Raw genomic sequence first — 72089 nt, forward strand, 5'->3', positions numbered from 1 at the left:
AACATATTTGGAAGGGTCTTCAGTTAAACACCGAGCCAAAGTGAGTGTGGTCAAGTAGAAGAGCATTTTCTGCTGTCATCTCTTGAAGTTTAACCTAGTGAACTTCTCTAGTATTTCCTTATGGTTGATTGGAACATTTTCAATCAGAATGAAAGGAGTCTTCACACATTGATTCTGTTGCATCTCAACCATTTCTATGGCTATCTCAACAGAACAATTCTATTTTAAGATTGTTTGACAATCTTGTAGCCAGAGATAGAGGGAAAATATCTGAATTTCTAAAAACTAAATTTAGACTTATTTGTTGAGTTGATCTGAATTGATAATCTTAGGCTGCAAAGCAAGGAAGGAAGAGCTACTTAGGATTGATGAGTTGGCTTGAAAACTAACATGCTTTGTATTTTCGAGTGTAGACTCCTAACTACCGAGTGCAAGTGTAGACTCTCAACTCCCAAGTGTAAACTCCGGACTGTTGAGTCTAAGTGCATATTCCCGACTCCTGAGTGCAGACTCTCGACTGTCGAGTATCAACTCCTGACTTTGAGTGCCGACTCTCAACTCTGAATGCTGATTCCGGACTCTAAGTGCTGACTCCCGACTCCGAGTGTAGACTCCCGACTCCGAGTGTAGGAAAGAAGATGTCGAGGCCTATTTTCATGAAGTTTTCTTAAAACAGATTCGTCCTTCTCCGACTATGCTTTGAAGTTATGATGAATGTCCATTTCTTATGATACAACGACAGAACTATATACACAACCAAGCACTAGATGTTCATGATGAACTAAGAAAGCATCTGATTGCTATCACGAGCAAACCACTAAGTGGAAATACACGGCGGAGAGAAGATTTACGAAACAAAGTTGGATGGAGATTCTCTTCTTTCTTATAACTTTTGGTTCAATGTTTCTCTCCTGCTCAAGCCCATGCTCTCGTTATATAGGAGACTCATTCCTTAATTGTAATTTTATTAACCTTAGGCACAGTTAATGCTTCCGCTACCCTTTTGAGTAGCAAGCAAAAAGAATCCATGTGGGCAAATTTTGCCCTGACTGGTCTAGCATTGATTCAACTTGATTCAGTGTAATTCAGACCCTGAATTTATGCCCCATACATACCCACACGTAAAAGAAAATCTCTCTCCATACATTTAAATTGTTCACATTATGCATGCATGTACAATAATATAAATCAACACTAATGCTATAAAACTTCCAATGTGAGAGTAAAAACTTATTCACAATAAAATCTCCTTCCGCCTCTCATTTTTCATTCACATTGCTAACACTTAATATCAAACATAAATTTATCATAATTTTATCCGTCGAGCCTTTATGGAGCAACTTTTATGGGTGGTGAAAGGGGAGAGTGATCGAGTATGTAACTTCAAGAAAGTTGACGTATGGGCTAAGGCATTAAGGTGTCATCCATTCCCGGCGAATCCATATTTGATCTTCATCTAATGTAATCTGCATTGGTAGAACAATTTTAATGTGGAAGATGTTAGATACCAAACAATCTGATTGTCGGAGATATACAGGGTACTTAGCTGAATTTAAAATTACACAGAATTTAAATTCAACTTATAATTGAGAAGACCTGAGCGGATAATCTCAGGCTGCCAGCAGGGGCTGGTTTTGCCGAGCGGGCAGGTCAACCGAGTTGGCGGGTCGGCCAAGAGGGCAGGTTGGCTGAATTGATGGTGGATCGGCCGAGCGGATAGGTCGGCCGAACAGATGGCGAATCAGCCAAGCAATCAGGTCGACAGAGAGAAGGTCAGGTCGACCGGTCGGGTCAGCCGAGCAGCAGATCGGGTCGGCCGAGCAGCAAGTCGGGTCGGCCGAGCAACAGATTGGGTCTGTCGAACAGCAAGTCGGGTCGGTCGAGCAACAAGTCGGGTCGGCCAAGCAGCAAGTCGGGGCGATCGAGCAGCAAGTCGGGTCGGGTCGGCAGAACAGCAAGTCAGGTCGGCCGAGCAGCAAGTCGGGTCGGCCGAGCAGATCAGACAGTAAGGTCGGGCGAAAATTCAGACCGGGCAAGCTGACCGATGCCTGCGAGTAGTAGTTTTCTTAAAACATATTCGCCCACCTCCGGCTGTGCTTCGAGGCTTATAAGAGAGATATCTGTTTCCCAGGATACAATGGCCGACCGTGAATCCGACCAAGCACTGGTGGTCACGGCGAGATGAGTGGTACCCGAATGCTATCGCGGGCACTCTACCGAGCAAGAGTTGCAGGACAGAGGAGGGGAATGAGGAGGAGAGCTTCTGCTTTATTCGCTGTGTTATCTACGTAATCTTTTGCCTGAGATCGCAGCCTCCTTATATAGGAGTTTAAGACCAAAGGACAACATTAATGATCAATTAATGATCATTACTCAACACCAGTGTTTCACTTGGCCGTTTTGATTCTGCATTAATCTTTCTTTAATGCATCCGTTACATAAGCAGCAAAAAGATTTATGTGGTAAAATGTTGTTGGTTGTTCCGCTTGGGCAAATTTTGCCCCGACCGGTCCGGCATTCGTGTGCGCAGGTCGCGCTCGCGCACGAGTCAACTTGGTTCAGTGCAATCGTTGCCCTGGATTTGCCCCCCCCCCTGCGCACCCACGCGTGAGAGAGAGTCTCTCCCCATACATTTGTTCACATCCTCAATGTATATGAATCAATATAAACCAACAAATTTGCCTTGAAACTTCCAATGTGGGACTAAAGTCCCATTCACAATAGAGCTTCTTCTCTTCCACCTCTTCTCCATTCACACTTATTCAACAATGCCCCACATGAATGGAGATAGGGTATGTGATAGCATTCCGCAATTGAGTCAAGTATAGGATAAGTAGGTTTTACCCTTTGAACCTTCCCTTGTGAAGATTTGGTTTCTTACTAGCTGATAGTAGACACGATGTCCTTGAACTATACTGTCGTCTGTGTAAGCAGTGACAAATCTCACCCAAGACTCTCCCTGATACAACTCAGTTCTCATGAGTGTGTTAGTTCTTGGCCATGAACACGCCCGGTTCTGTGAGAAGCTCTAAGAATTGTGCCTCCAATTCTCTTCGAAGTGGCCCCACTTCTTTCTCACATAGGTGATCCCTCAAGATTTACCATCTACTCTTTTTTATCATTAAAATCTCATCGGTTTATCCTGCTTTAGTCACTGTTTTATTGGGCTACCCCCCACAGTGTGTCTAGTCAGTGTAGATTAGTTGTCCCTTTGAACCTAGTTCTTGGGATCTCCAGTCAGCATAGGTTGGGTGTCCTCTGCACTGATCGCTGACAACGGCATCAAGCTCATTCCCTGTGATGAGCTTGCAACTAACTCTCGATTTAACCCCTGGGTTAGCGGATCCGCTAGGTTATCATTTGACTTCACATAATCAACAGTGATAACTCCAGTTGAGAGTAGTTGTCTAATGGTATTATGTCTACGACGTATATGTCTAGACTTACCATTATACAGATGGTTCTGTGCCCGGCCGATTGTTGATTGACTATCGCAATGTATGCAAATCGCCAGCACAGGTTTCGGCCATTGAGAAATATCTTCTAAGAATTGTCGTAGTCATTCAGCCTCTTCACCGCACTTGTCAAGAGCTACAAATTCAGATTCCATCGTGGATCTGGTTATTACGGTTTGCTTAGAAGATTTTTAGGAAATGACTGCACCTGCTAGAGTGAAGACATATCCACTCGTAGACTTAGAGTCATTTATGTCAAATATCCAACTTGCATCGCTGTATCCTTCGATCACAGCAGGATATCTCGTGTAGTGCAGTTCATATTCACGAGTATACCTTAAGTACCTCAGTACTCTTGTTATCCCTTTCCATTGCTCAACACTGGGATTACTCGTGTATCTACTCAGTTTACTTACTGCATAGGACAAGTCTGGTCGAGTACAACTCATCAGGTACATCAGACTTCCAATCACTCGAGAGTACTCTAGCTGAGAGATACTTTCACCTCGATTTTTCGATAGATGTTGACTCGTATCTATCGGCGTTCGTGCTAATGCAGTATCATCCTTGGTGAATTTCTCAAGAATTTTGTTCACGTAATGTGATTGACTAAGAACAAGTCCTTCTGTCATTCTAAGAATTTTGATTCCTAGAATCACATCAGTTAGGCTCATGTCTTTCATGTCAAATCTTGAGTTTAACATATCTTTAGTGGATTTGATTATCTTATCATTACTCCCAATGATAAATATGTCATCTACATATAGGCACAAGATGAGGTATTCTGTCACGCCCCGGAGGAGTCCCTGTCCGAAGAAATTTCGGCAGCATCTCCCCTGTACGGCGGACAATCTGAAACTTTACTACATCACCATATACCTCAGCCACATGCGGCTGGAATAATAACAATAATAATAAGTAAACAAGCACACCATCCACGCAGTTAAGTAGTAAACAAACAGAACAGTAATACGATGCCTCGAAAACAACTCTACTCCACTACACCCATGAAGCACAAATCCGACGATAAGATCCACTTACCTCTTCTGCCGTCTAGGCAGGTATGTAGTAAAAATAAACCCAAATAAAAGTCATCCACCAATAAAACAATCCATACAAGATCCAAGTATCAAAACAAAACAAGTCTAAACATAGTCTAATAAAAAAGAAAACCAAAAGATCAATAAGCCCTCGTGGTCTGCAAGGGACTAGCAACTGGAACTCTCTCCTGACAGCATCAACCTAAAAATAATAACGGAGGCGGGGGTGAGTCCAACGCTCAGCGGGTAACAACTGATATACATAGTAAGGAAGTAACATCTAGCACTAATCATGCTTACAGTCTCCTGACGTAATAAAGGTAAATGCAAACTAAAATAAATAGGAGAATACTGTACTAACCAGGATCTGGGACAAGGATAAACAGTCCGAGAGGTATATAAATCCTGTATACATGTCAAGCATGGGCATCCAACCAATATGCAGCAAATAAATGAAGCAAACACAATCACAAGAAATAAATGCATCAATGCGTAAGATGTCAATGCAGTCATGGTCACCCCTGACGCCAGTCAGCCATCTCACACATAATGGTGGGACCGAGTGGGTAGGGCTGTGATAACCGTGCACTCTGACGTCACTACTCCTGATGAGTGACCGAGTGGACGGGATGCTGTCGGAGTACACACATACTCCTACCCCAAATCATAAATGGAGGAGCGCAATGCTCTCATCTCCCGGTACACGATGACGGGAAGGGATCTCGACGTGCTACCACGCTGCAATCACACTACCCATGAGCGGACCAACTGAGCATCGAACGAGCAAACTGACGTGCTACCATGCTGCGTCACGCTACCCATGAGCGTCACAACGGAGCACCGAACAGTGATGAAACTGGCGATGTGCTCGATAATAATGGAGCAATCTATCACACAGCATGCAATCATGCGAATGGTGCATGACACTAAGCATGGTAATATACTGAGCCAATCTATATACATATATGATGTGCACCATAGTCAATAAATCATATCAAGGGTACACAGATCAGATAAGGTATCACACCTAGGTTCTGAACATGGTGAAGCATGGTTATATCACTACCCCTAAGCATGTATAATCAGGTAAGTAATAACATGAGATGCAAAATAAGCAATCAACCAAACATGTAACAGGTATCGGATAGTGACTAACCGAAACAATTAAGAAACATAATTGTTGCTATTTGTTAAATTCACTACTATGCATATCAAAGACATAAAGTCAAAAGTACCCGCCTCCAATAGGAATGTCCAAATCCGACATCGAGATACTCATCTCGCGTCAAAGTCCTGTGTCAACCGATATACATACATTTATTTAGCTAGAACTCAACGAATAGCTAAATAAAATCTCAACGACCAATAGGATAAGATCCTAATCAACCTATACATGATCAACAGCATAAATTAAATCCCTATGATTACCTCAATTCACAGTCGAACGAGATGCTGGAACGAAGTGGATGTTGTTGTTGGAAATGAGACTGCTGCCGACACTAGAAAATCCACAGAACAGCCGTTTTCTGTCGAATTTTCTTCACTGAACGGAACAAGATGAGATCCGGCAAGACGACCACAAATCAAAAATACCAAATTAACAACCTACCTCCAACAATCACTGCTAGGTCACGGGTTGGAGGCTTCGGCAATAGGGAACCAGGGCAAACGACGGCAGCACTGTGCATAGGTGCAGCGGCGGTTGTACACCCAAACTAGGGCACGGGCACAGTAAGGGAAAAATAGAAGAAATGGCTGGCTGTCATCGCTAGGGCAGAGGAAAGGGAGCTCTACCCGGCGATCGACGCTAGGATTCGGGCACAGTCGGCGGCCGGTGCTCGGACTCTTCTCGTCACCGCAACACAACTCTAGTAGGGTGAAGTCGGTAGTGTTCAACAGGTGTGAGGCTCGGTGATGTGGTAGAGCAAGGTGGCACTCGATCGGCGTCGGCTGTGGGATCTATGCGGCGAAGGGCGACGGGCAGTTGCGAGGGGAAGAGGTGAAGCCCTTAGCCGAGGGGCTATTGTACGCAGAAGGAAAGAGGAAACCGCTCGACGCGAGGAGGTTAGGGCACGACGTCGCGAGGCACGGCACAGGCACGGGTTCGGCGGGGGATCGGGGAGGAAATGGTGAAAATAACAGAAATAGAAAAGAAAAGGAATTAAAATAAATAAACATTTCCTCGCCTAAAAAGGATAGCCTAAACAGGCTTTCCCGGAACCCCGTTTTATCCCCGTAAACTCGTCCATACAAGCTCCGAAATTTTTCCTTATTATTATTCATCATTTTTCGGTATTTTACATATTCATTCTCTGTGACTTTCATGTAGACACATTTATCACATTCATTGATCTTGAATCCACATTCCTTCATGGCATTATCAAATTTCTCATGCCATTGCTTTGGTGCTTGTTTCAAGCCATATAATGACTTCACCAGTCTACAAACCTTGTTTTCCTGTCTTGGCATAGAAAACCCCTTAGATTGATTCATGTAGATTTCCTCTTCTAAATCACCGTTTAGAAATGCTGTCTTTACATCCATTTGATGTATTTCGAGATTCCATAGAGTGGCAATAACCAAGAATACTATAATAGAAGTTATTCTCGATACCGGAGAATATGTATCGAAGTAATCAAGGCCTTCTCGTTGTCGGTATCATTTGATTACCAATCTGGCCTTGTATTTATCGATTGTGCCATCTGATTTCATTTTCTTCTTGAAGATCCACTTGCAACCTAGTGGGTTACTTCCCAGAGGAAGATCCACAAGTTCTCAAGTGTGATTTTGCAAGATAGATTCTATCTCAGATGCAATTGCCTCTTTCCAGTGAGATCCATCAGAAGAGCCTACAGCTTCTGAGTAACTTCGAGGCTCACTCTCCAACATGAAAGTGATAAAATTCGATCCATAGGATTTTTCTACCCGAGCTCTTTTGCTCCGTCTAGGCTCAACCTCCACGGGTTCCTCGTCGTCATCATCTTCTTCTTCGCCTTGTGTTTCATTTGCCCGTTTTGAGGAGCTAGCATCCTCTCGGGTCTTATACGGAAACACATGCTCGAAGAACGAGGCATTTCTCGATTCGATTATCGAGTTCTTATGTATTTTCGGTATGTGTGACTCATACACACAAAATCTATACGCAGTGCTGTTTTGTACATATCCGATAAATATGCAATCAACAGTCTTTGGTCCTATCTTAATCCTTTTCGGATCAGGCACCAACACTTTGGCAAGACACCCCCACATTCGTAAATATTTGTAGGGCGGTTGTCTTTCATTCCACAACTCATAAGGGCTCTTATCTATTTTCTTCCGGGACACCTTATTTAAAAGGTAATTAACTGTCCTAACTTCCTCCTTCCGGACTCAGGCACCAGCACTATAGAAGAGCATTCCCATCTTCGTAAATTCTTTAGGACGATTTTCTTCCTTGAGGAGTATAAGGAGCTGTTCTTTCGTGTCTGATCCCATGTTCAACACACAACTCAGCGAATGGTGACATATATTCACCGCCTCGGTCACTTCGAACCACCTTAATCTTTCTATTAAGCTGGTTTTCAACCTCATTCTTATAGAGAGTGAATTTCTCTATAGCTTCATCCTTACTTTTGAGAAGATACACATAACAGTATCTTGTGTTATCATCTACAAAAGTGATGAAGTATTTATTCCCACCACGTGTTGGTGTACCTTTAAGGTCGCACACGTCGGTGTGGATTAGGTCAAGTGGTCCATTACTTCTTTCAATATGTTGAAAGGATGACCTTGTCATTTTCGCTTCAACACAAATCTCACACTTTTATTTTTGGTCAAGGTGGAATGTAGGTATGCTTTGCATGTTTATTAATCTACGCAACAAATCGTAGTTAACATGTCCTAGTCTACCATGCCACAAACACGAAGAGTCAAGCATATAAGTGGAAGAGCTTTCATTTTTATTTATCTTGGGCCTAATGGCCATTACATTGAGCTTAAACAGCTCATTAGATACATAGCCTCTTCCTACAAACATTCCATTTTTGGACAATACAACTCTGTCCAACTCAAAAACAATGCGAAAGTCATGCTTGCTCAAAAGTGATCAGGACACTAGATTCTTTCGAATCTCCGAAACATACAGCACATTGTTCAGAGTGAGATCCTTACCCGAGGTCATCTTCAGCATCACCTTTCCTTAGCCCATGATGTCCGAGGTTGCTGAGTTTCCCATGAACAGCTTGTCTCCAGTGACTTCTTCAAAGTTGTGGAGCAGTTCCTTATTGCAGCAGACATGTCTGGTGGCTCCAGTATCGATCCACCATTGCCACGGGTTTGAACCGACCAGATTCAGTTCTGAGACCACAGCGCAGAGGTCGTCCATTTCTGGTCCCTCGTTCAGGTTGGCCTCTTGCTTCTTCTTCGGCTTTCTTCACTCCGAAGATTTGTGACCCACTTTGTCATAGTTGAAGCACTTCCCAGAGAACTTCTTCTTGCTGATGCCTCCCCTAGGTCCGATCTTAGAAGATTTGGGGTTCTTCCGTTTCGAGCTTTGACCGTGCTCGACCACATTGGTTTTCACAGTAGCCGGAGAGAACAATTTTCTCTCTGAACTCTTGTTGTCTTCTTCGATGCGAAGTCGAACAATGAGTTCTTCCACATTCATCTCCTTCCGCTTGTGCTTCAGGTAGTTCTTGAAGTCCTTCCAGCTGGGAGGAAGCTTCTCAATGATAGCAGCCACCTGGAAGGTTTCACTCAGAACCATCCCTTCTGAGTGGATCTCGTGCAAGATCACCTGAAGCTCCTGGACTTGGCTGATCACCGTCTGAGTCAACCATCTTGTAGTCCAGGAATCGGCCCACAATGAACTTCTTTGCCCCTGCATCCTCCGTCTTGTATTTCTTGTCCAGGGACTCCCACAGCTTCTTAGTCGTTCTCTTCATGCTATACACAGCGTACAGCGAGTCGGTAAGGCAGTTGAGGATATAGTTTCTGCAAAGGAACTCAGAATGAGCCCATGCCTCCACTGTACTGATGGTTTGCGCATCAACATCCTCAGCTCGCTTGGGAGGATCCTCGGTCAAGAACCGAGCCAGATTGAGCGTGTTCAGGTAGAAGAGCATCTTCTGCTGCCACCTCTTGAAGTTCAGTCCACTGAACTTCTCTGGCTTTTCCCCATGACTGATTGGCACAGTTCCAATCGGGGCGGAGTGGCATGCACTTGTTGAGTCTGTTGCACCTCAACATTCTGTTCCGTGGTCATCTCAATAGAATCGAATCTGTTTCAAGATTGTTAGATACCAAACAATCTGATTGCCAGAGATATACAAGGTACTTAGCTGAATTTAAAATTACACAGAATTTAAATTCAACTTACAATTGAGAAGACCTGAGCGGATAATCTCAGGCTGCCAGCAGGGGCCGGTTACTGCTGAGCCGAAGAACTGCCGAGCAAGAAGATCGGCTGAGCTGGTAGTCTCTGTTGCCGAGCGGGAAGGTCGGCTGAACAGATGGCGGATCGGCCAAGCAGTCAGGTCGGCAGAGAGAAGGTCGGGTCGGTCGAGCAGCAAGTCGGGTTGGCCGAGCAGATGAGACAGTAAGGTCGGGCGAAAATTCCGACCGGGCAAGCTGACCGAGGCCTGGGAGTAGCAGTTTCCTTGAAACAGATTCGCCCACCTCCGGCTGTGCTTCGAGACTTATAAGAGAGACGTCTGTTTCCCATGATACAATGGCCGACCGTGAATCCGACGAAGCACTGGTGGTCACGGCCGTTTTGATTCTGTATTAATCTTTTTTTAATGCATCCGTTAATGTTCTGCTTGGGCAAATTTTACCCCAACCGGTCCGGCATTCGTGTGCGCAGGTCACGCTCACGCACGAGTCAACTTGGTTCAGTGCAATCCGGGCCCTGAATTTGCATCCCCCTGCGTACCCACGCGTGAGAGAGAGTCTCTCCCCATGCATTTGTTCACATCCTCAATGTATGTGAATCAATATAAACCAACAAACTTACCTTAAAACTTCCAATGTGAGACTAAAGTCTCATTCACAATAGAACTTCTTCTCTTCTATCTCTTCTCCATTCACACTTATTCAACAGAAGAGATGTCATAGCTCCTATGTGATGATATCTAAGCGGTGTGGTACCTCACATCAATAGCCATGCTAAAGTTATACATAAGTGTGGCTTAAAGAACTTAGACAAATTTTTGGGCTACAAATTGGAACGTTTTGCTTCTTCCTTCCTTTACCTTACATGCATTATAGATATCAGGTGAGTGTCAACTCTAGTCGATCATTGACTTGCAATCAAATGGGATGCAGTGAACATTCGACCAAAAGTCCCAATTTAAGTCTGTAGAAGCAGGCAAATTAATTCTCTATTGTGTCTCAAAGAGCAGTAGAAATGCCTTACAAGTTCAATAGTCTAGAATGCATGGCCTTAAGCTAAATGTAAATATTTACAAGACTAACACACGATATGCCATATTTTATATCTCAGAATGTCACTAGGGAGTAACACATATAGAATGCTAATGTTGTAGAAATGAATGCTGCCATGGATCTGGAGTCTAATATTCAATATTGTTATTCCAAGGCATCAATTACATGCCAAATAGAGAATTAAAGGGATCTACAAATTCCTCCTAAACATTGGCAGTTCTGGAGGCTTCCGAACAAGAGTTGCTTGCTCAAATGCATAAGCAATCTCAATCAACTTTGGATCCGAACCTCTCAGTCCACCAAAACAGATCCCGAAGGGAATCCCATATCTCGCATACCCTGCAGGCACAGTAATTCCAGGGTAGCCCCTAAATGCGAGAACACCGGATACTAACCTATCTAATGCAGCTGCAGTCACAATTGCATCCAGTCTCTGCTCCGCCATCAGCCTCTCAAGCCCCTTGACTGATAGCTCATTGAGCAGTGCAATGGCATCTCTTTCCCGGGGACCGATTCCTGTTGTGTTTTCAGCTTCCAGTAAGATGTCTTGGCCATATTCGTTCACCTTTTCCTAATTTTACAAATAAATTTGATCAAGAACCGGCATGGGGGAGATGATCATGGATGTGAGGATGAGATCTGAGCATTACCTTGATCTTGTGCTTCTTGTTGAAATCTATGACATCTGCAAGAGTTCTTACAGGGGAATATGGCAACGCAGACAGGTATGAGTTGAGGGCTAGTTTGAACTCGGCAGACAGTGCAATTTGCTCAGTGGTGTATCCAATGGTTTCGATGGCTGTCATGTTTGGTATTTGAAGGTTTTCGATCAAGATTGCGCCCTTGTTCCTGTATCAGACATGGTGCATGCTTGAAACTTTGAACAGATATAAACACAAGCAGAACAAATGTCATATTAGGATCCTTATGCCTAATTTTTTCAATAAGAAAATTAACCGTCATATTTGATTTGTCAAGGCATTGAAGATCTAAATTACATCTTCTAGTTCTTTAAGAAAAACAAAAACATCAATGCCAGGAGATATATCTCAATTAATTCTAACATTTGGTATCAGAGTCATTCTTAGTCTATGCCTAGATGTATTTTAGTTAGATTTTATTTATGAATTTTTGCAAGAAAATATATAATATTTAAATTAAAGTTTTCTTTAAAAACTTATTTTGAATTTGAAGATATTTAAGAAATTCATCTGATTTGAAAAATATACGTACATACATGTATATAATTTGAAATATCAAACCTCGAGGGATGATCAATCATCTATAGCAAATATCTAATAACTACAAATTTTGATTTGCAAATTTTTTATTTTAAAATAATGCCATTTTTTATTGCTTATAAAATCAGAAATTGATTATTTAGTCCATTGAAAATATTTATGCAAGTAATGAAATATATTGCTATATTGATTTATAATTTTCATGAACTAATTTAATGTCTGTGAACTATAATTTACATGGTTGGAGAGTAGCTACAACATCCTTAATTATGTAAAATTATATGTAAAGTATTCTGATCACATAAAATAAAGACATTAATTTGTAAATGATCATATGTGATATACTGAATTTTATCTGCAAAATTTATTATCACATATATATGTGATCAATTAGGATAAAATGTCATTATTTTTCTTAATTTACATATAGGAATTAAGAAATAAAATATAATTTGACAGTTTTACCATTAAGTTATATAAATCTCTTTGAATTAAAAATTTAACCTACAAGTATTTTTTATGTCATTTGAATCATATTGCATGTTTTACACTGGTAATCATGATATTTTGTTAATAGCCTTAAATTTGGATAATAAGTATATATATTTTCTTTCTGTAGCCATACAACCTGTTGAATGGTAATAACTATCAAGTTTGCAAGGAGAGGATTCTCTTACATTAGGGTCGCTAGATATTGATTATGCAACAAGGAAAGATGGACCCCTTGTTACTACAAATATCAGCATTTCATCACCTCAGTATGATGTTCATAAAAATTAAGATCTCTATTGGTATTCGCAGTTCACTTGATCGCCATAATAATTTTAGGATTTTATTGAAGGCTATTGATGAATAATTTGAGTCTTCAGACAAAGCATTGGTCATTATCATGATCATGAAATTCTCATCTATGAACCCAATATCTGAGGTGTGCGTGAGCACATTATGCAAATAAGGGATATTGCAGCTCAGTTAAAGAAACTTGAGGTTGAGATATCTGATTCTTTTCTTGTGCATTACATTTTAAATATCCTCCCATATCAATATGGACCTTTTAAGATTTCCTATAACACAAAGATAAATGGTCAATCAATGAACTTATGACCATGTGTATTTAGGAGGAGGACAGACTGACTATGGATGTGAGAGAGAATATCTATCTGACAACTCAAGTAAAGAATAAAACTCAAGCTAAATATAAAGGAAAAGGCATCATGCCTATTCAGTAGTCGAATATCAAGAAAGAATCAGTGTTCTTTCTATAAAAATAAAGGACATGAAAAACTATTGCTAGAAATTTCAAAATTGATTTGAGCAAAAGGTAATCTCATCTCGTTTGTTTACTATGAATCTAATATGATTGATGTTAGTCAGAATACATGATGGATTGATTCTAATTCTACAATCCATATTAAAAATTCCTTGCAGGAGTTGCTAACCTAAGAAAAGTAATGGGAAGTGAATTCAGGAAACAAGATGTGTTCACATGCCGAAGCTACAGGAACAAGCATATTAACTTAGCTTTGTATTGCATTTGGAAAAGACCTTTTATGTTCTAAATTTCTCAAGAAATTTGATTTCTGTATTTAAACTATTAGCAGTTGAATACTTTTTTAAATTTTCAGATAATACCTTTACTTTATAAATCAGAACTTGTTGGTAATGGTATATTGTTTGATGGTCTTTTTCGAATGCATTTACAAAATGATGATGACATATAATATAATGCATATCCATAGCAATGTGGGTATTAAGCAATGTATTATGAATGAAGCCTCTTCTATATTGCGGCATCGGAGATTGGGACATGTCTCCATTTAAAGAATTAAAAGATTTGTACTTGGTACTTTAATTATTTTACTAATTCTGATATTTATGTGGACTGCATGAAAGGAAAGCAGACTAACATATCAAAGAAAGATGCCACGAGGAGTTCAAATATATTAGAAATCATATATACAAATATTTGTAGTTCAGACATAGATTCATATGCTCAAAAATATTTTCTTACTTTTATAGATGACTATTCACCATAATGTATTTCTACTTCCTTCATAATAAGAGCAAAGCATTGGATGCCTTTAAAATATTTAAGGTTGAAGTAAAGAAATAATGCCATGAGCAAATTAAGATCATGAGGTCTGAGGTCAGATAAAAGTGGTGAATATTATGATAGCTATACTAAAGATCAATAGACACCAAGTCCATTTGCTAGATTTCTTGTAGAGTATGGGATTGTTGTCCAATATACTATGTTTGGTTCACCACACCAGCATGGTGTACTAAAAAGAAGAAATCGAACATTACTAGACATGGTGCGGAGCATGCTTAGTAGCTCCAAACTTCTTAAATTCTTGCGGACGAAAGCTCTTAAAAGGATAGTGTTGTAATAAAAGAGTTTAAAGATTCATCTATTTCCAGTCGAATTACATACGTCTATATAGTCATACAACCCTAAGAATCAATTTATTAACAAAAGATAAAAAGACCTATCTACCCTTGCTTCTCACAACACTCCCCCTCAAGTTGAACATATATATCAAACATGTTCAACTTGCTAAGAGAGGAGTTGAACACAGCTTGGGGTATAGCTTTTGTAAACATATCAGCAAGTTGGTCCTCAGACTTAACATAAGGCAGACATAACTCTCCAGAATCAAGTCTCTCCCGAATAAAGTGACGATCAATCTCAATGTGTTTAGTCCGGTCATGTTGTACCGGATTGTTTGCAATATTGATTGCTGCCTTGTTGTCACAATACAGCCTGAGAGGTAATTCAGCCTTTAATCCCATGTCTATCAACAGAAAACTCAACCACAACATCTCTGCAAGACCATGTGCCATGGCTCGATATTCTGCTTCAGCACTGGACCGTGCACAAACATTTTGTTTCTTACTCCTCCACGTTACCAAGTTTCCTCCCAAAAAAGTGCAATAGCCAGAAGTGGATCTTCTATCATCTCGAGAACCAGCCCAGTCTGCATCAGAATAGCATTCCACCTTCAGATCACCACCTCCTTTAAACAGCAAGCCTTTTCCAGGACATGATTTCAAGTACCTTAAAATCCTGTCAACGGCCTTCATGTGGATAGTTTTAGGAGCATGCATGTACTGGCTTACTACACTAACAGCATAGGGGATGTCAGGCCTAGTCATAGATAAATAGAGTAATTTTCCAACCAACCTTTGATATGTTCCCTTTTCCAGATTTGTAAGATCCTCCCCACTAGAACTAGTAAGATCATGATTTACTTCTATAGGAGTAGACGCTGGCCGAGAACCCAACTTCCCTGTCTCCTTGAGTAAATCCAACACATACTTTCTCTGACATACATAGATTCCTTTTTTTGATCGAGCGACTTCAATGCCCAAGAAGTACCTCAATGATCCAAGATCTTTAATTTCAAATTCTGATGTTAACTTGGACTTAAGAGCCTGGATTTCTACCTTATCATCACCTGTAACTATCATATCATCAACATAAACCAAAAGAATGGTAGTTCTGTCCTCTTTCTTTTTTATAAAGAGTGTATGATCAGCATTCCCTTGTTTAAAGCCAAACAATATCATGACTTTGCAAAACCTATCAAACCATACTCTGGGAGATTGTTTAAGCCCATACAAAGCTTTTCTTAGCTTGCAAACCTTTCCTTTTGTTTCAATTCCAGGAGGTGGTAACATGTATACTTCTTCATAAAGGTCACCATTTAAGAAGGCATTTTTAACATCTAACTGAAACAGAGGCCAATCATATTGAGCAGCAAGAGAAAGAATTACCCTGACCGAGTTCAGCTTTGCAACTGGTGCGAAAGTTTCCAAGTAATCCACCCCATATGTTTGGGTGAATCCCTTGGCAACAAGTCTGGCTTTATATCTGATCACTTCACCCTCTGAATTATACTTGATAGCATAGACCCATTTAGAACCAACCAAGTTCTTCCCCTTTGGGGGATCAACTAATTCCCAAGTACCATTTCTGTTGAGAGCCTCCATTTCTTCATTCATTGCTTCCTGCCACCTTGAATCCCTTACAGCTTCATAATAGGAAGAAGGTATAGCGTGATTTGATAACTGTGAAACAAATACATAATATGAAGGAGACAAACGAGAATATGAAACGTGGTTGGAGATAGGATGTTGAGTACATGACCTGACACCCTTCCTAACAGTAATAGGAAGGTTCAGCTCATTCATATTTTGAGGTGCGATTAGTTCAACTGATGAGGATAACTGCTTCACAGGATCAGGAGCCGAAGCATCCGATTCAACTAGCCGATCAACAGTAGGTCCTTGCTTGTGTCGTCGTCGTTTGTAAGTAATAATATCTGGTGAAGACTGTGAGCCCAATGATGGAGCATCTTTTCCATTTTCCATGACATCCAGTGAAATAGGAGAAGGAATCACATGAGGAACCACTTGAGGTACAAAGGAAGAGGTAGTATTCTCCCCCTGAGGACGAGACTGAGGAGAATAATAGGACTCGGACTCAAAAAAGGTAACATCCTTCAAGATATATCTTGTCCTAGTAATAGGATCAAAGCACTTGTAGCATTTCTAACAAGTGGAATACCCTATAAAAACACCTCGTATAGAACGAGGATCAAGTTTAGAGGACTTGGGACCAAGAACATGAATAAAACAAAGAGAACCAAAAACCCGAGGAGTAAGGGAGAACAACTCTACGCCAGGATGAAGAATAGTGAGAGGACATCGGTTCCCGAAACCTCTAGATGGCAATCGATTGATGAGATAAGCAGCTGCAAGGACAGCATCAGCCCAGAAATATTTGGGTAAGTGACGTTGAAATAATAGGGCACGGGCTGTTTCAAGGATATGGCGATTCTTTCTTTCGGCCACTCCATTTTGTTGTGGTGTGTAGGGACAGGATGACTCATGAAGAATTCCGGAATCCTCAAGAAAAGTATTTAGAGACTGTGCAAAGTACTCACGGGCATTGTCAGAACGAAGAATCTTCACCCTTGAGCCAAATTGGGTTTCAACCATTCTACAAAAATTTTGAATGAGACGAGGAACTTCTTCCCTAGTTTTCATCAAATAAAGCCATGTACAGTGGGTGTAGTCATCAATAAAAGAAAGAAAATATCGATAGCCATCCAACGAAGTCACAGGAGAGGGCCCCACACATCCGAATGAACAAGATCAAATGGAGACAAACTCTTCTTTATAGACTCAGAAAAATGGGTTCTACAATGTTTGGATAACTGACAGATTTCACATTGAAATGACTGAAGAGGAACAGAAAAGAAGAGACTAGGAAATAAAATTTTCAAAGACTGAAAAGACAAATGACCCAACCGAGAATGCCATAAAAGAATTTCTTGATGCTTATTTTCCAAACACTTGGCTGCAGATTTCAGAGCAGATGTTGTTTCAAGCTGATAATAATAAAGACCCCCTACTTCACGACCAGTCCCAATCGTCTGCTTGGTCTCGAGATCCTGGAAGACACAATGATCAGGGAAAAAGGTTACGGAGCAGTGTAGTTGTTTAGTAATGCTACTAACAGAAAGTAAATTAATAGAAACGGAAGGAACGTGAAGTGCAGAGGATAGGAAAAAATGATCTGTAAGTTTTATGGAACCTTTGCCAGCAACAGTGGCTTTGGTTCCATCTGCAATGATCACTTTCTCCTGCCCAGAGGATAAAGAGTAAGAAATAAAGGAGTTAGCAGCATTTGTCATGTGATCTGTAGCTCCTGAATCAATGACCCAGGGACTGTAAAAGCTGGGACCAGTAACACTTAATCCCAAGCTACGAATACCTGTGTGCGCTTGAGCTGGAGTAGAGACAGAAGATGAAGCCTGAAGCCGAGAGAGAAGATGCTGGAGGTTAACAATATCAGTAGAAGACAATCCAGTGGTAGAAGGCACAGAGGAACCAATAATCTCTTCATTTTCTAACTTTTGGATAGCAATATTACCACTATTAGGAGCCTTCTTAGCATTATGTTTAAATTTTTCAGGTTTCTTTTCTGGATATTTTTCCCAACAGAAATCTGAATCATGATTAGTCCTCTTGCAGTGCCGACAAAATCTGTCTCCTCGTCCTTTAGTTCCCCCAGGTCGGAACTTGTTTGCAGAACCAATAAAGACAGAGGTCTCCCCAATCGGAGGGCTTATCGTGGAAATCCCCTTGTTGTTCATCGTCCTTCTTCTACCTTCTTCACTGAGAATTTTGTAGTAAACTTGTTCTAGAGAGGGAGTAGGATCAAGACCAAGGATTTGCCCTTTTAAGTTTTCAAACTCTGCATTAAGTCCATCCAAAAATTTAATAATTCTGTCTTTTTCCAGAAGCTTTAAATATCTCTGATGATCATCAGTGGAACTCCAGTTTTCCATCCGGTAGTAGTCAAACTCATCCCACAGCCCCTTCAGAGTAGCAAAATAATTGGTGACTGACATAGAACCTTGTTCAAGTTTGAAAATTTGACTGCTGAGCTGATAAGTACGCAGCATATCATGTCGACGTCCATACATCTGCTCCAGTGTCTTCCACATGTCATACGCTGTTTTGTTATGAAGAATGACTTGTTTGATGCCAGAACTAACAGAGTTAAGTATCCAAGTCATTAATTGAATATTGTCACGCCGCCAAGTGCGAAAGCTAGGATCCTTTTCATCTGGTTTCACTTTAGTGCCGTGAAGAATATTAAGTTTATCATGGCCTTCGACATAAAGTTCAATAGCAACTGCCCAGGATGCATAATTTGTCTCGGACAATTTTTCTGATACTATCTGAAGACCGGGCCCTCCGGTGTCTGCCATTGTGAAAAATGGTTGTACCTGTCCTGAAGACGCCATAGGATTCGCAGAAATCCCCGAGGTTTCACTAGCGTTATCCACCATTACACTTACAAAAAAAAAAAAAAAAATGCTAGAGAAATCACAGCTTCGAGAAATAGCCGCCTGCGCCACACAAGGAGATCAGAAGAGGAACCGCCGCCGGCACTGCACAAGAGATAAGGTGGCGGTGTCGGGGAAGGAAGCAGAGATCGGCACTGCACCAGCGGTGAAGGAATCACTGCACGAGATAAAGAGATTGGGCAGCGTCGCGAGATGAAGAAGGAAGAAAAAAAAAAACGCCGCCGCTGTGCCCTAGACGCCGCTGGAAGAAGTCGCGAGCAGCAGAAGAGACGCCGCTGGAGGAAGTCGCGAGGGCGTCGCCGCTGGAGGAAGGAGCTGCTGTTCGGTGGTGATCGAGACCGAAGAAAGAAGCCGGAAGAGGGGAAAAGAAGCCGGAGACGCGACGGGTTTCCCTCCTCCACGCTCCAAGATCGATCCGTCCCGGCGACTCCGAGTATCCCCCGTCGGCGTTGAGTCGCTCGCAAGAGAGAATCGAGAAGGAAGAGGGGAAAAGAAGAGAGGTCGGCTTCGATCAGAGGAGAGATCGAGAAGAAGAGAAAGAGGGGTGCGGCGCCACTAGGGTTAGGGTTGCTCTGATACCATGTTGTAATAAAAGAGTTTAAAGATTCATCTATTTCCAGTCGAATTACATATGTTTATATAGTCATACAACCCTAAGAATCAACTTATTAACAAAAGATAAAAAGACCTATCTACCCTTGCTTCTCACAACAGATAGTATATATATTGAATTAAGTTCCAACCAAGGTTGTCTCAAAAACACCATTTGAGTTATGGAAATGTTGGAAATCATGTTTGCGACATATATGCATTTGGGGATGCCTATCTGAAGTAAGAATTTATAATCCACAAGAAAAGAAATTAGACCCAAGGAAAAGTTTCTTGAGAATGACTTGATTAGTGAGAGTGATAGATCTCGAATTTTGTTCCTGAAAGCATAAAATGAAATGTCGTTCTGTGTTCCCGGCACGGATAGTTTTTACCGTTCCGGCGGACGAACGAAACCAGCACAGGATGCGTCCCCGTCTCGGCGGCGCCGGAGGAGTCGCGGATGCCTCCGACAGTACCGGAGGAGTCACAGGACGTCTCCGGCAGTGTTGGAAGCGTCAAGATGCTTCCGGAGGCTTACCGCAATGCCTTCGGCACCAAAGGCGTTGCGGGATGCCTCCGTGGGGCCGAAAGCATCTGACGACTGGCGGACGAGTCCGAAGAACGTTCCAATGCCGCCTGACGCGTCCGACAACCCTTCCAGTGTCGCTGGACACGTCTGCCCCCCCCCCCCCCCAGATCGTGGACCGTAGCTTTTGTAAGAGATCGGTAGCCGGCTAGAAGGGGGGTTGGATAGCTAGGTCACCCCCAATTGATCGCTTCTTCCTACACTTGTTAGCTTGCGCAGCGGAATACAAAAACTAAAGCAATGAAAATAAACAAGTAAGAGCAAACGCTAACACGAATCCTTTACGTGGTTCGGAGATTGCTTGCTCCTACTCCACGGCGTATCCTTGAGGTGGACGAACCCTTGATCCTTCGGTGGATCAATCCTCGGCAATCTCCGGCTAGTTCTTACTCCTTCTCGGTGGAGCAAACCTCTCACAAGGCTCTCTTCCTCTTACAAGATGAACTTAGGTTTAGGAGGAAGAGAATATGGCTTGGAAGCTTTGGACAAGAACTAGGAGTTATTCAATAAGCATGAATAACCTCCTTCAAGCCCCAAAGCTTCCTATAAATAAGAGGAGAGAGTTGATTATATCAACTCGTCTAAACACCGATCATTGGCAAAACCATCGATCGTTGGTGTTATCGAGGTAGCCAACGACTACTTGCGACACACGGTATGTCGGCGGTCGTTATTTACGATCGCTAAAACATGCGATCGTGGTGCAATCGACTACTAAAACACGCAGATCGATCCACAGCTGGCCGCAACGAGAACCATTACATTGGCACCTAGTCGACTCTGCGGTCGATCTAACTTCTGATAAAATCCTAAAACTAGGATTTTACTCCGAGTACAATTTCTCATGCACTCTCACCCTTACGACTCATTTGGCGCTTCTTTTGCAGCTTTAACCTCTTGCCTTCAAGCCTACTTCCTTTGGCTCTCGTCCCTCGGATGCATTCAAGCCCGCGGCTCGTCCCCAATGTTATCCTTCGCGTATGCCTCGAAGTCGTTTCCCTCGGCCCTTGTCCTCGCTGCCTTGTCCACGGTCCCTTGGATGCTTCATCCTTCACCGAACCCGAAGCCATCAACCTGAGTCGCATGTGTATCCTGCAAACCTGCACAACTCAAATACACATATCAAATATAAGAGTGAACCTAACTTAAACTCTTTGACACAGACATCAAAACTATGATCGTACCGATCAAAACCTAGATCGATTTCACCAACAGTTTTTTCCCAATAAAAATTAATTATTTTATTTAATTAATTTAAACATTTCCTAAAGATATGTGATATTTCGAACATGCTTTTATAAGGCCTAATTAAATTATCCTAAGAAATATATAAAAATTATATTTAAAATTAAAATAAATTTACTAAATTTTATTAATAAATATTCTAAAAATTTATTTTTTAATATTTTAAATTTCAATTCTAATAAATTAGATTTATATTCGGATAATTTTTTATTATTTTGTAATTTTTTACTATTTAAAATATATATTATTTAATTAATAATTAATTAAATGAATAAATAGTTAATTTATATAATTATTATATATAAAGTAATATCTTGTATTAATTTATATACTTATTATTATAAATAGATCTATTTTAATTCGAGTTATTGATATATCAATTTTATTTAAATAAAACTATTTTTAATTTTTTTTTTTTAACAATATTAAGTTGTTCAATAATTGAGAACTTGTACAAAATCAATATACAACTTGGTTTTATATACACCATAAATATATTTATCTTATAAATACTATATATAAATAAAAAAATACTAAAATCGTATCGACACGGCATGATACAATACCAAAACTGTATCGTTCTGTTCTGAGACTAAAATCTTGGCACGGGTCAAAATTTTAAACTTTGCCTGAAAAATATCATTTGAATATTCCATCACTTATCAAGTGATAGATTAATTATGGTACATAACATGCCTACAGTTCAAATGCATGCTGAACCATTAATTGAAATTTCACAAGTTGATCATGATCCAATAGATCTAGATGTTTAATAGATACTAGATGTTGTTAAAAGTTCAATTAAACAATAGAATTCTATTTTACAAGAAAATGTTGATTCAAAGTTAAGATCTACTAGAATAAAGTGATCGATGATACCTAATGATTATATTGTGTATTTACAAGAATCTAATTAAAATATAGAGCTGAGACTAATCCTGAAATATTTTCACAAGCCATGAGTTCTAAAGAGTCTAACTTATGGTATGATGTCATGACAAAGAAAATGAATTCTATAAAATATAATGGAGTATAGGATCTTGTTGAATTGCCTAATGGTGTAAAGGTCATTAGATGTAAATGGGTCTATAAGACAAAGAAAGACATGTTTGGCATCATTGAAATACAAAGCTAGACTTGTCACTAAAGAATTCACTCAAAAGGAGAGAATTGGTTATACAGATGTATCAAAGAAAGATTCTCTTCGTGTGATTTTGGCATTAGTCGCTCATTTTGATTTGGAATTATATCAAATGAATGTGAAAACAACTTTTTTTGAATGATGATTTAGACGAGATAATTTATATGAAACCAGAATGATTTTTCTCTAAAAATTATGATCATTTGGGTTGCAAGCTAAATAAATCCATATATGAACTAAAACAAGCTTCTAACGCAATGGTCTCTATAATTCCACGATATTATATCTTTATTTGGATTTATAAAGAATATCATGAATCAATGATATATACCAGAAGGTCAGTGGGAGCAAAATATGTTTCCTTATGTTATATGTGGATGATATTCTCTCTAAACATTTTGATACAAAGGATATGAGTGAGGCATCTTATGTCATAGGCATAAAGATCCATAGGGCTAAATCTAAATACATTTTGAGTTTGTTACAAGAGACTTATATCAATAAGGTTTTAGAGAGATTTCAAATGAATAATTGTTCACCAAGTATAGCAACTATTACAAAAGGTGACAAGTCCCCAGAGCTATGGTATCGCGGTAGGACATCCAGGATATCACCCAGGCACTCGTGGTTCGATCCCCAACTATGACGTATTTGTAGGAATTTTTCCTTCAAATGGGGAGCGCAATCAAAGGATGTTGAATTTCTGGGTTGGCCGCCACGTGCGCTTTCCGATTTACCCTGGTGGCCAATGAGAAACTTCCGTGGGGCCGGGCCGATCACCTCAGGGATAGTCAATGAGACTAACTATGATTATTATTATTTTTTTTTTAATAAAGGGTGATAAATGCAATTTGGATCAATGCCTAAAGAATGAATTCGAAAGGGAATAAATGAAAATCCATATGCTTCAGCTATTGGCTATGTTGTATGGATACGGGTGCAGGTATCGTATCAAATACAATAAGGATATGGCGAGACAACAAATTTTGAAAATATAAGAGGCGATATGGCTAAGATACGACAATCATATATATATATAGTATTGAAAGAACATGAAAAAGGATCAAAACCAAGACTTTTATGTACTATTCATCAAAAAAATTGAAAGCCAGACAGAAGAAAAAGGAGACTGAAAGATTGACTTATATACAAATTTCTAAATTATTTTTTTTTAACAAAATGATTAGGGTTTAAGCACTTTAGAGTGGAGCAGAATCAGAAACAATAATTTAGGGCTTACATAGCGAGCGGCGATAGGAGGCGGCAGTGGCAGAAAGGGAGATGGGCGACATCAAAGAGGCGATGAGAGGCGAGCAGAAAAAATTAGGGCCCACAACCCAATTCATTTTTATTAATTATTTTTCAATTAATCCTAGAAAATTCAAGTTTTTTCAATTAACCTCTAAAAATTTTAAATATTTATAATTTTGCCCAAACGTATCCTAGCCGTATCCTTCCCATGTCCTTGTTGTTTCTTTGTAGTGTCCAAAACGTATTCGCCTAGTCAAACCTCAAAAAAGTTCACGACACATTTTTGGTCATATCCGATATGTGTATTTGCATATTGCATCTGTATCTGTGCCGTATTCTTATCCGATACTTTAAAAAAAAACGAAGTATTAGTGCTACATAGGCTATTGAAAGTTTTACGTATACTCAAGTTTGTACAAGTTCTGACATTACATTTAATGTAGGAGTGTTGAGAAGATACCAGAGTAATCTACGTATTAACTACCGGAGGGCGACAAAGAAAATGATGAGATACCTTTAAGGGACTAAAGGTTACATGTTTATGTTTGTACAGTTAGTATCAATGGTTAAACTCAGGTTTTGATGAATAACAAACTGTTTAAAGTTAGATGTTATATTTATTTGATACTTTTATCGAGTGTGCAGAAATTGACGAGTCTAGAGAACCTGACACTAAGCTGAAGACCAGTTAGGTCTGAGAACTTGATAGCTCGCATGAGGTAGATAGGTCAAGATGTGACCTGATATCTGGCAGAAAGTCCAGCTGGATCTGCGGGACCTGACAGCTGACTGAAGTCCAATTGGGTTTACGAACCTGACAACTGGTAGGAAGACCTGGTGAGTCAAGAGGCAAGTCAAATGACTTCAAAGGTAAGTGATGATAGGTCACTAGAGGAGAGTGATCTAGTGAGAACGAGTCCTTGTGGGACTATAGGCGCTGGTCTAGCTTAATGCCATTTTGGAAGTCTAAGGTGAGACCATAACTGTTAGATTGCAAGGTTGCAAGGTTACAAATAAAGTCTCACATTGAAAATTATGGAAACCTAAGGTGTTTTGATGTGATCAAACAAGTTAAGTTAGGTCCTGTGTTGTTTAACCCTTGTGTCTAAGTATGCAGGAGCTTAGGAACACAAGAAGTCGAGTGGAAGACGCGACTAACGAGAAGGACGGCACGGGGAGAGAGCCGGCGGGCTCGGTGCGTCCGAAGGATGAGGTGACCGCAGAAGAGTACACCAATGGACGAGAAGAACGTACATGACGTTTGAGGAACGAGAAACCAGGGAGGAAGGCTGCTCGAGGAGAAGGCCGGAAGTTGAGTTCGGGTGAACCCTATTCCGGATGGTCGAGATCACCCAAGCTAGCGGAGCCGAAGCGGAAGGCCCCGACCGAGACGAGCAGCACCGGAGCAGAAGGCCCGGACCAGAAAGTCAACTGGGTTGACTTAGTGGTCCAGGCGCCCGGAGTCGGGTTTTTTACCAGACCGCGTCAAATGCGATCCGTTGCGTTGGGGATAAAATTTTATCCCCCAGGGCGCCCCGACCAAGGCTATAAATACAGCCTTGGTTCAGAAATTTTTCAACAATCGAAGCAACTCACTTGTAATCCAGTTCTTTCATTTCTACATTTTTGTTTGTGTTGTCAACGCTGTAAAGAGGCTACTCCACCCGAAGGAGATCGTCAGATAGTGCACTACACTTTCCTTGGATTAACAATCTTCTGATTGCAACCAAGTAATTCTCTTGTGTTTATTTCTTTTAGTCTCTTTTCTTTTTTAATTACAAGTGCTATTAATTTAGTTGAAAATCCGAGAAAGGGTTATTTTATTTTTCAGGACAATTCACCCCTCCCTCTTGCCGGCCTCCAGAGGGACCAACAAGTGGTATAAGAGCAAGGACGCTTCAGAAGGACTAACCGCCGACCGAAGCAAGTAACCAATGGCCGGACCAAGCATCGTTCCACTAAAATTTGAGGGAGACTTCGCACACTGGAAGCGTCGTATGGAGGTATTTCTAAAAACCGATTTCGAAATTCGTTTAATAATAAAGTACGGTTTTGTAGCAACGACAAATCAAAATGAAGAAGAAAAAGAAGAAAGTCTTTGGACGAAGAAGGAGCAGAATGACTCCGTAGCAAATAACCGAGCGGAGTATCACTTGCTGAGCGTACTGCCGTCTCAAGAAGTCAATCGCATCGGAAGCTACTCGTCGGCCAAAGAACTCTGGGAAAAATTCCTGGAGCTTCACGAAGGCACATCCGAAGCCAAGCTCACTAGTAGAGATATACTTCGGAACAAGCTGACAAATATTCGTCTGGAAAGAGGTGAGAAAGTAGCCGATCTACATGCAAAGGTAAAAGAATTAATTACCGGACTCGAGAACCTCGGTGAAACGATAACCAACCGGGACACCATACGCTACGCGCTCAACGCCTTTCCCAAAACTCCAGAATGGACATCAATCATCGATGCCTACTACATTTCAAAGGACCTGGAGGTAAGTACCCTAAAGGAGTTATTTTCTACTCTTGAGTTATATGAAACAAGATGTGCAGGGACAACAAAGGATTCAAGTCAGATAATGGCGCTAAACGCAACCAAGAAGGAGATCAAGAAGCGTATATGGTAAGAAACTTTAAAAAAAAAAACGATCTAATAAATTTAAAGAAATGCAGAATAAGAAGAATCCAAGAAATAGAAAAAGGGTTCGTTGCTACCAGTGTCAAAAAGAAAGACACTTAAAAGAGGACTGCCCAGAACTCAAGAAGGACAAAGTGAAGATACCCAAGAAGCACAAGAACCTAAAAGCTACTTGGGACGACACTTCATCATCTGAATCCGAAGTATAAGAATATGTCGGACTAGCACTGATGGCGAGTTATGAAGGACAAAGTACATCGGAACCCAGCATCGATGAAGGGGGAGCGACTTCAGATGAATGCAGCGAAGCAGGGGGAGAGTCAGGCTTCAAATCTGATATGGTAAGTGAGGTATGTCTCTTACCTCCTGATCAACTTTATTTCGGTATTAAGGCTATGGCAAAGTCTATGTATAAATTAAAAAGTGAAAATACTAAATTAAAAAAAATGAAAACTTGGAAATAAAAAGAACTTTAGCAAAATCATGTCTGATAGAGGATTTTGATAAAATTAAACTTGAAAATGAAAAATTAAAAGAAGAAATTGAAAAATTGAAAAATTCTACCTGTTTAAATTTTTCTGCTTTTAGAAATTATAAGGGATTAAACTGGTACTATAGGTTTCATAAAAGTCAGATTAAAAAAATACCAAAAGTTTATGTACCTAGAAAATACCTGATTAACCCTGTAGGATGGAATCTATATTAGGTTCCAAAGTCATGTTTAACTTGAACTGTTAATTAGATTTAGCGCTTATCAGCGAGAAAATTAAACAGTTAATTTCTTTATAAGGCTTTGTCTAAGGAAGTAGTTGTTGCTCCAATAACCAAGAAGGCCTAATGCCTCGCCACGACCTGGAAGCCAAAATATTGAAATAAAATGTTTAATTTACTTTCTGACAATGCATTAAGGTTGAAATATAATAATGCTTTAAAAAGTCTTTTAAACATTTTTTTTTTAGAAAATATTTTCAAAAATATTCAAGTTTACGAAAACTTAAGAAATTTTTTTTTGGAAATCTTTTCGTTGCAAATTTAAAACTATATTTTTTTTGGAATAGAAATTTTTTCTTTACTTTTTTCAACACTTATGAATTTTTTTTTTTGTTGAAAATTTTGAAATATGTTTCCAGCTTTTTTAACTTAGAAGTTAATGTTTCAAATGTTTAACTTATTCCGTTGCACAAAATTTTCAACTTAGAAATTTTCTTTTTTACTTAGAAATTACCTTAGACTTGTTAAAAGCACCCCATTTTTTATGTGATCAAAGGGGCAGAAATATGTTAAGTCTAGGGGGAGGTATATTTAAATTTTCTTTCATTGAAAATTCTAACTTACACTTATTTTTCAATATTATTTGTTTTTACATTATGTTTGTTTTACCCTACCTTAACTTGAGTTGTTCACATCAAAAAGGGAGAGATTGTTGGAACCCCAAGATGTTTTGATGTGATCAAACAAGTTAAGTTAGGTCCTGTGTTATTTAACCCTTGTGTCTAAGTGTGCAGGAGCTTAGGAATACAAGAAGTCGAGCGAAAGACGCGGATAGCGAGAAGGACGGCACGGGGAGAGAGCCGACGGGCTCGGTGCGTCCGAGGGACGAGGTGACCGCAGAAGAGTACACCGGTGGACGAGAAGAACATACGCGACGTTCGAGGGACGAGAAACAGAGGAGGAAGGCTGCTCGAGGAGAAGGCCGGAAGTTGGGTTCGGGTGATTCCTATTCCGGATGGCCGAGATCACCCAAGCTAGCGGAGCCAAAGCGGAAGACCCCGACCGAGGCGAGCAGCACCGGAGCAGAAGGCCCGAATCAGAAAGTCAAATGGGTTGACTTAGTGGTCCGGGCGCCCGAATCCATTCCGGGCGCCCGGAGTCGGGTTTTTGACCAAACCGCGTCAAACGCGATCCGTTGCGTTGGGGATAAAATTTTATCCCCCCAGGGCGCCCGGAACCCCTTCAGGGCGCCCCGACCAAGGCTATAAATACAGCTTTGGTCCAGAAGCTTTTCAACAATCGAAGCAACTCACTTGTAATCCAGTTTTTTCATTTCTACATTTTTGTTTGTGCTGTCAACGCTGTAAAGAGGCTACTCCGCCCGAAGGAGATCGTCAGATAGTGCGCTACACTTTTCTTGGATTAGCAATCCTCTGATTACAACCAAGTAATTCTCTTGTGTCTGTTTCTTTTAGTCTCTTTTCTTTTTTAATTACAAGTGTTATTAATTTAGTTGAAAATCCGAGAAAGGGTTATTTTATTTTTCAGGGCAATTCACCCCTCCCTTCTTGCCGGCCTCCAGAGGGACCAACAGAAAACACATGAGAAAGATCATGGATTTATAAGGGAAAGACATTTCCACTGTAAGAGTCCTTTTGGGTAGAGCCCAAAAATAAAACCATGAGGGTTTACGCCCAAAGTGGACAATATCATGTTATTGTGGAGATCTCTAAATCCCTTTTGGTCCTAACAATTGGTATCAGAGCTCAGACTGTCAGAAGGTCTAAACGTTGACTGCACAAGGGCTATGTTAACTCTGTTTTGTAGGACCATGCTAACCTTGTGATGCAGAAAATCAAATGACTAGTAAAAGGGCTTCAGGCGCCAGATATAATCCAGACGCTCGGAGATCTGAGCGCCCCGAGGTTTAGGCACTTGAAATTGGTCCAAGCGCCTGGTAAGGGGTTGAACCAAGCAGGCATTTAGCTGAGGTGGCACAATCTGATTGGCTGGTATACGTTAGAGTCTAGGAGTCCGGACTGGTCTAAGCACCCGAGGATGGATAAATTTTCAGAGATAGAGCTTCGACGAGGGATGGACACGTCTGAGCATCCGAATCAGGTCTAGGCATCGGACATGGATAAGTCAGCGACGAAGCAGGATCGGATAGGCCTCAATCCAGGAGCTCGAAAATGCTATAAAAGAGCCTTCAACCAGGAGTCTCAACACAACTTCGCATAGTGTATCGTTGAAGAATTTCATGTATGCAATTAAAATTATGGATTCTATTTGAAAGTTGTTGAAAATGTTTTGTGGCAATTCAGCTTCTGTGTTTATAGCTAAAAATAATAAGAGTGGTAGTCGAAGTATTTAGCCATAAGAGAAAAGTGGTCATTGAACACATTAGTACAGAATTGATGATAGCAAATCCTTTAATTAAAGGAATGTATCCAAAAGGCTTCAAGGATCATGTGGTTCAAATGGAACTTGGGTCTATAATGTAATTTGAGTGTATGTAGAATTGTCGAATTATTGAAACTCTTATTCAATTTTGATATTTTTTCACATTCAAAGTATACATTTAGTCATTTGAGATAAATCTCTTAAGTTGGACATGGAATAAGCCCAAAGTTTATTCATTAAGTTGGTTACTATATTTAATGCGGTGTTAAGGAATAAGAAATATTGTAATACATGTTTAAGAGGATTTATGGCAATGATTCATGTAATTGTTTCTTAAAAAAAGGTTTTGATTGGATGTATTAACCAGGTGGGAGAATGAAAGATTTTGCGAATTAAAATTCAAAAACCCTTTTTCATTATATGGTCAATAATTGGACGATTTTTTAATTTCAGAATTAACCGTTTGAAAATGTGGGCAATTCTTTGATAAGCCACATGTAACCTCTCATTTATATGTTACACATTTGAAGGAAATGTGTATATATAAAGGAGTATGATATTTAGGTCCTTGTGCCTAACATTTTTCATTAAAACATACACCATCATATTTGATTTGTCAAGTTATAGAAGATCAAAAACAATCACATCAATGGCAGGAGGTATATCTTGATTAACGTTGTGCATAATTTATAATTTATTCTAACAGATTTCACCCAATAGACAGAGTTGCTAAGACATTTCTGACATGCCAATTATAGGTTTGAATTTTTATTTATTCTATCCATTTCTTCTTTTACTACTTTTTGGTTTATAGTTTTGTTCTATTTTCTATAAATAAATAATAGATAAATATAGTTTGTTAAATAATCTTAGTTATCTTACTTAGAATTGTTTGTATGACTCTTAATTTTTTTTATTATTACATTATCACCAACTGAATAACCAAAGTGAAAACTACCCCAAAGTGAAAACTACAGCCTTGAGTAAAGGATTACCTCATGGTCTGGAAGTGTTTTTCAAAGGCTTTGGCTTCCACTGAGCCAAGTGGGTAATTAAAGTAGTCCTTGAGTATGCCAAGCCTCTTGCCTTTCAAACCATCAATCTTGAGGAACTGCTTGTATCCCCCTTTGGGTATGTATTTCACTGCCTCTACTGTTGCACTGTCCCTGGCATCGTACCCAGCTATCACCTCCAGGACCTGAACCGCATCGGACACTGTTCGACATATGGGTCTGCAATATTCATTTCAAAACATATAATTAAGAATCAATTTAGTTTTCTCTAATTCAATCGCAGCAAGCATTAAGGTGTTATTAGTAACTTTGGAAAATGTTTATAACTCACAACTAACTAAGATCATGCATATAACAAAAAATCATAATAAGATGGCAGAAATGTTATGCCAAAATGAAAAGAACAAAAAACTTAAATTTGGTATAGATTCATTTTGTTCCTAATTTTCATCATAATCAGTTTTTAGTCTCCAAATATTTTGCTCCAAACATTGCTCTCGCTTAGAGATGTGACTTACCCAACCGAGTCTTGTCTGGGTGAGATGGGGATGACGCCGGCTCGGCTAGTGAGTCCGACTGTGGGCTTTATCCCTACCACCGAGTTCAACGTCGACGGGCACAGGATCGACCCGTCCGTCTCCGTCCCCAGCGTCACCGCCGCCATGTTCGCCGCCGCCGCTATCCCTGATCCGCTGCTCGACCCGCACGGATCGGCTGACAAATTGTACGGATTCTTCCCCCACAATTACACCCACATCCACATAAATTTCCCCAAATTAACCTAGTTGAATCCACCGATCGAGTAAGTGTTACTCACCCGGCCCTGGCCGCCGCGGGCGCTCCACCCGTTGGGGATGTAGTCCCCCCGGAAATGGGCCCATTCGCTGAGGCTGGCCGTGCCCAGGATCACGGCCCCGGCGCGCCGTAGCCGACCCACCACACCGGCGTCCTGGGGCACGAAGGATCCCAGCAGGGCGAAGGAGCCGGCCGTGGTGTTGAGAGGACCGCGAGTCCCGATGTTTTCCTTAAGGAGGACCGGGATGCCGTGGAGACCGCCGCTGCGGAGCCGCCCGCTGCTCCGCTCAGCGTCGGCGCGATCGGCCTCGCGGAGCGCGTCGGGGCTGACCTCGATCACGGCGCGGAGGAGCGGGTTGAGTCGGCGGATCTGGTCGAGATAGAACTCAACGAGCTGCCGCGAGGTAAGGTGTCCGGCGGCGAAGGCTTGGTTGATGCTATCCACAGTGGCCTCGTGGAACTCGAAAGCTTGGAGTTGGCTAGCGGTGAGCAGCAGCAGGAAGAGAGAGAAGGAAGGAAGGGCCGCCATGCCTTAAAAGATGGCGAGAGAACATCAGAGCATACATATTATAGTGCTGCTATCTTCACGTGAGATTTATCATGATGTCGACAGAGCGCGTTGGTAGCATATTACACGAGATGATGAGACTTAGCGTAATTATATTTTATTACAACTAAATACTAATATAAACACTTACAAAATTCCATTACAAGTATACAGAGGAAACATTCTGTACAAACCAAGGAAAACAACTATATAATCATCTAAAGAAAGCAACTGTTATAGTAAAATAGAACAATTAAAAATTATAGGGATGATAGTTTTTTTTTTTACTTTAATGAGTTTGACTCTTTACCATTATAAAGATATTTATCCTGCAGTAGCAACTTAATCATGGTCGGAGATAAAAAAAAATAACTATACAATTATCCAAGGAAAATTAAATGGCCCTAAGGCAAACACCAACATCCAAAACCGATCAATAGACCTTTCATGGGGCAGAGGCCCTAAAATTAGGACCGCTCTGATTGGGTTTTTCTTAGGTGGTTGTATAGTTGCTTTCTTGAATAGCTGTACAGATATTTTTCTTTGGGTTGTATAGTTTTTCCCTCCCTATTCTTGTGATGGAATTTACCTTATTAAAGATGTATTGATCGGGTTTTGACATTAGTTAACCGAGCTTTCCTTGGGTGATTGTATAAGGAGACTCGATCTTCTTATCCATATTTTTATGGACTAGAGGATAGATCATATGAAATTACGATCGGATTATGGTGATGATCCGATCGTAATTAATTGTGATCTCTTTTTAGGTTCACCGTCCCTCAGATTATAGTTTAGGTTAGGGTGGGTGGCCAAAGACCGCCTGAAGACCACTCCCGCTCAGCCATCAACAATCTGATCACTTGTCCACTAGCAACCTGGTCCCGACTCAAATTATAATCTAGAGAAGACGGTAAATTTAAAAAAAAAATTACAATCAATTATGATCGGGTTATCATCACGATCCGACCATAATTCTATATGATCTATCTTCTAATCTATAAAAATATGGATAAAGAGATCTCCCTTGTATAAGTGCTTTCCCTCCTTGTACTTTTAAAGCAACGGACAAAACCATGTGTAAGAAAAACGGCTCGCACCTTTTATTTTTACTATCATTAGAATGTTAGAATATTATGTAATTTAGAAAAACAAACAAAATAATCCATCTTTTTATTTTAACAAAAAAATAAAATGCACAATTTTGACTGTTTGTTCAAAATTATCATAATATTCAAAAACATTTATTTCAAATTAAAATATTAAACATTATAAGTTAATATCTTATATTAAATTATTAAGAAAATTTAAGTAGAAATGTCTCATTTTTATTATTGAAGTAAAAGATTATACAAGTAGATAAATTAAAGAGATATTTAATCTTAACATAGCTCTCTTTTATACCAGGAAGAAGGTCAAACATATTTTATATCTACTGAAAATTAATATTAAAATTTACTTGCACAAGGGTCAACAGGACTCATTTTCTTTATTACTCACTCGTTGATGACATGTGAATGTGTCTACTGTGAATGAATATAACATATATTGGACGGAGTACCTCAACCAATTTATTTGCTTTTATTTTTAGCCAATTATAAAACTAAAATAATTTAATCTCTACTCATTAAAGCTGTTGCCATGTGGGATGTTTTAAAAATCTAATAAATTAATAAGCCTTATTTAATTACTTTTAATGGTCAATCAAATAGATAGCAATTAAGTACAATTAAATTAATGCATGTTTGCTCACTTTATTTTATAATTTTGAACAATCTCGCCACAGATATTATTTTTTAATTATATATAAGTAAACAACTAAATATTACTATCTTCGCAAACTATCTCTATACATTTTGGTCTATCAATTTTATATAGGATCAATTTTTGCTATAATTACTATAACAAGACCTATCAATAGCCACATATATCGATATATTCAAGTGGCAAAAGGTAATTTACTTGCTCTCAATGCCCTACTAGTTCATCTGTAGGCCAACACGAAAGATCAAGATATATATTCAATAACATATATCAAGTATGAATGTAACATAAATCAACTATGAATGTATAACAGTATAGACTGTGTCTGGTTAAACATAATGTAATCTAGCTTGTAATGTAATATAATATAATCTTGATTATATTACTACTTTTGGTAATGTAATGTAATGTATGTAATATTTGATTATATTTTATTTGATGTTTAATATTTTTTTATAAGAAATGTAATTCATAGTATTATAAAACAACAAAAATATCCTGTGGCCTTTATAGGAGGCGATGGCCAATGGTGGCGGTGGTCGACGGTGCCCGAAGGTGGCGACAGTCGGCGACAGTGGCGGTACCAATATCGGTGACTAGCGGCGATGGTCGGTGGCAGCGACGACGGCTGATAGCGGTTGGCAGTAGTGGCCGACGGTGCCTAGAAGTGGCTACCAGCGGCGGTGGCTAACGGCGGTGCCCGACAGCGATGGCCGATGGTGCCCGGAGGTGTTGGTCAGCTGGCAGTGACACTCGGCGACTCCCGGAGGTGGCGCTCAGAGGCTGCGACCGACGGCGCTCGAAAGCTGCGCCCGGAGTCAGCGCCTGGCAGCGCCCGGAGTCGGCACCCGGCGGTGCCCTGAGGTGGTGGTTGGACGCGGCGCCCGGAGGAGGCGACCTACTGCAACACCCAGAGTCGGCACCCGACGGTGCCCTGAGGTGGCGGCTGGCTGCGGCGCCTGGATTCGGCGGCCTGCCATGGCGCCCGGACGTGGCGGCCTATCGCGGCGCCCGGAGGTGGCGGTCTGCTGCAGCGGCCGACGATCGGCAGCGGAAGCGACGTCAGTGACCGATGGATGCTGGAAATAGACTAGGGGTTTATTTAGCATTTAAATTTTTATTAAACGGTGTTCTCATAATATAATCAGATTATATGGTGTTGACCTTTTAATCCAGATTACAAAATTTTGTTACCTTTTGTAATCTAGATTGAATTACATTACATCTTTAAAACTATATCAAACAAAGTAATAAACATTGTAATATAATCTTGATTGCATTACAAGGTATATTACATCCTACCAAAAGCAATTTGCTCGTCTCCAGCGCTCCGCCAACCCTCCCTAGGCCAACACGAAAGATCGAGACATATTCAATAACATAGATCAAGTATGAATGTAACATAAATCAACTATGAATGTGTAACAGTCTAGTGTCTTCTTAATGTTTTAAGAATGTAATAAAGTCTTAGCTAAAATAAATTAATGGATGAATTTTTCTTAATAAATAGTTACCTAAGAATGCTAAGCTGATGGGCCACCCACTACAAGAACTTCCTAATTTACTATGGTGCTCGGCAGAAAACTTCCGTAGAGCTAGACTAGTCATTCCATTTTTCAAAATATGAATGTGTATCTTCATCTTGCTTTGGGACCAAAAAAGGGGGGGGGGGGGGGGGCACTTGGGGTGAGCAAGTCACCTTTTACCAAAAGTATAAATAAGTATTGACAAGACGCCCATGTGGTATCTCAAGTATCCATGGTTCGATTTTCAAGTACGGTTTACTATAAGATATTTTCCTTCAGTATGATGACAAATTTAGGATTTATCCTAATGACAGATAGAAAAATTTTATAGGATCAAATTGATTATTATCGGGATTAATTGGTCCAAATGACTGAATACTTAATGTTAGCTAAAAAAAATATCAATGGTGTATTTTTGAAATTTCATAGAATATGTAATCCCCTAGTAAATGTATTTCGATTAAAATAAAATAATGAACTTTACTTTAGAATTTTCAATAAACAAAGAAAGAACGGTAATTTACCAAAGGGCGTTCAGGGTTTAATGTATTTACCAAAAAGCGCATCACCGTTTTGTATTTACCAAAAGGCGCAGTTTACCAAAATCAATTCCCATATTACCCCTCTGGCTAACCTGGCAACCGCCTTTTTCAAACACAATTTTCCAAGCATCCAAGCCGAAATTAGAATTGAAAAATATTTTGTGGTTCGAATGCACATCTTCTCACCGTCTCTCTCCCTCCATCCCTCTGCGTGGTATTATAAACTTGAAAGAAATATGAACCTTGCGCTTGCCATTACTGCTCGTGCTGGTTGGCGGGATTGCAATAGACCAGTTAGGTTTATGGCATAATGGCATAAGAGTTACTAGAGGAGACCAAAGGACAAATGCAGTTAAGAACATCAACCGAGAAGGACAAGCTTCTTGCAAGAGGAAAATTAGTAGAAGAATACATTTAAAGATTTAGACATGTATGTATTGATTTTTTTTACTGTAAATTAGGGTAGTAATGGTAAATAAAAATTACAGTATTGGTGGGAAGGGTGGCGGCAAAAAGTGTTGTTATGGTTTATTTTGGTTGTGTGGAGAATAAATATTCAACAACACCTGAATTATGATGTAATAGAAGACTTAATCGATTTAAGTCTTGTTAATTTCTGACGTTGATAGTTAATTTGGGCTAAAAAAAATTTATTTATGGTTTAGGGTTTAGTCAGTGGTGGTCCTAGTTTACAAGAAGTATCTGCTTCAAAAGGGGCCTGATATCTATGATATCAGGCCCAACGTGTTATGTGGTTAAAACTTTGCTTTTACATCAGATAGTTCTTTTCCTCGCTTCCTAGTTTGAGCAAAATTACAATTTAACTACAACAATAGATTATGTAGTTGCAAATTTACTAAATTAGTTTGTAATTTATTTATCAGGGATGATCATATAATTGAAAAAATTCTGTCTGAGATATGGAATACTCTTGATGCAAATTCTAGCATTGGACATGGAGCTAATGTAGGAGAAGTATCCAGAATAAATATTCCATCATCTTCGCAGTATAGTTGTGTGCCTAACACAAATAGAAATACAAGCAGTAATTTCACATTTGATCTAAATAAAGAAGCTAGTATTCAAGAAAATGAAGTTCTGAACCCGTGTACAACACTTGGTGATTACTATAAGCCTACTTGGAGTGAGGAGGAAGGGTATTATAACCGAAATGGAGAGGAAATGCAATGCAATACAAATGTACAAGAATTCTTTGCTGATGATATGCAGATTGAACAATATGAAATATCTCAAGAACAATACAGTGACTTAGAGGAGGAGTTCCCAATAGCTGATGATCCATATATTCTAAATTCTTGATTGCTCGAAAGGCCAATTGAAGAGGCAACAGATCAACATGAATTTTTTGTAGGACAGATATTTCCGTCTCGACAAGAGTTCAAGAATGAACTTGTGAAGCATGCCATGGTTAAACATATGAGATATAACCCAGTTGACACTCGGAAAAATAAAGTAAAAACTATGTGCTTCAATCAACCGTGTAAGTGGAGAGTAGTTGCCCGGGGGGATGTAGAGTTCATAGTTACGAAATATATAAAGGAACACCAATGTGACACTATTAGGGAAAGTGCTGATCATCAAGCATGCTCTTCATCCTTTGTAACTTCTTTTGTTGAAGAGCAATCTGTTGCTAATGAACAATACAAGCCAAGTATGATTATAGCAGATATAAAAGCTAGGTTCGGAGTGACCATATCCTACAGAAAAGCATACATAGCTCGAGAGAAAGCGATGAAGAAAGTTGTTGGAGATTATGACCAAGCATATAGAGATCTTCCACTATATCTGCGTGAGTTAAGAGTCAGGGATCCTGAAACCTATGTGGCACTACACAGGAATGGGGATAATAAGTTCCAACGCTATTTTTGGGGTTTTGGAGCTTGTAGAAGAGTATTCAGGTCCTATCTTCATAAATTAATTGGAATTGATGCCACACACCTAAGAGGCAAATATCCGAGTGTGTTGTTGATGGCTTCATCAATAGATGCTAATGACAATGTCCTCCCAGTAGCCTTTGGAATCACTGAAGTTGAATGTGAGTCTGCATGGGAGTGGGTTCTGGATAATACGAAGAGATTCTTTAATGTTGATCCAGAGTCAATGAGTATAGTATCAGATAGACATCGTGGTATTATATCAGCAGTTAGGAAAGTCTACCCTACTGCCCATCATGCTTTTTGTTGCCACCACATGTCTTGCAATATGGTAACAGATACTGGCAATAGGTCAGGTTTAGGGTTGTTTTGGGCAGCAGTGTCATGCCCCGGGGGAGTCCCTGCCCGAAGAAATTTCGGTAGCATCTCCCCTGTACGGGTGACAATCTGAAACTTTTCTACAATGCCCTCTGGGTCACATATACATCAGCCAACACGGCCGGAACAATAACAATAATATAAGCACAACACACAGACATCCACGCAGTTTAATAGTTAACAAACTAGCACAGTAATAATAAGACTCAAAAATAACCCTACTCAATTACACCCATAAAGCACAAAACCGATGTCCTACTCCATTACACTCATAAAGCCCAAATCCGACGATAAAATCAACTTACCTCTTCTGCCATCTAGGCAGGCGTGTGGTAAAACAAATCCAATAAAACTCATAGGCAATATCCAAAAGTAAACTAATACAAGTCCAGATGTCAAAAGTAGAATAAGTCTAAACATAATCTACACAAGAAAAAAAAAACTAAAAGAGCAACACTCGTCTTCATGGACTGCAGGGGACTAGCGACTGGAACCCTCCGGACAACATCAACCTGAAAATAACAACGGAGGAGGGTGTGAGTCCAACACTCAGCGGGTATCAACTGATATGCATAATAAAGAAAATAACAACTAGCACTAATCATGCGTACAGTCTCTTGATACAAGAAGGATAAATGCAACTGAACCAAGCAGGAGAAAACTGTACTAACCAGGACCAAGGTATAAGTACAACAGGGTCGTCAGACCGAGAGTGTCATAAATCCTGTATGCATGTCAATCATATGCATCCATATAAATGCAGCAAGTAAATGCAGCAAACACAAGCAATAAATGCATCATGCATATGATGCAAATGTCATGGTCACCCTTGACGTCAATCAGTCATCTCACATACAATGGTGAGACCGAGTGGGTAGGGCTGTGACAATCGTGCACTCTGCCATCACTGCCCCTGATGAGTGACCGAGTGGACGGGATGCTGTCGGAGTACACCTATCCTCCTACCCCAAATCATAAATGGGGGAGCTCAATGCTCTCATCTCCCGGTACATGATGACAGGGAGGAATCTCTGTCGGCTACCACGCTGCGTCACACTACCCATGAGCGGACCAACGGAGCCAAACAAAGTCCAACTGTCTGCCGGCTACCATGCTGCTACACTAAACCAACGGAGCCAAACAGAGCAGAATCGTCTGCCGGCTACCACTCTGAGTCACCAGACCAACGGAGCCAAACAGCAGAACTGTCACACACCTGTCTGATATACCACTAACCCATGAGTGGTGATGTGTACAGATATATGTAACTGACGATGTGCTCGACAATAATGGAGCAAACTATCGCACAGCATGCAATCATGCGAGATGATGCATGACACTAAATATGGCAATATCCTGAACAGCATAGCAATATGCATACATAAATATAAAATGTGTACCATAGGAAAATGAATCAAATCAAGGTACACAAACCAGATAAGGTATCAAAAACCCTAGGTCCTGAACGTGATAAATAACATGGTTGTGTCACTACCTCTATAAATATGCATAATCAGGTAAATACTAACATGAGGTGCATGACAAATAAACAAACAAGCATGTAACAAATCAGGTAGTGATCAACCGAAACAAATAAGAAAACACAATCGTTGCTATTTGTTAAAGACGTTATTATGCATATCAAATGACATAAAGTCAAAGTACCCGTCCCCAATAAAGGGATCGTATCCGGTCCAAATCTGATGTCGATATGCTCGTCTCGCGTCAAAATCCTGAGTCACAAATAAGTAAATATATTTTATTTAGCTACAATTTACATAAATAGCTAAATAAAATTCTTAAGAACTATTTAGGGCAAAACCCTAAACCAACCTCCTTGACCTGCCTAAATTAAACCCAAATCATACCTAATTCAATCCATACCTCTGATTAAGCTATACATGATCGTCTAACTACAAAACATATCAGATCCCTACCCCCTTACCTCCATTCGTAGCCGTGCTTTGCACCGGAATCCAAAGTTTACTGCTGGAATACTTCACAGCAAAGCCTTCCTCTCCCTCACAGCCCCTGAATGTTGATGCACAGCACACAACAACCTGCTGCAAATCCTTCCCTACGATTCAGTTCAAGGTGAAGTCACGATAGAGATTACAAATACATTAACAATAACCTAATCTTACCTCAACGGGGACCTAGGACACAGAGGAAAGGCTCGGCAGAACCTAGTGGCCGGCGACAATGAGGTGCAGAAGTGCGGCGGCGGCAGTAACCTAAAACTAGGGCACGACACAGTAAGGGAAGAGGTGGTGCTCTGCCAGGTTGCTCTGCCGTGCGGAGGAAGCCGAAGCAGAAAGGGTGTCGTGGGTTAGTCGGGTCTAAGGCTCAGCGTTAACGGTGATCGGAGGTCGGCGCGGCAGAAAATGGGTCGAGGAAGGCAGCGGCGCAAGAGGGCACGGCGACGATCGGCTCACAGCGGTGCGGCCTCAAGTGGCGGCAGCGACGTTGGCTGAGGAGGAGCGGCGGTGAACACAAGCTAGGGCACAGGGGAGGTGTGGCCGGCGATCGGCGCCGTCACTCGGCGAGGAGGAAGAATCGGGAGGGCGGCTTGGCCAGCGGTGGCTTGCGAGATCACTCTGGGAGAGGCGCCTGTCGGCAGGGGAGAGTGGAGCGAAAAATCAGGTGGAGAAGATGAGAAGTGGAGAAGAAGAAGAAGGAAGAGGCGCCGGCTAAGGGCAGTTAGGGCACAGGCGTGAGAGGATCGCCGTCGGCCACGCGCACGGGGAAGGAGAAAGGCACAGTAACCGGAGAAAACAAATAAGAAAATGGAAATAGAAAAGGAAATAAAACTTTTCCTCGTTAAAATGGGGTAACCCAAGCAGGCTTTCCCGGGGCCCAGTTTTCATCCTCGTAAACTCGTCCATACGAGCTCCGAAAATTTTCCGAAATTTTTTTAAAAATTTCAGAAATTTCCCTTATCATTATCTGCCCTTTTCGGTATTTTACAAGCAGCTCAAGCAAACACAACACTACAATATGATCTCATAATGCATTCCATGCTTGAAAAACATCCAGATGTTCATAAGTGGCTTCAGAACATTGACCCTAAAAGATGGGCTAATGCACACTTTAGTGGCAGAAGGTACACAATGCTAACCACCAATTGTGTAGAGAGTTTAAATGCTTTATTCAAGGAGACGCGTGAACTTCTCATAAACAGGTTAATTAATAATACCAGAAGAAAGGTAGCTCAATGGTTCTTTAACCGTAGGGAGGAAGCGTCGAAATGGTATGTTGCGTTGACACCTCATACTACCAAAGAAATGGAATCAAGGAGGGAGAAAGCTAGACGATATAAAGTCCACCCTACTCTCAATCTGAAATAGAAGTAGAGGCATGGGGTGCTTCATACATTATTGATTTGGAGAGAAAATATTGTAACTGTGGGGAGTTTCAAATTTCAGGATTGTCTTGCTCACATGCAATTGCCGCCATAATTCACCGGAACATGGATACACTCCTATATTGTGAGCATTATTTTCATTCACAGAATTGGAAAACGACATACATGGATTATATTTACCCCTGTCGAAGCAAGGAATTTTGGCCTAGGAGAGTAAACAACATTATAGTGTTATGTCCCCGTAGCCTTGTGCAGCCTGGTAGGCGAAAGAAGGCAAGGATCGAGTCAAAACATAATGGGAAGGTAAAAATCAAATGCAGCAGGTGCAAACAACTGGACCATAATCGGAGGACCTGTAGAATGCTGCCAGCCCCTGGTTCTTGACTGAATTGTAAATTGGAGGAGGTGAGCCATATGTTTTGTATGAAATACATATATAGGATTGTAAGTAAAACAGTTGTGGAAAGTGATGTTTCTGTTATATAGGTTTATGGAGTATTTATTTTGTGTTACAGTGTTATTGTAGGTATGAGAAGTGTAAACCATCACCTGCAAGGCTGAAATAATACTTCACACCATATCTCCATTGTGTAAAATAAAAATGCGATACATTTCAATTCAACAGGAAGGGGTTAGTAATTTCAAAGTCACGTAAATATGTTGTGAAATATAAATGAGTTAAAACTCGCACAAAGAGATTATAGTAATCCTTGCAAAATAAGATAGGACAACAATTCTTGGTCATTGAAAAATAAAAGAGGTGCACTGTTACGTGCCAACTGGCACGGAACCATACCTTCTTAGACAGGGGTATAAATTCTGTTTGACACCTTATATGTTGGATTGAGACGCGCTAGAGGGGGGGTGAATAGCGCTCGCGGCTATTTCTTTCGATTATCGGAATCGTAAAACAATCGTCGAGTAATTAAAACAGCGGAATAAAAATAAGCAAACACAGAAGAACACAGTCGTTTACTTCGTTCGGAGCCTAGATCGACTCCTACTCGAAGGCCCGCGATCCTTGATCACTTTCCGTGGGTAACAACTAAAATATCGTGAATAAGTACAAGGAAATAAGTACAACTGAAATTGAAATAATACCGACAACAGAATAATAATAAATGAAGCTTCGGGTCATCGGCGACTGCAACAGCACTTTAGAATCGACTCTTGAGCAGCACACAACAGAAGGAAAGCTTGTAAATTGTTGTTTTGAAGTGCTACTCGAACCTTGCTTTTAAACAGTGTTCAAGGCGCCTTAAACAAGCTCCAAGGCGCCTTGAAGCTAAGTTCTATCCCGATCAGTTCGCTGCGATAAACCTTTGACTGCTGGGACCTGAAGGCGCCTTCAACGCCCTTCAAGGCACCTTCAGTCTTCTGTCTAAGGCGCCTTGGCTTCCTCCAAGGCGCCTCCAAGCTGGTTACGCAGTCAGATCAGGTTTTGCACCCGAGGCGCCTCCAAACTCCATGGAGGCGCCTCGGACACTGTTCATCCGAGGGTAATTGTGCACTTTGGTCCCTGCAAGATATGTTAATCACAAAAACCACCCTGCAGCACAAAGTTAGCATAAAATGACAGTATAAATATGATAAAGAATATTGTGACAGTCTCCAGACTGTCCGGGTCTGACTTCGGATTTCCGACCGGAAACCCTAGGTCGACCCGACGCCTACTGTTCCCTCAACGGGGAATGCGTCCTCACCTACTCCACTCAGGAGATTTACCTGCTGCCAGTGCGATCCTCCAGATCGACTGGACTTTTGCTCAGCACTCGACGCTTCCAGACTTTCTGCTGGACATCCGCTTCCAGGCTAGTCCAGTCTTTCACCTGGTTCGCGACACCAGGACTTTCCACCTAGGGTTACCACCCCTAGGACTTTTGCCTCAAGCCATCGACCTGTCAAGACTTTCCGCATAGAATTACCACCCCCTATGACCTAGGGTTACCACCCCCTAGGGTTTTCCCTTTGCCTAACCGCAGTTAGGACTTTTCTCCACCTAGGGTTACCGCCCCTAAGACCTAAGGTTACCACCCCCTAGGGTTTTCACCTGCCTAACCGTAGTTAGGACTTTCCTCCACCTAGGGTTACCGCCCCCTAGGACCTAGGGTTACCACCCCCTAGGGTTTTCACCTGCCTAACCGCAGTTAGGACTTTCCTGAAACACTCATTCAACATGTTAGATAACAACAAGACTTAACTTTGAACCCTTTGCCATTATCAAAACTTGGGTTCGATCGTCGGATGCTTCCCGCACCAACAATCTCCCCCTTTTTGATTATGGCAACCCAAATTCAAAGTTAAGTAAAACAAATGCATAAGTATATTAAAAAGTTTTAATTGAGCAAGCTTAAGTATATAAATTCAAATGAAAGCCTAACTTAAGCTAACACTTAAACTTTTGTGAAGCTCCCCCTTAATACAGGGTTTTCTTTTTGAATTTTTACTTTTGAATTTCCTACTCTCCCCCTTTGCCATTTATCAAAAAATAAGTTAGTTTTTAGCAATTTTTAATTTTTAATTTTAGCCACTTTTGAAACTTAGTTGATTTTTGAAATATACTTAGCTAAATTTTTAAAACTCTTAAAGAATATTGAAGTCTCTTTTTACTTAGCAAAAATTATTTTGAAGGCAATGAGTAAGAATTCGGCAAAACTATGATTTTTAAGGTAAAAAAAAATAGCTTAGTAAGAATTTATAAAAAGTTAGATTGGAAAGGTTGGCTAAGTTTGCAAAAGTTTGAAGGTTTTTATATGAACTACTTAGCTTGTAACTGAAAAATTTGTTAGTTAAGGGAGAAAGAGGACTTGAAAAGGAATATTTTTCTCCTAAGTTAAAAAGGTTAATTTATGGATGACTTGAAGGATGACTTTAGCCTCTTTGTAAACTTAGTTGGTTTTAGAGGAAAAGAGAAAAACATATGTAACTAAGTTTGAAAGTTTCTATATGAGTCACTTAGCTAAGCCTTTTGCATTTTTTTTTTTTTTGAAAATGTAGTTTCAGTTTGAAAAGGTACTTAGTTAAACAAAAACTTACTTTTGAATAAAATAGGAGTAAGAATTTATGAAATCTTTTGCAAACATTGAATTTTGAAAATATAGCTTAAGTTAAAAAGACACTTAGCTTAATACTACTTATTGTTGGAAAATTAGGAGTAAGAGCTTGTTAATTTTTAGGACGAAGAGGGAGAAACTAAATTTTAATTTAGTTTATTTAATCAAATTGGTTGGTCCTTAAGTCCAATCATGAGTTAAATAGATGTTAAGTTATCTAAATTGTTTTGATCAGGTATCAGAGCCCTAAAGTACAAGCATGCTCAATCTTAGACGTATAAGTTGATGAAAAGTTTAAAGTAAAAAAAAATTGGCTTTGCTTTAACTTTTCAAAGAGTTTAACTTTTAAAGATAATTAAAATCATAAATTTATTTTAAAAGAGACTTAGGTTGACTCCACTCACTCCTCCTTGATTAATGTCTTAATAAATTCTTAGGGTCCTATAGTCTAAGTATGTGACAACTTATTTAACTTGTCTTGATCAGGTATCAGAGCCCTAAAGCATGCTCAATCTTACAATCTCCATTTGAAAAGTTTTTCGAAAGATATTTAATTAAATTTGAAAAGCTCTTCAAAAGTTACTTGATAATTAGCTTGACTCCGTTCACTCCCCCTTAATTAATCCAAACATGAATCCCTAGGGTCCTAGAGACCAAGCATGTATAAAATATAATAGGTCTTTTATATTTTGTCTAATTTTCTATCTCACTCATTCTAGGTTTTCAGGCATGTTTAGCTTATGAGTGAGTGTGAGATGCAGTTTACCTTAATTTACAATATTGAAAATATCAGTTAGAATTCCAAATAAGTGATCATTATTTTGAAGATTTAAAAATTAATTGAGTTTAGAATTTCAAAGAATTTAATAACTTCTGAAAAGGGTTTTGAAATTAATTTTTCAGAGGATATTTCAAATGATTTTTCAAATAATTTTTTAAGTAGTTTTGAAATAATTTTAAAATTAATTTTTCAAGGGATTTTTCAAATGATTTTGAAATGATCATTTTTCAAATGATTTTACAAATAACTTTTGAAATACAATAAAAAAGATTTTTTTTTTCAATCATTTTTTCAAATGATTTTTCCAATAATTTTTCAAATAATTTTTCAGATTATAAAAAAAAAATTTAACATAATTTTGAAAAGATTTTTCAAATAATTTTGAAATGAAGTTTTAAAAGATTTTGAAATGATTTTGAAAAGATTTTTCAAATAATTTTGAAATGAAGTTTTAAAAGATTTTGAAATGATTTTTCAAATAATTTTGAAATGAAGTTTTAAAAGATTTTGAAAAGATTTTTCAAATAAATTTGAAAAGAAGTTTTAAAAGATTTTGAAATGATTTTGAAAAGATTTTTCAAATAATTTTGAAATGAAGTTTTAAAAGATTTTGAAATGATTTTTCAAATAATTTTGAAATGAAGTTTTAAAAGATTTTGAAAAGATTTTTCAAATAATTTTGAAATGAAGTTTTAAAATATTTTGAAAAGATTTTTCAAATAATTTTCAAAGGATTTTTAAAGGAATTTTTAAAATATTTTGAAAAGATTTTTCAAATAATTTTTGAAGGATTTTTAAAAGAATTTTGAAATATTTTGAAAAGATTTTTCAAATAATTTTTGAAGGATTTTTAAAGGAATTTTGAAATTAAGTTTTAAAATATTTTGAAATCAATTTGAATTTAAATTAATTATCAATTTGATTTTAATTACTTAGTCATCTCACCCGATCTAAATTTTCAATCAGGGAATCCTATAATTTTTGTAAGATGAATTATGGTTGATTTTTAGGGTCTGGTTTAACTTTGTGTTAGATTCAGGTTTAGCTTTGGGTTCAACAAGTAAGCATTCTTTGGATAAACTTCTGGGCTATGGTGAGTCACAAGGAACTCATTAAAGTAACCATGCCTTCGAGGTATCCAAATAGTCCTACCCATTGAACTTAATACTAAACTTTGGTCTAACTGGTTAGGATCCATTTAAGGGTAGCTTCGGTCAGTTCCACTTGGCCAAATGCACTAGGTCGAAGCCATATCTTCCTAGACATGCGATGCCCAAGCTTCCCTAACGTACTATCATCCAAAAACTTCACCAATACCGTGGGTCAAGTTAAACCTAGCCCATTTTTTCTAACCTTAATTACCCTGCCGGGTAGTCTACTCTTGTTTTACCCATTACGGGTACATTAAGTTCGGTTACCCAGTCGGGTAGTTTAGTTAGGGGTGCCAGCTATTCTGGATCCTCCTTCTAAATTTTTATTTGATTTAAATTGAATTTTTGAATTTTGATTTTAGTTCGAATTTTGAATTTATAATTTAATTTCAAATTTTTAATTTGATTTTGATTTTTGAATTTTGAATTTATAATTAAATTTCGAATTTTTAATTTGATTTTGAATTTTGAATTTTGAATTTATAATTTAATTTTAAATTTTTAATTTGATTTTGATTTTTTAATTTTGAATTTTGAATTTATAATTTAATTTTAAATTTTTTTTTAATTTGATTTTATTAAGATCGTTTTTCTTTTAACTCCCCCTAGATCATAGCCTCGATATGGTCTATCGAGGTAGTGTATTTGATCCTTCGGGACCCAGTATTCACCAAGTCCAACTTGATTGACCAATTTGGACTTGGGGACCCATACTTGAATTGTGTTTTTATTATTTCTATTAACTAGAGATAGATATGATTTATATTTTATGTTGGTTCTAAATCCAAGTCCGGATTTGTTATAAACGTCTCGCTGTTTTCCAAGAATTAGGTCCAAATTCTTGGAACCCAAGGTGAACCGTTCCAACGTGTCTTTTAGTTCTTTAATTTGAGTCTTCAAATTGGAATTTTCTTCCTCAAGTTGTTGGACTTGAGTCGAACTTCCAATTTGAACTAGTTCAGTTAAAGCACTCATGTCAATCGCTTCCTTAAGAGCTGTTACCTCCTTTTGGAGCGACTTGACCCGGATGTTGGATTTAGCCAATTTCTTAAGCAGGTAAGGAATTAGGTTTTCCGAATTTTCTAAGTCAATACTAGACATTAAAGAGCTTACAGTGAGTTTGGGTCCTTCGGAAATGGATACAGATCCGTGGCTTCGCTCGGACTCGGTGTCTGACTCGTTCTCGGTTTTTGAATCGGACTCGAACTCGGACTCGGTTTCAACAACATGTGCTAGTACTGGTAGAGCGAGAAGGCTCGCTTGCTCTTCTTCGTCCGATTCGGATTCATCTGATGACTCAGACCATGTTGCCTTCAGTGCTTTCTTCGTCTTGCTTGTTCCTGCAAATAACGTAACACCTTCCACGGTCCAAATAGTATTAGTCTGCTCAAATAATTTATTTATTAAAACATGCTTACCTATTTTCGTATCAGGAATACCTTCATGTAGTTCAATCAGATTCTCCCACAGCTCCTTAGCTCTTGAGAATGGGCCGGCGCGATTCAGCTCCTTATTCGTTAAACCACACTGAAGTGTATACGTTGCTTTTGCGTTTGCTTCTACCTTTTTGATAAGGTTTGCGTCCCAGTTCTCGTATGGTAGTGGCTTGCCGGCGCTGTCAGTTGGCAGTTGAAGCCCGGTTTTGACGATCGTCCAGACTTCAAAGTGAGTCTGGAGATACGCCTCCATCCGACCCTTCTAATCTCCGAAATCATCTCCGGAGAAGAGCGGTGGGCGATCAGTGTTGTAGCCTTCTTGTTGGGCCATTTAAATCTTGCAAAAATTAAAAACAAGAAGATCTGTTCCAAGACTGAGTCTTGGATTAGTAGTGCTGGAAGAATAAAAAAAAACAACGAGCTCAAGTGGTATTGACCAACTTTGAGCAACACCGATTTCGAAAAGAATTAGAATTTTAGCTACTAAGCTAATTTCTAATTGATTCCGAAAAACCAAAAAAAAAAAATACCACGAAAAAATATTTTGAATGGTGGTTGCACCAATTCAAAATGACCCCGCTCTGATACCAATTGTTGGATCGAGACGCGCTAGAGGGGGGGTGAATAACGCTCGATTATCGAAAAACAATCGGAGTAAAAAACAGCGAAAATAAATAAGCAAACACAGAAGAACACAGTCGTTTACTTCGTTTGGAGCCTAGATCGACTCCTACTCGAAGGCCCGCGATCCTTGATCGCTTTCCGTGGGCAACAACTAAAATATCGTGAATAAGTACAAGGAAATAAGTACAACTGAAATTGAAATAATACCGACAACAGAATAATAATAAATGAAGCTTCGGGTCGTCGGCGACTGCAACAGCACTTTAGAATCGACTCTTGAGCAGCACACAGCAGAAGGAAAGCTTGTAAATTGTTGTTTTGAAGTGCTGCTCGAACCTTGCTTTTAAACAGTGTTCAAGGCGCCTTAAACAAGCTCCAAGGCGCCTTGAAGCTAAGTTCTATCCCGATCAGTTCGCTGCGATAAACCTTTGACTGCTGGGACCTGAAGGCGCCTTCAACGCCCTTCAAGGCGCCTTCAGTCTTCTATCCAAGGCGCCTTGGCTTCCTCCAAGGCGCCTCCAAGCTGGTTACGCAGTCAGATCAGGTTTTGCACCCGAGGCGCCTCCAAACTCTATGGAGGCACCTCGGACACTGTTCATCCGAGGGTAATTGTGCACTTTGATCCCTGCAAGATATGTTAATCACAAAAACCACCCTGCATCACAAAGTTAGCATAAAATGACAGTATAAATATGATAAAGAATATTGTGACAGTCTCCGGACTGTCCGGGTCTGACTTCGGATTTCCGACCGGAAACCCTAGGTCGACCCGACGCCTACTGTTCCCTCTACGGGGAACGCGTCCTCACCTACTCCACTCAGTAGATTTACCTGTTGCCAGTGCGATCCTCCAGATCGACTGGACTTTTGCTCAGCACTCGACGCTTCCGGACTTTCAGCTGGACATCCGTTTCCCGGCTAGTCCAGTCTTTCACCTAGTTTGCGAGACTATGACTTTCCACCTAGGGTTACCACCCCCTAGGACTTTTGCCTCAAGCCATCGACCTGCCAAGACTTTCCGCATAGGATTACCACCCCCTATGACCTAGGGTTACCACCTCCTAGGGTTTTCCCTTTACCTAACCGCAGTTAGGACTTTTCTCCACATAGGGTTACCGCCCCCTAGGACCTAGGGTTACCACCCCCTAGGGTTTTCACCTGCCTAACCGCAGTTAGGACTTTCCTCCACCTAGGGTTACCGCCCCCTATGACCTAGGGTTACCACCCCCTAGGGTTTTCACCTGCCTAACCGCAGTTAGGACTTTCCTGAAACACTCATTCAACATGTTAGATAACAACAAGACTTAACTTTGAACCCTTTGCTATTATCAAAACTTGGGTTCGATCGTCGGATGCTTCCCGCACCAATAATATATACCATATCCCCACCAAGAGCTTCACAGGAAACGTGATTTCAGGTAAATCCAAGTAGGAGAGGGCCATCAGTGGGGTTTGGTCAAAACCCACTGATGGACCTAGACACCTCTGATTGGACACATTTCAGTTCGAGTGGTATTCTGGAGTTGCAAGGACTCTAACTCTATTGGAAAATCCTTATTTAAAGCTCTATAGGTGTTGGGAAAAAAATAAAATATAATCAGCTTCCGTTGGGCCTGATATGCTCTCATATTAGGCCCAACGTGGGTCTGATATGAGTGCATATCAGGGCCAACGTGGGCCTGGTATGGTATCATTTCATAAAACTTGATTCTATTTCCCCCTAATATAAACTCCAAACATGCTAACAGGGTCCTAATCAAAAAAATAAAATAAGATCATTTTTAAAAGGTGCTTCCATAGGGTTGAAAAGAAAAGTTGTGCACTATTCCGTGCCAACTGGCACGGAGCCATACCTTCTTAGAAAGGGGGTATAAATTCTATTTGACATCATATATACCATCTCCCCACCAATATCTTCACAGGGAACATTATTTCAGGTAAATCCAAGTAGGGGAGGGCCATTAGTGGGTTTTGGTCAAAACCCACTAGACACCTCTAATTGGACTCATTTCAGTTCGAGTGGTATTCTGGAGTTGCAAGGACTCCAACTCTGCTAGCAAATCATGGTTTAAAGCTCTATAGGTGTTGGGAAAAAAATAAAATATAATTAGCCTCCGTTGGGCCTGATATGCTCTCATATCAGGCCCAACGTGGGTCTGGTATGGTATCGTTTCATAAAACTTGATTCTATCTCCCCCTAATATAAACTCCAAACATGTTAATAGGGGCCTGATAAAAAAAATAAAATAAAATCATTTTTAAAAGGTGCTTCCATAGGGTTGAAAAGAAAAGTTGTGCACTGTTCCGTGCCAACTAGCACGGAGTCATACCTTCTTAGACAGGGGGAATAAATTCTGTTTGACACCATATATACCATCTCCCCACCAAGATCTTCACAGAGAACGTGATTTCAGGTAAATCCAAGTAGGGGAGGGCCATTAGTGGGTTTTGGTCAAAACCCACTGATGGACCTAGACACCTCTAATTGGACCCATTTCAGTTCGAGTGGTATTCTGGAGTTGCAAGGACTCCAACTCTGCTAGCAAATCATGGTTTAAAGCTCCATAGGTGTGGTGACAAGTGATGGAAAAAAAAATTAGGCATCGTTAGGCCTGATATGCTTGAATATCAGGCTCAACGTGGGCCTGGTATGGTATCCTTTCTTAAAAATTGATACTATCTCCCCCTTTCTATAAACTCAAAATGTGCTACCATGCTCCTTATCAAAAAAGAAATTAAAATAAAATAAATTGATTCACCATAATTTTAATTTACACAAACAGTAAATCATTACAAAATAGTATATTACAATTGTTCAGTATCTACAATTTAAAGTTTTTGTCAGACATGATTTTATGTCCAAGCGTAAATCTATAAGCTCTCATATCAGCTTGTACAAAGTCTACAGATCTCTGGAACATCAAACTCTCTGCATAGTGCATTATAAAAAAAGCACAATCCAACCTACAAAACAAAAGCACAATCCATCATAAAAAAGCCAAATCCAATTATTATGGAACATACACAAATATTTACGATTTGCTTTGTGTGGGGCCATTAACTCGAATCGTTTTATACTCTCTCCCGGAGAAAGGTTCTAAACCTTTATGCCATATATGATAGTATGACCAGTTTAGCTCCTTAAAAAATAACACCTACGAATATCAAACCATAATAATTAATACATAACCAATGATTATTGGATATAAGAAATTTGTTACTTACAGTTTGATTAAAAACAGAAGTGTAATTTTCTATGGTGTCAAGAGAGTTATAATAAATTATTTGACCTTCCTCCAGGTCCATGACCATTAGATGCCAATGATCATCTTGGTTATTTAGAGGACAGAAAATATATCTAATGTCCTTGTCCTCATCAGTTTTTGCAGTTTGTTTCAATGCATCCACATGCATCATTCCAAACAAGTCCTATGCAAATAATAGAGCTATTTAGGTGACTGCATCCAATATATATTATAAATAATTTACAATGAAATAAGGGACATACTCGGAATCCAACCCCACAAAATATGGATGGGTGGTACGGTGAGTTAGAGTTTTTGGATTCATTAGCAAGAATATTCCAATAAACATTTATGCAATCCCCATTGGTGTATTGCGTCCAATCAAATATTGTCATAAAATATTGCATATCTAAAGAGAAATTATCATTTGTCCATATTGGTTGCACCGTCACCCTACACACAAGGATACAGTCAATGGAATTTAATAAATTAAAAGTATAATAAATATCATTAAACTCCAATAATAATCCTTCATTGACATGTGGTTTAAGTATTTAGGCTGGCAACTACGTTACCTTAATTGACTGAGCTTCAATAATACATCGGCTATCACACCATCTTTACTCTTTTTAAAAAATATCTTCGCTTGCTGAGATAATTAAAATAATACTACGTCATTAAGGATTATAAAATAACAACTTACCTACTCTCGACCGTACCTTCAATATTTTGGTTTTGACCTTATTAAGTTCATGACATTTTGTTTCTAGTTGTGATGAACTTGTATCTTCGGTCTTTGATGGTGCAGGAGCATCTGGTTCGACAGTAAGAACAAGCTGTTTGCCTTTTTTTTGGTGCATTCAGATATCAAACTTCTCTGAGTTCTTTTTCTTTTGGGGCCTACCCGAAAATTAGTTGGAAGTCTAGGCAGATTAGGGTCTATGCCTTCTGATGCTCTTGGCTCCCCTGATATGCTTTGTATGACTTGTTGGAGCTCTTTAATCTTATTTTCGGCATCGGCGATGATTTTGTCTTTTACATTTAAAATTCTGTTATCCACGTCAGAATTTATAGTGTCAGCCTTGGTGCCACTCGTATCCCGTTCCTTACGCAGTTCACTTATTTTTTGATCCTTTTCTTTAAGCATAGATTCCATATCAACAATCACAATATCCTTTGTTGCTACTAGACTATCCTTTTCTTCTATCACCGTTGCCAGGTTTTTATTAGCTTCCTTCAAACTTTTAGTAGCTTTATGTAATTCTTGCTTTAAACTATCAATTTTATCTCCCTTTTCCTTGCACAAAATACAATCTACCGTATCGTCACACTGCAGTAGACATTCTTCGGCTTTCTGTAAAGATCCTTGGCCAACCAACTCTAGAGACTCAGTTGGCTGAGGCTGGTTTAGTAGTAAATCCAACTCTGATTCTTCCGGAATTAAATCTACTAAAATTTTATCTGCAGTTACACGGTCTATCATTTTTTTGACTGTGTCAACATGATAGTTAGGCCACCTCCACCGTAGTATTCTTGGCAATTTTTTTGGATGGTCTGGATCAATAATGCTGATGTGCTCACACATCCATACCTACAATATGATTATAAAAATAATTCATAATCTTTACAAATATCGTGATATATATGTAATCGGACTTACAGCCAAAATATTTGGAAATCCCTTGAGCAAGGGGGCCTTGGGCGTTGCATCAGCAACCTGTGGTTTTGGTCTTAATGTAAGCTCCAATCTAATGGAGTCTAATTGTTGAGCCATGAAACTGTATACTGTATTGCACCAGTTAAACCTAGCTAAGTTGTCAAAATCATCTACACAGTCAATTAGGGAGAGCACAGCTATTCTGAGAACACTGCTACTCCCACAAAATAGAACAGTTGCAAAAAAATATAGGATATACAGCTGACAGTACAGCTTGTCATTTGATCTCGACTTCCTAATCAGTTTCTCCAAATGTCTGGCAGAACAATCTGAATCTCGAAAAAACTCCATGTACAGTGCGCTTAAAGCCTCATTTAAATCGAGACGAACTATCTCTCCATTGTCGGGTAGGCCAAGAATCAGTCCCACATCTACCTTTGTAAATTTGAGCTTCATCCCATGGAAGATAAAATTTTTTCCTCATGATCCCAATTATCAAACATATTTTGTACCTGAGCTCTTATAAAAGAACTATAAGGGAGGTCGAGGATCCACGACAAAGGTGTGCCTCGAATCTTCTGTTCTTGTTCTGCAGTCGGGTTAACAGAAGAGATAAACTTTCTGAAGTGGCAAATGGTACTTTTCCAGTTCATTCTTTTGGTTCTTCCTCTGTTGACATAACTTGGATAATTTGGTCAATCAGCACTCACACTTGTCGACGCTTCTTTTGTTGTCATTGTGAACCTAGCTACTGTATAACCACACCCAGAAAAACAACACTTAGATCTCGTAATAACGACTACGCTCTTATTCTAACATGCCCATAACAGTAATACAAACCCTAGGTTAAACCTGTTAGGATGTATACTAAAAGCCTAGCTTTTGGTATAAATATTTATCTAGAAATAAGAATCACATTGGTCAAATGACTACATTTATGATAAATGTAGTTGTTCAATTAATTTATATTGTAGATAATATGGTGTGTTGTGTCACACACAGAGGATCATGTTATCAGTACCTTATAAATTATAAACAGTAGCTCACGACCATGATGGAAAGGAGCAAACCATTGGAAGGTCATAGTGTAATTAGGTGTTAGTTTATCTTAACTATATAATTACACTAGTACACTAAGAGTGTATTGAGTAGGACCATTAGAGGTCGTTTCTTTTATACTGACTTTATAAAGGAACAAATACCTCAGTTATTATGGAAGTGTGTGCTCTTAATCCTAATATAATAACAAGCACATATATTTGATATTTATTTCTTTAATTTATCAATGAGTGAGATTTAGTTCGATGAATCAATAAGCCCGATAAGTTGGGAAATGATATCACTTATAGTGTGTGTTGTTGATTATAGAAGAAAATTGTGTCCTAGTAATCTAGGTTGAGAATGTCCCCAAGAGGAGCTCATAAGGATTGTCATGTTAAACCCTGCATGTGGACTTAGTCCGACATGACGATGAAGTTGAGTGGTACTACTCTTGGAGCTAGATATTAATTAAGTGAGTTGTCAGTAACTTACTAAATTAGTGGACATTTGTTATCTTAAACACAGGGAGACTAACACACTCATAATAAGAAGGAGCCCAAAATGTAATTTGGGATTGGTGCGGTAGTTCAATAATAATTCTTTAGTGGAATGAATTATTATTGATAAAATTAAGTTGTGTGTTCGGGGCGAACACGGGATGCTTAATTTTATTGGGAGACCAAAACCAATTCCTCCTCTCAGTCCCTATCGTAGCCTCTTAATTATAGAGTACTATACCCACCTTCTTACCCATCCCATAAGGGGTCGGCCAAGCTAACTTGGAGACCAAGCTAGGGTCGGCCAAAGTTTGGTTCATGGGTGCTTCAAGGTGGCCGGCCCTAGCTTGGGTTCAAGCTTGGTGTGGCCAGCCCAAATTAAAATAAAAAGGATTTTTATTTTTTAAAATTTTTCTTATGTGGATAACATGTTTTAAAAGAGAGTTTAAAAATTTAAATCTTTCCTTTTATAAGATTCTACAAAAGATTAAGAGAAGAGCTAAATCTCTTTCCTTATTTGTAGATTAAAAGGTTGATTTTAATTTTGGTAAAAACTTTCCTTTTTAACCATGTTCATGATTTAAAATAAAGTTTAAAAAAAATTAATAATTCTCTTTTATTAGTTTCTACAAAAGATTAAGAAAAGATTTGATATCTTTCCTTATTTGTAGATTTAAAGAGATTTTAATTTTTAGAGATAATTTTCTTTTTATCCACATGTTTAAAAGAAAGATTTTAATTTATTAAATTTCCTTTTTATAAACCAATCATGAAGGGATTAAATTATTGGAGAAATTTTTATAAATTTTCGAAAATAAATTAGGAAGGTTTTAATTCTTGATTGAATTAAATTTCCTTTGATTGGAGGTTTGCTGTGTGGCCGGCCATGTTGATTAAGAAGAGGAATTTGATTTTAATTAATTAAATTTTCTTTTTCATGGCAAAGGAATTAAGGAAATTTTTATTAAAGTTTCCTTATTTGCCAAAACCAAGGATTATAAAAGAGGAGGTAGAGGAGCCTTCAAGAGATGAACTTCTATTCTTTTTCTTTCCTCTCCTCTTTGGTTTTGGTGGCCGGCCCTATTTCTCTCCTCTCCTCTTGTTGGCCGAAACTCATCTCTTGGTGGAGCTTTTGTTTGTGGCCGGATCAAGGAAGGAGAAGAAGGAGAGAAAGCAAGCCTCGTCTCTAGCATCCCTTGGAGCATTAGTGGTGGCCGAAATTCTTCATCCTTGGAGGAGTTTATTATGGCCGAAATCTAGAAGAAAGAAGGAAGGTGGAAAGGTGGTTCTCATCTCGGAAGATCGTTGCCCACACAACGTCCGAGGTTAGAAGAGGAATACGGTATAAGATCAAGAGGTCTTTCTAAAAGGTATAACTAGTATTTTTCCTTTCCGCATCATACTAGTTATTTTTGGAAATAATACCAAATACAAGAGGCATATGATTTTAGTGTTTCGAATATGTTTTTCGATGTTGTGTTCTTTTGTTTTATTTTTCCTTGTGATTTGATTGTTCTTTTCGGTTAACCTAAAGTTATTTTAGGAAATTAAATATTAGCTTTCCATAAAAGGTTTTGTCTAGTCGGTGGTGGTTGCTCCCATATCCAAGAAGGTCGTGTGCCTCGCCACGTCAGTACTGGGAACCAATTATGGAAAATAATATTTAATGGAATTAATAACTTAAGGTGATTTGGGTCGAACGTGTTAAGTTCCGCAGGAGACCCAAGTCAAAACCTAAAAGAACGAATAGATTAAGTTTTGGATCAAACGTGTTAAGTTCCGCAGGCGATCCAAAATTTAATTTAAAAGAACACATGGTAGCTAGGAAAAGGTTCAGACCTTTGTACAAAATTTTTGTACAGTGGAACCTCTAGGCTTTCCGAGTAGCAACCAACAATTGGTATCAGAGCTAGGGTTTTACCTCTGTGTATTTGGTATTAGTTTAATTATGCACATGTCATACATAATTTAGGCAGGTTAATAGTAGGATGTGCTAACTTTGTGGATGCAGGATCCAACTATTATGGCTTATAGTTATTATGTGTGTGATTGGACCCTTGGACATGTCAAGGGCATTTATTGTGTGTGCATGATTGTATTATAAAATACAGCAGGAGCTGTATTTAGTTTTATTAGGATTTTATTTTTGATCTAGTTACATGTACATTCCTTTTATGGAATATAGGATCGATGGATGTAAATTTTATTTTATGTTCGATCTAGTTTACATGTACATTCCTCTGAGGAATATAGGATTGAAAAATGTAAAATTCTATTTATGTCGCGGATCGAATCTTGTAAGGCGTGGAACCTTTTGAGGACCAGAGGTGCAGCGGAACAAGGAGCAAGATGGATGCGACAACTAGACCCGGTGGCGGTGGCCAAAGATGACAGCAGCTAGGGTTGGCGACACACGGAGGACAACAATAGATAAAAGTCATAATAGTTGAAAATTAGTTTTTCTATTTATTGCTTTTTATGCTGTGTTGTGTGTGCTTGTTAGTATGCATGTTAGGTAGACTAGCATAGGCAAAATTCCTCACTTTAAATAACTAAGTGGGAGAGAGATTTATTTTAAATAAATTCCACGGTCTCCATTACTGGTTTATAAGTGATGCAACAAGCTTGCGCGTTGGCTCTGAGTGCCTTCCTCCATATCGGATGAGCTTGTTTGCGGATCACTAGCTTAAACTTCCATTTTGGATGACTATAGGAAGTTAATTAAGAGCGTGTGATCTTCCCCATCGGAAGGGGCACAATCTTATTAATGGACTTAGTGTCAAGTAATGGTATACACTTAGGCACATTTAATAGTATCCTCCCCATCGGAGTCACTGCTATTATTTGTGTGACCGAAGTAAACCAACTATTAATTTGTCAAATAAATAGGTTGACAAGATAATAAAATTAAAACCCCCTCTTACAAATGTTTGATTTTGTATACGTCCACACTATCGTGGCATACAAAATTCACGGTGTTTGAGGTAATTTTATTTGTCATAAAGATTTATTGACAAGATAATTAATGGGTAAACCCCTCCTCTTACAAATGTTTAATTTTGTATATGTCCACACTATCGTGGCATGCAAAATTCACAGTGTTTGAGGTGTTGGTGAATTTAAATAATATTGTTTGAGGAATCAATGTTATTTTAAATTAAAAAGGTTTTCACCAAATATTTGATCAAAGACATATCAACTATTAATTTTATTCGTCATAAAGTAAAGTTGACGAGATAATAAAATTAATGGATAAAATCTCCTTTTTGATTTTGTATACGACCACACTATCGTGGCATACAAAATTCATAGGGATTTTTAAGAATTGATCTTGACCAAATATTATTGTGATTCTTAGGATTTAAAATGTTTGTCAAACCCCTAGTTGTTATACTATAGAAAAGACTTAGTAGTCCCAATTGTAATGATTGGAAATAGGACTTGGACATTAAGGTAGAATGTCTTCTTAGAACTAAGAACAATTTAGGTGTATTTAATTCATTAGTTGAAACATGTCTAGTGGTGTTATCTACCAGAACCTGGAATGTAGATACAGATGCCATTAATCATGTCTGCAATTCATTGCAGGGTTCCAGGAAACCCGACAACTAAATGAAAATAAAAAACACCATCCACATGGGCACTACTGCAAAAGTAGCAGCTGTTGCAATGGGAAAGGTTTATTCTCTAATAGGAATAAAATTTGGATTATTAGAAATTATCTTTACATACTAAGTTTAGAAAGAACCTGATTTTAGTTTCTAAACTATTATAGAATAGATATTGTGTCTATTTTGATAACAAAGTTGTTATCAAGAAAAATAGGGAAGTTATCTATTCTGGTATGTTGGTTGACAATTTATAATCCAATAACTCTCACGATGCAACAAATGGAAATTAGTAACACATCTTCTAACTTAAGAGAAAGCAACCTTCGAAAATGAACCAATTATATCTTTGACATCTAAGGCTAGGTTATATTAACTTAAGTAGGATTCATTGGTAGCTGATGAACTTTTGGGTTCATTAGTAGTGGAAATCTTTCCAACCTGCGAGTCTTACTTGGAAGGAAAATAACCAAGGAGCTTTTAAGTCTAAGGGGTATGGAGACAAAGATATATAGGAATTGGTTCATTCTGATTTGTGTGATCCTATGACTATCCAGACAAAAGGTATTTTCAAATATCTCGTCTATTTTATAGACAACTATTTGATATACGGATACATTTACTTGATGTGCCGCAAGTCTAAGTGCTTTGATTAGTTCAAAGAGTACGAGGCTGATGTGGAGAAACGTCAAAGTAAACGTATCAAGACACTACGGTGAGATCGTAGTGGCAAGTCCCTTTTTGGGAGAATTTAGGAGTCACTTATCAGAAGTAGGGATTCAATCCCAACTAACAACAAATTATATACCCCAACAGAATGGTGTAGAAAAAGGAAGGTATAAGACTCTTATGGAAATAAGTGGATTAATGATGAGTTATTTAGAAAATTACCAAATTCATTTTAAGGATATACTCTAGAAACGGAAGTGAACATAGTACCTTCCAAAGTCAGAACTCTCTACTCATATAGAATTGCTGAATAAGGCGTAAGCCTATTTTGAAGCATATTCGGATTCGGGTAGTCCAGCACATATGCTGAAGAGAGACAATGATAAGTTGGACAGGAATTCACTTGTTTGTGAGTTATCCTAAGGAAATGAAAGTAGGTTTATAGTCTTAAAAATCAGAAGGTCATTGATAGTATCAATGACCGATTTTTAGAAAAGGATTATGTAATAAACCAAGTGCCCATAAGTAAATTTGTTCTTACGGAAATAATAAAAGACATGTCTAATCTAGTACCAACTGTACAAGATGAGATACCACAAGGAAACTGCAACACGTATCACAAATGATACACAATTGCATAAAGTGTCTCATCGTAGTGGGAGGGTTGTTTGGCAACCTAAAAAGATTCATGTTTTGGGAGAATTTTTGGACTCGATCCCAGGAGGACATGAACCTGATCTCCGGACATATGACGAAGCACTCCAAGATAAAGATGCAGCATCTTGGCAAAGAGTAATGAATAATAGAATTAGAATATATGTATTCTAATAAAGTCTGAAAGCTTGTAGAACCACCAAATGGTGTAAAAGCCTTTGGGTGTAAAAAGGTCTATAATAGAAAAAGAGGGATAGACAGGAAGGTAGAAACTTTCAAAGCAAGGCTTGATGAAAAAGGAAACTTTTTCACTGGTAGCCATGCTTAAGTCTATCCGGATTCTTTTATCTATTTGGCAAGTGGATGTCAAGACAGCATTCTTTAATGGAAGTCTTCCATATAAAGCAACCAGAAGGATTCATTGCAAAGGGCTAAGAGCATCTTGTGTGCAAGCTCAATCAGTCTATGGACTGAGGCAAATCTTCAAGGTCTTGGAACATCCGGTTTATCAAAGTAATCCAAACCTATGGATTTATTTAGTAACCGGATAAGTCTTGTGTATATAAAAGATGTGATGGAAACGTGGTAGTATTTCTTGTACTATACGTAGATAACATTTTTGGTAGTTGGAAACAATATCAAAATATTGTCAGAAGTAAGGGTATGGTTATCCAAACAATTCGATATAAAGGACTTGGGAGAATGTATATATTCTTGAGATCAAAGTAATAAGGGATCGCAAGAAAAGAATATTTTACTTATCTCAAGCTTTATACATCAAAAAAATCCTTGCTCGTTTTAAGCATGCAAAACTCCAAGAAAGGTTTCTTACCTTTTTAGCATGGAGTAACTTTATCTAAAGATATGTCTCCGTAGACATCAAAGGAGATAAAGGAAATAAAGGCAGTTCTTTATGCTTCGGCTGTCGGAAGCCTAATGTATGCTATGCACGAGATCAGAAATCTGTTTTGCCAAGGGAATAGTTAGCAGATATCAAAGTAACCCTGGACAAGGACATTAGACTGCAGTAAAGCATATATTAGTACCTTAGAGGCACTAGAGATTATATGCTAGCTTAAAAGGCAGTTAATTTGGTCCCTGTGGGTTACACGAATTTTGACTTCCAATAGGGACAATAATAAGTCAACCTCGGGGTTTTGTGTTTACTTTAGGAGGTAAAGTCATAACTATGGAAGAGTGATAAGCATAGGTGTTTTTCTAGACTCCACCATAGAAGCTTAGTATATGGCAAGCCTCTGAGGTGGCCATAAAAGTTGAATGACTCAATAACCTCAAGATAGACTTAGATATGATTTCTGGTTTGTCCAAAAATTATTACAATTTATTGTAATAATATTGGTGCAGTAGCAAACTCGAAGAAACCATAAGTCTATAAGGCAAGTAAACACAATAGAGCGCAAGTACCACCCAATACGAGAAATTATATAAACGAGGAAAAGTTGTAGCCGCCTAGATTGCATCAGGTGATGACCTATAGATCCTTTCACTAAGGTCCTTAAGGCAAGAGCTTTTGATGGGCATGTTGAAGGGTTGGGAATCAGATGTATGGCAGCAGATATAGCAGCTTAGTCTTTTAGTATAAGTGGGAGATTGTTAGGATGTATACTAAAAGCCTAGCTTTTGGTATAAACATTTATCTAGAAATAAGAATCACATTGGTCAAATGACTACATTTATGATAAATGTAGTTGTTCAATTAATTTATATTGTAGATAATATGGTGTGTGGTGTCACACACAGAGGATCATGTTATCAGTACCTTGTAAATTATAAACAGTAGCTCACGACCATGATGGAAAGGAACAAACCATTGGAAGGTCGTAGTGTAATTAGGTGTTAGTTTATCTTAACTATATAATTACACTAGTACACTAAGAGTGTATTGAATAGCACCATTAGAGGTCGTTTCTTTTATACTGACTTTATAAAGGAACAAAGACCTCATTTATTATGGAAGTGTGTGCTCTTAATCCTAATATAATAACAAGCACATATATTTGATATTTATTTCTTTAATTTATCAATGGGTGAGATTTAGTTCGATGAATCAATAAGCCTGATAAGTTGGAAAATGATATCACTTATAGTGTGTGTTGTTGATTATAGAAGGAAACTGTGTCCTAGTAATCTAGGTTGAGAATGTCCCCAAGAGGAGCTCATAAGGATTGTCATGTTAAACCCTGCAGGTGGACTTAGTCCGACATGACGATGAAGTTGAGTGGTACTACTCTTGGAGCTAGATATTAATTAAGTGAGTTGTCAGTAACTTACTAAATTAGTGGACATTTGTTATCTTAAACACAGGGAGACTAACACACTCATAATAAGAAGGAGCCCAAAATGTAATTTGGGATTGGTGCGGTAGTTCAATAATAGTTCTTTAGTGGAATGAATTATTATTGATAAAATTAAGTTGTGTGTTCGGGGTGAACACGGGATGCTTAATTTTATTGGGAGACCAAAACCAATTCCTCCTCTCGGTCCCTATCGTAGTCTCTTAATTATAGAGTACTATACCCACCTATACCCACCTTCTTACCCATCCCATAAGGGGCCGGCCAAGCTAGCTTGGAGACCAAGCTAGGGCCGGCCAAAGTTTGGTTCATGGGTGCTTCAAGGTGGCCGACCCTAGCTTGGGTTCAAGCTTGGTGTGGCCGGCCCAAATTAAAATAAAAAGGATTTTTATTTTTTAAAATTTTTCTTATGTGGATAACATGTTTTAAAAGAGAGTTTAAAAATTTAAATCTTTCCTTTTATAAGATTCTACAAAAGATTAAGAGAAGAGCTAAATCTCTTTCCTTATTTGTAGATTAAAATGTTGATTTTAATTTTGGTAAAAACTTTCCTTTTTAACCATGTTCATGATTTAAAAGAAAGTTTTAAAAAAAAATTAATAATTCTCTTTTATTAGTTTCTACAAAAGATTAAGAAAAGATTTGATATCTTTCCTTATTTGTAGATTTAAAGAGATTTTAATTTTTAGAGATAATTTTCTTTTTATCCACATGTTTAAAAGAAAGATTTTAATTTATTAAATTTCCTTTTTATAAACCAATCATGAAGGGATTAAATTATTGGAGAAATTTTTATAAATTTCCGGAAACAAATTAGGAAGGTTTTAATTCTTGATTGAATTAAATTTCCTTTGATTGGAGGTTTGTTGTGTGGCCGGCCATGTTGATTAAGAAGAGGAATTTGATTTTAATTAATTAAATTTTCTTTTTCATGGCAAAGGAATTATGGAAATATTTATTAAAGTTTCCTTATTTGCCAAAACCAAGGATTATAAAAAAGGAGGTAGAGGAGCCTTCAAGAGATGAACTTCTATTCTTTTTCTTTCCTCTCCTCTTTGGTTTTGGTGGCCGGCCCTATTTCTCTCCTCTCCTCTTGTTGGCCGAAACTCATCTCTTGGTGGAGCTTTTGTTTGTGGCCGGATCAAGGAAGGAGAAGAAGGAGAGAAAGCAAGCCTCGTCTCTAGTATCCCTTGGAGCATTGGTGGTGGCCGAAATTCTTCATCCTTGGAGGAGTTTATTGTGGCCGAAATCTAGAAGAAAGAAGGAAGGTGGAAAGGTGGTTCTCATCTCGGAAGATCGTTGCCCACACAACGTCCGAGGTTAGAAGAAGAATACGGTAGAAGATCAAGAGGTCTTTCTAAAAGGTATAACTAGTATTTTTCCTTTCCGCATCATACTAGTTATTTTTGGAAATAATACCAAATACAAGAGGCATATGATTTTAGTGTTTCGAATATGTTTTTCGATGTTGTGTTCTTTTGTTTTATTTTTCCTTGTGATTTGATTGTTCTTTTCGGTTAACCTAAAGTTATTTTAGGAAATTAAATATTAGCTTTCCATAAAAGGTTTTGTCTAGTCGGTGGTGGTTGCTCCCATATCCAAGAAGGCCGTGTGCCTCGCCACGTCAGTATTGGGAACCAATTATGGAAAATAATATTTAATGGAATTAATAACTTAAGGTGATTTGGGTCGAACTTGTTAAGTTCCGCAGGAGACCCAAGTCAAAACCTAAAAGAACGAATAGATTAAGTTTTGGATCAAACGTGTTAAGTTCCGCAAGCGATCCAAAATTTAATTTAAAAGAACACATGGTAGCTAGGAAAAGGTTCAGACCTTTGTACAAAATTTTTGTACAGTGGAACCTCTAGGCTTTCCGAGTAGCAACCAACAAAACCATTATAGAAAGAATAACTAAATAAGCAACCGAGCTACGTACGAAACTGATTCTCGAACGGCGATGAAGGTAGAGTTATGCCTCGAACGGAGCCACGTAGAATGGCTTCGAGAAGAAGATGATGACCGAAGCAGGAGAGTGTGCGCTTTTGCAGATTGAAACTTGGGTCTGATATCCCATTATTTTATTTTAAATTTAATCGACTCGATTTATTTGTAGATTAATTATTATTATTTTGAAATAATACTCTTTAATATCTGGCCCCACTTTGGGCCTAATATGGTAGTATATCAGGCCCACGTTGGGCCTGATATTCAAGCATATCAGGCCCAATGGTGCCTGATTTTTTTTCCCATCACTTGCCACCACACCTATGGAGCTTTAAACCATGATTTGCTAGCACCGATGGTGTTCTTGGAATTCCATAATCCCACTAGAACTGAAATGGGTGCAATCAGAGGTGTCTAGGTCCATCAGTGGATTTTGACCAAAACCCACTGATGGCCCTCCCCTACTTGGATTTACGTGAAATCAAGTCTCCTATGAAGGTCTTGGTGGGGAGATAATATATATGGTGTCAAAAAGAATTTATACACCATGGATTAGAAGGTATGACTCTGTGCTAGTTGGCACATATTCCACTTATGGTCATGCTATAGACTTAAACCCTATGGTAGCACCTTCTAATTTTTATTTTTTTTTGATTTTTTGATAAGGAGCATGGTAGCACATTTTGAGTTTATAGAAAGGGGAAGATAGTATCAATTTTTAAGAAAGGATACCATACCAGGCCCATGTTGGGCTTGATATACTCTCATATCAGGCCCACGTTGGGCCTGATATTGTAACGCCCGCCCTCCCTGCTAACCCTAAGGGACGGGGCTACGATACTCTACGTATAAATTTTTCTTTTAAAAACAGCGGAAGACTTAAAATAATTTTCATAGTTTTAATAAAACTTTTCTTTTAAATTTCTTTTGAACTATACTATCACATGGCATCAAAATCATAACATCAAATCCAGTGGAACCATAATGTCAAGCCACACATGTTTAGGTATCACAAGTCATAAAATACCAATGCATAGTTCTTTAAAGAAACTTTAAGCAGGTTCTTATTTATTTGGTTGCCTAGCCACAGCCACACACATCTTCGTTGCCCCTCCTGCTGCTCCTCTAACTCATCCAGCTTTTTCCTTTATCTGTGGTATAAGGAAAGTAAGCTATGAGCACTCATGGCTCAGTAAGTTCCTTTCCTACTCACTAAAACCAACAATCAGCACATAATCAAGAATGCATCAACAAGTCATAATCTCAACTAATCATGGCATAACATAGCATTCTATTCAAGCATATCATGCATCATAATATAATCACAACTAGTCATAGCATATCAAGCATCACCATGGCCGAAACATATACATAGTGCATTGCATAAAACATAGCTAGACATGGCATAACAAACAAGTATTATGGTATATCAAAGCATGGTCGAAACATGTATATCAAAGCATCATACTATGACCGAAACATGTACATCAAGGCATCATCATATCTATGGTCGAAATCTATATATCAAGCATCAACAAATCCATGGCCGAAACATGTCAATAAGGTATAGCATGAACATAACATAATCATACCTTATCATGGCATATCATAATCAAGAGCATAACATGAAACATAGCATAATCATAAGGTGTATGCAATATGATGTTGGAAAACATGTATCCGAAAAACATGTGTATGTCTCATGATCTTTAAAACCATTTTCTTTTACATATATACTTGAAAGTAATCTCAACATAAGGGGGATCCCGGCTATGTACCACTTACATATTGCGCGCAACCTTGTAGGTCCAAGGTAGCAAGTCTTGAACCCTACGAGGCAAACATACTAGGCCCTCAGTCCTAGGGGCACTTAGGAGCCCATCCCTAACGAGGTCCTTAGTCCCCGGGGTACTTATGGAGCCCACCCTTGGTACAAGCCACTCACATATAAAGTAAAGTACATGTCATACATATCATGTATCATAAAAGCATGCATCACTTAGGCACACATCATATCGTAAAAGTATGCATCACTTAGGCATACATCATGTCATAAAAGTATGCATCACTTAGGCATACATCATATCATAAAGGTATGCATCACTTAGGCATACATCATGTCATAAAAATATGCATCACTTAGGCATAGATCATAAAAACATGCATATCTTAAGTATAAAGCATATCATCAAGCATGCATGATTTAACCACATAGCATATCATGAAAGCATGCATATTTTAAGCACTAAACATGGCATCAAAGCATGCATAATTCAACCACATATCATAACATAAGCATGCATATTTTAAGCACAAAGCATATCATATCATAAAAGCATGCATATCATATCATAAGTCATAAATCACAAGCATACATTTTAAGCATAAGGGTGTATCTTGTGATTATCCTATCATAGGAAACATGGTATCATATTTATCTTGGTTTTAAGCTTCCTAAACCCTTGTGGCCGAAACCCTTTAGAGCTCAATTTAGGTTAAACACAACATCCAAGCATGTGGCACCTAAATTATCATCATAACATTTTCATAGGAAGCATTATAAACATGATTAACTTAGTTTCTAAGTTCCTCAAGTCCCTAATTTCATATGGCCGAAACCTTAAGGTGTGAAACAAGGTTCCATATGATATAAAAGCATGGACAACTTTAAATCATATTTATAACATTTTTACCAAGGAACAAGGTAAACACATTTGACACATTTGAATTAGTTCCTAAGTTCTTTAAGCCCTTAACATATGTCATGGCCGAAATTTAACAAGTTCTTATTAGGGCTACAAACAAGCATACAAGCATGTGAACTTGGACTAATATTATGTATAAATTCATACAAGGCATCATCCAATAGTTATGGCCGAAACATACCCTAGAATCATTTTAGGTCATAAAACAACATATAGCAATTGAACCTTGGCTTTCTACTTATCATATTTCATGTAGAGTGGCATGATCATATTTAATTTAAGTCCTAGGGTTTCTAGGGCATCTATTCCTTCATGACCGAAACATTCAAGGGTTCATTTAGGTCATGGAAAAATTATACAAGCATGTGAAACAATCAACACATTATCCTATTTTCATAAGAAGTACTTTTAACACATTTGGTTTCATTTCTAAGGCCTCTAGGTCTTTTAAACCCTACTTGGCCGAAACTCACAGAATATAAACTTGCTTCAAATAGCCTAAAAGCATGAAAATTTATACAAGTTTCATAGCATGTATAAGGACAAGCATAATGAGTATACATATGAATTGTGTCTTAGGCTTTCTAGGTTTCTTTTTCTCTTTTTCTTTTATTTTTTTCTCATGGCCGAAACCTACCATTCCTTAGCTAGGTTTTTAAGTGGCCTAAAGCATGAAAAACCTATGTAAGTTTCATGGCAAAAGTTACTAAGAAACATATATACAAATTGGTTCATGAATAAGCTAGGACCCCTTGTGGTCATACATATTATATGTCATGCAACTAATTTTTCTACACCCTAATTAAGCATGAGGGCATTAAACAACTTTCATATCTAAATAGCACAGAGGTCTTGAGCATATTAAAATTTTGTTTAAGCTTTTCTAAGCTATCCATCTCATCATGGCCGAAAAACCCTACGAAGGAGTTCATGAAATTCTAGCAATATTCAAGCATACAAATCCTTTAAGATCTTTGTATTCTATCACATGAGCATGGTTATTTAAATTTAAAGGTCTTCCTAACCCTAAACCCTTTCTTGACTGAATCATATGAGTGGGTTTTCTTTTAGTTTCAATATCTTCTAAGGAAGAAAAACTAATACATGATCCTTAATATTTCATAGGGAGAACCTTGTACTAGTTGGGTAAAACAATAAATTTCCCTAGCCTCTTAAGAATATTTTTGGCCGAAATTCTAGGGTTCAGTACTCCTCTGATCAAGCATCATATAGGTATAAAAGCATGAAGAAGAACCCCTTTACATAGCATAGAAAAATCCATCATGTAGTGAAGACTAGTTTAAACACCATTAGATTTTGAAAGCTCTTCTTGGCCGAATTTTCTCAAACTTGTTTCTAGGTTTTAAAATCTTCATAAAATCCAAAAAGCACATAAAAGCCTTGTACCACAGGTGAGGGGAAGCTTACATCCTTTTCGCTTGTGGATCTAAGGTATGGTGAAGAAGAAGTAGTCTCTTCTTCTAGTTCCTTTCCCTTGATTCCTTTGCTAAGTCCTCCTTGTATCTTAGGCTTTCTTAGGGAAAACCTTGGCTTGGGGCCGAAGATGGAGGAGAGGGGGAACTGAGGTTTCGGTGAGGGAGAGGAGAGAATGAGAAAAATGAGAGAAAATAGAATTTTCCCTTTAGATATTCTCTTTTATGTTAAGGGGGAAGAGGTAGCAAACTTAGTTTTTGCTTTCCTTCTCCCTTAGCCTTTTTTTCCTATTTTATTTTTATTTTTATTTATTTATTTATCCTCATCATTCATGGTGAAATAATGGGGAATGAATCCCCTTAATTCCTCTTTAAACATTTCGGCAAAACCAAAGAGGAAGAAGGAGAGAAAGGGAGGAAGGCAAGTTGTCTTTCTCTTGCTCCTTTCTTGTTTTCTTTTGGCTAGCTTTTACTCTTACCTTATCATGAGTTTCCCTCCTTTGCTATCAACATATTATTCCTATCCCAACTGGTTATTACCCATTAATTCTATGAAATATAATATAAGAGGTTCAAGATTCAATCCTTCACTTGTTTTTATTTCATTTTATTTCTTTTTGCTTCAACTCACTTCCTATTATTTTTCTAAGGCAAAATCCCACATTCATATATTTATCTTACAAGCTTAGTGGGTATTACAGTACCCCGTACCTCATAAAAAGTTCCTCCTCGAACTTTAAAATAGCTCCGGATACTTTTGTTTCATATCATCCTCGCGCTCCCAGGTGGCTTCTTCGAATCGTTGATTCCGCCACAATACCTTTACTAAGGGTATTTCTTTGTTCCTCAATCTCTTTATTTCTCGGTCCAGAATCTGGATGGGTTTACTTTCGTAACTCAGGTCTTCCTGCACCTGTACCGACTGAGGCTCAATCACTTGATCTGTGCTGGGAGTACATTTCTTGAGCATCGATACATGGAACACATTGTGAATGGCTGCCATGTCTGGAGGTAATTCTAGTCTGTATGCAACTTGACCCACTCTTTCTACAATCCGGTACGGTCCTACATATCGTGGGCTTAACTTGCTCCTCTTTCCGAACCTCATTATCCCTTTCATGGGGGATACTTTAAGGAATACCAAGTCTCCGATGTTGAATTCTAGCGGTCTGCGCCGTTTATCGGCATAATTCTTCTGCCGACTCTGAGCAGTTTCTATTCGTTGACGGATCTTTTGTATAACTCGGGTGGTGTCATCAATAAGTTTCGTTCGGAACCCCATTTCCTTCTTTTCACCACTTTCATACCAGCATATAGGAGATCTACACTTCCTCCCATATAGAGCTTCGTAAGGTGCTATTCCAATAGTAGCTTGGTAGCTATTATTGTAGGCGAATTCTGCCAGGTATAAATATCGGCACCAGCTTCCCTTGAAGTCCAGGGCACAAGCTCTTAACGTATCTTCTAATATTTGGTTCACTCTCAAATAACGTTGGTGTTATGGTGAGGGTTGTCATAGGGGCTGCGATTTTGGAGAAATTCTCTACGAATTTCCTGTAATAACCTGCTAGTCCGAGAAAACTCGTGACTTCGCTGGCATTCTTTGGTCGGTTCCAGTTATTTACAGCTTCGATTTTACTTGGATCCACCATAATTCCATCTTTGGAGATGACATGACCTAGAAATATTACCCGGTCAAGCCAAAACTCGCATTTGGAGAATTTTGCATATAGTTGTTTCTCTTGAAGGATCTGTAGTACAGTATTCAGGTGTTCAGCATGTTCTTCTGGGGTTCTTGAGTAGATAAGTATATCATCAATGAAGACAATTAAAAATTTATCAAGATATGCCGTAAATACTCGATTCATCACATCCATAAATACTGCAGGAGCGTTGGTTACTCCGAAAGGCATAACTATGAACTCATAATGTCCATACCGAGTTCGAAATGCTATTTTCGGTATATCATCTGGTTTCACCTTCACTTGATGATAACCGGATCGTAGATTTATTTTTGAGAAAACGGTCGCACCCTTCAGTTGATCGAACAGATCATCGATCCGTGGAAGTGGGTACCGATTCTTGATCGTCACATTATTCAGCGCTCGGTAGTCTATACACATTCGCATAGACCCATCCTTCTTCTTTACGAATAGCACTGGAGCTCCCCATGGAGAGTGACTAGGACGAATAAGTCCCTTGTCGAGTAATTCGGATAACTGTTCCTGAAGTTCCTTTAATTCAGCCGGAGCCATACGATAAGGTGCTTTTGAAATCGGCTGAGTACCAGGAATCAATTCGATTCCGAATTCTATCTCTCTGTCAGGGGCCAACCCTGGTAGTTCTTCTGGAAATACTTCTGGATAGTTGCATACTACTCTGACATCTTCTAGCTTTGGGTCTTTGATTTGATTGATATCAACCACTTGTGCTAGAAACCCCATACATCCTTTATCTAACATCTTTTGTGCTTTAATAGATGACAATAACTTCTCTGTTCCTTTTAATTCTCCGTAAAATTCAAACTCTGGTTAATTTTCGGGTCGGAAAATCACTTTTCTCTTGCGGCACTCGATTGAAGCGCCGTATTTACTAAGGAAATCCATGCCCAAAATTATGTCATAATCCTGCATATCAAGTACTATCAGATTGCAGTAGAGTTCTCTGTTTGCGATCCGAATAAGTACTGCTTGCAGCATATAGTCCGATGGCATAATTTCCCCGGATGGTAAGGTTGTTAAGAATGTGTCATCTAGAGTTCGAAGTGGTATATCTAGCTTCTTCATAAAAGGTGTTGAGACAAACGAGTGTGTTGCCCCAATATCAAATGATACTACAGCATACTGATTGTAAATAAGTAGCTGACCCATTAAGGTATTGATCAGCTATTGTTGTTCTGTGATCTGACGCTGGAGGTCTGTGACTACCTGTGTCAGGTCTGGTGGAGTCACTGTCCCCTCGGTTCGGGCATTGCGTGTCCTAACCATGTTTATCTAAATAAGGACAATTAGACTAGTGTAAGTGGTTATCGTTTTAGTCAATCTAACTTACTGTTTTGTTTCTATCTATTTGTTCTGGTATTATTCCTAACCTACCAATATGAAATCCTAATCTAAATTATAACTAAAAGCATAGAATAAAGCATCAAACATAAGCAAGTAAAACATGAAGCTAAAGCATAAACAATATAAAGAAATGTAAAGAATAGAGTGACAACAATATAACATAAGGAAATAAAGCATAAGCAATATAGCAAGGAAAATAAAGCATAGGCAATATAAGAAAGGAAAATAAAGCATAAGTCATATAACATGCAACTAAGCATAAGCATATAACAAGAAATTTAAGCATAAACAATATAAGAAATTCAAAGAATAAATCAAGCAAATAATATAACACAAGAAAATAAGCATAAGCATATAACAAATAAATTTAACATAAACATTCTTACTTGGAGCGGCAGGTAGAAGGCTTGATGTGTGTGTAGTGAGCTGGCAATAACTTGGCTCTGATACCAACCTGTAACGCCCGCCCTCCCTGCTAACCCTAAGGGACGGATAACGATATTTTTCTTTTTAAAACAGCGGAAGACTTAAAATAATTTTCATAGTTTTAATAAAACTTTTCTTTTAAATTTCTTTTGAACTATACTATCACATGGCATCAAAATCATAACATCAAATCCAGTGGAACCATAATGTCAAGCCACACATGTTTAGGTATCACAAGTCATAAAATACCAATGCATAGTTCTTTAAAGAAACTTTAAGCAGGTTCTTATTTATTTGGTTGCCTAGCCACTGCCACACACATCTTCGTTGACCCTCCTACTGCTCCTCTAACTCATCC

The 72089-nt window shown here is 38.7% G+C and overlaps 1 protein-coding gene across 1 annotated transcript; it reads right to left on the minus strand.

Annotated features, from left to right (window-relative positions):
- Positions 1-10934: 10934 nt before the first annotated feature.
- On the minus strand, positions 10935-31963 carry LOC121974854 (probable amidase At4g34880). Its single transcript, XM_042526112.1, has 5 exons — positions 31437-31963; positions 31138-31352; positions 30602-30838; positions 11569-11767; positions 10935-11489 (listed from the first exon to the last, which is right to left on the minus strand). The coding sequence occupies exons 1-5, from the start codon at positions 31941-31943 to the stop codon at positions 11109-11111; spliced, it is 1539 nt and encodes a 512-aa protein (XP_042382046.1). The 5' UTR covers positions 31944-31963; the 3' UTR covers positions 10935-11108.
- Between the last annotated feature and the right edge of the window lie 40126 nt (positions 31964-72089).

This window comes from Zingiber officinale, chromosome 4B (genome assembly GCF_018446385.1).
Source record: "Zingiber officinale cultivar Zhangliang chromosome 4B, Zo_v1.1, whole genome shotgun sequence".
NCBI classification, from domain to species: domain Eukaryota; kingdom Viridiplantae; phylum Streptophyta; class Magnoliopsida; order Zingiberales; family Zingiberaceae; genus Zingiber; species Zingiber officinale.

Coding starts and splice junctions, on each gene's coding strand:
- LOC121974854 (XM_042526112.1), bottom strand. CDS start 31,943: ATGGCGGCCCTTCCTTCCTTCTCTCTCTTCCTGCTGCTGCTCACCGCT. Junction 11,768..30,601: donor AAACACTTCCAGACCATGAG/GTAATCCTTTAC, acceptor TGTCTGATACAG/GAACAAGGGCGCAATCTTGA. Junction 11,490..11,568: donor ACAAGAAGCACAAGATCAAG/GTAATGCTCAGA, acceptor TTGTAAAATTAG/GAAAAGGTGAACGAATATGG.